Raw genomic sequence first — 65553 nt, 5'->3', positions numbered from 1 at the left:
ATTTCCTCTGCATTACAGTGAACTTTACTGTCTCACCACCTGCCTATGCGTTGCTTGGTCCATGGACATAGGCCCTTTGGCACCCAGAACTGTGCTTCAGTCCTGCCAATGGATAACTCATTACTGGGGTGTAAGTTAGAATTTCCCAAGTGTCAGCTTCCTCCCAGCATACTTCTCCATCTTTGCAGGATTACCTTCCAAATTCTCTTCCTTTGATCTCCTCATCCTACTTCAAGCCACTCACCTCTCTTTTAAAATCCTTATATTCTACCCTCTCAACTGCCAAGCCCAGGCCAGTTTCATTCTTCACTCTCTGAAATAACCAATGATTTATCCTTTGTGATTTCAATTTATAGCTTATCTTGCCTTTATCTCTCTTAAGCCTTTCATAAAGTTTGCTTCCATAAAAGATCTCCTTACTATATTCATATCCACCTTCATAAACCTTGTCAATTGTGTGTAGCTTCTCCACTCCCATCAATGCGAATTACAGTGGGTCCACTTACATACACTTCAGTTCCTCACAACCATATTCCTTCACCTCACTTCAATCCATTTCCTTCCATACCTGCCATGAGGAAAATCTCTTCTGTCATTTGCAACTGCACTTTTCCAATTCCCAACATTTGTAAATTCACTTTCACTTTGTAACGTCAACCACTTCCTTGCCTCTATTTCTAAACGTCCTTGTCCACTCGTTCTTTACTAACCCAGTGATAGCCTTGGTTTTGCCTCCTTACGTTCAAAGACTACAGTCACAGAGCCATACATTTGCACAACCGTTATGCCGCAAAAAAAACTATTCATAAACACTACTTCATTGTTTCTCTTTTGCACCACTTAGGTATCTATTTTTCGAACTTCTAGCAATTTTTATGCCTTGCACTGTACTGCTGTCGCAAAACAACAAATTTCGCAACATATGTCAGTGATAATAAACCTGATTCTGATTTTGATCCTATTAGGTATATGTCTACCTTAAGCTATTATGCACAACCAACTGAACCTGCTTAACCAGGTATGACTGCCACATCAAGCACTATTGGTTTTGTTCTCTACAAAAACTATATATTACAATACTAAAACTGATATAACCCCTGTTTCCTTACTCCATCATTCACTGTCACCTCAAAACATCTACATTTCCTCTCTCCCTCATCTCAAAGGATAAGGCTGATGAGTTCTTAGAATGCCTTGTCATTCAGATTGGAACTATTCATACTTCCCACAAAATTCTATCTCTCCTACCCGCATATCCATCTCTCTCCATGCTTTCCTTCTCTGATGTATTCATGAAACACATCTGCCTCAATTCTATTAAGTTTCTGATCATACAGTTTTCAAAAAAAAAGCCTCCATGCTATACATTTTCCTGTTCTTGTGCAATTCTCCTCTTTTGCATCATTGCCTTCTCAAATAGAAAACCTGTTTTAATATTCTATCCTTGTAAATTACTATCTGAAAATAAATTTTTCAAATTGGCACTCAGTTTGTTTGTAAGTATTGCGAGCAAGTCAAAGGCTGATTGTAGTGTCCTAATGTAACTTCAACTATACAGTACATTCCATCTGACACCTGGTAGGACTTAACTTCATAAGTTAACTTTACTTCTGAATACAACATTCAAGCCAAAATGAAAGTGAGAGTCATTCAAGAAATCAAGTCAGCAGAAACAGGCTGGTTTGAAATCAGGAAATTAAGGAAATAAGACATATTTCTGGTTTGAACTACAATATAACTTCATAACTTCATAACCTTTGCCATTCAACTGAATTCCATATCAAGAGGGACCTCAGAAAATATTCTCAGAACAGAATTACAGTAAAACTATCATAATTTGGTACCCACAGGATGAATATTGAATTAAATATCTTTGAAGCTTGTTTCTTTTTCCTCATTAATTGCCTCTGTCCAATTTCACCCTGCTTGCAAAGTGACCATGGAATTGTGGAGGTAAGAATTAACAAGTAATGCTTGGTATTTCACTTAAGTTACCCATTCTTTAGTGTGTCAGCAGACTACTTAATCAGGCCAACATTCAGACTCAAAGGCACAATTTTCAGCAGAAGTGATCAACAAACTGCAGAATTGTGTCCAGCATATACCGCTCCATGTGTGCTCTGCCCATTTATGATATTCTATTGTCATAACAGAAGTCTGTATTTTAAATTTAGAGTCTGTTTAAGGATAACTGTGAAAAGCAACACTACTGCGAAGTTTAATTAGTGAGTAATCATATACTTCGTAGCTGTCAAAATGGGAACCCAGAGCAGAAATACAGTGACATGGCAGAGGAGCATTCCTCTAAATCAATCTTCAATAAAAATCATTGAAGCAAAGGCAAAATTATTTCCTAAAATCCTTATCCTCTGTGTCTGGTACAAGATAATTTATTAAAATGTAAGACTGCATATTTGAATAACTAGAAAGGAATCGTGTGGCATAATTTGCACTGTTAATACACATATAATTACAGAAAGACAATATTGTAGTTTGCACCAGAAATATGTCTTATTTCCGTAATTTCCTGATTTCAAACCAGCCTGTTTCTGCTGATTTGATTTCTTGAATGACTCTCGCTTTCATTTTGGCTTGAATGTTGTATTCAGAGGTGAAAGGGATTGATAACATTCACGCTCACATTGTTTGCTTTTACCAAGACTGAAAGGCAAAATTGTGTGACGCCATCTGTATGAGGCCTGGGATCTGGGAATTTGCATTTCCTTTATCAATCAAATTCAAAAGGTTTATAGAGGCACATAGAGCGTGAACTGAGAAATTTAAATCAAAATAATTAATCCAATGGCATGTAACATCCTTAAATTGAAACAGGGAGAAAAAAATACGGGGTTATCAGAAAGAGATAAAGAACAACAGTAGTAAAGAAATCGTACATTACCATTATAAATTATTTTTAGTCTGAGAAAAGTTGCTTAATACAACAAATTGCCAAAGTCCTGACACCAGAATGAGCACAGTTTCTTTTTTGGGTTACTTTAAGTCACTGACAACTTTCCAAAATCAAACTATCAAGGTGGGTATAAATCTAAAATAAAACCAGGAAAAGATGTAAATGTTTATCAAATCAGCAATACCTTTTGATAGAGACCAACAAAATTGTCTGTCTAACCGCGGGAGATGCCATGGTTATTTATGTGCTTCGGTGTTGTCCTCACAATGATTATGGAGGGGCGGTATCTATGATATCTTTTCATTGTGCTTGTGTCGTCACAGACAATTATTATTTGATTTTCACTGTAATTGTACTGAATATTTATAGCCTTCTGATCATTAATAATATGACTAACATTTGAGGCACAGTTTTATTTAATCTCTCTTCCATTCATCAGTGATATTTACCAGGGGCACTGCAGTCCAGGGCCCTTAGCATCATCCACGGCCCTCCCATCCATCCAGCAATACCTTTGATCCCCTACCATCAGGCAGGAGGTACTGTAGCATTAAGACAAGAACTGTTAGGAAGGGAAACAGCTTCTTCCCTCAGGCCATAAGAACTCCCTGTCACCACCCAGGTCACATCACGTATGAAACGTCTGCAGCGTTACGCTGTTTACTTTTAAACTTCAGTCATCAGTGCACCTTATTATCTATTAATGTTACTTTATGAATTGTGTGTTTGAGTTATATATACTATGTTGTCCACCTTGGTCTGGAGACATGTTGTTTCATTTGGTGGTATACATGTGTATGGCTGAATGACAATAAACTGAACTTGAACTTGATTATAAGTGTTAAAATTTGCAGCATGTATTCAATTGTTTGATCGCTCAAAAGCTGAGGAGTTCTTCATTAATTATGGAAAACCCTGAACATCCTCTACATAGCACCATCCAGAGACAGAGAAGCAGTTTCAGCGACAGGTTACTGTCGATGCAATGCTCCTCAGACAGGATGAAGAGGTCAATACTCCCCAATGCCATTAGGCTTTACAATTCAACTGCCAGGACTTAAGAACTTTTTTTTAAAGCTATTATTAATGCTTTTTGAGTTAGTGATTTAGATGCATATCATATTATTACTGAGTTAAGTATTGTATGTAATGAGTTTTTGCTACAACAAGTGTATGGGACATTGGAAAAAATGTTGAATTTCCCCATGGGGATGAATAAAGTATCTATCTATCTATCTATCTATCTATCTATAACTTCACCATAACTCTAATGTGGTATGAAAATTTTGTTAGTTATTTCTGTGGAATACCTTGAACTGTCTATGAGCTTCATAAATTTAATTAAAGGACATACTCTTCAATGTTCTCAAAGTAGAACTGTGCAGGTGACCATCCTAACTATATAACGATCCAAAGTCCTAATTTTATGTTATATTTTCCAAATGTTTAGACAACTGAAATCCAGTAACATTTTACTGACATTGCTCCCCGCTATTTTACCCGTAATGGTATCTCAGCTATTCTAAATGGACAAATCGGCAGCAGAGGGGCATATTTCAAGAAGTGTTATATCTTGCTAATTAGCTGTGCCGCAATTTGAGTTTTGTAATTTTGAAATAATTCATAGAACATAGAATAGCACAGGAACAGGCCCTTCAGCCCACAACTACTGCCGAACGAATTAAATAAGTAATTAAATGGCTAACTAAAGTAATCGCTTTTGCCTACATGACGTCCATATCCTTCCACTTTCCTCACGTTCATGTGCCTATCTAAACATCTCTTAAAAGTCTCTGATGTTTCTGCCTCCACCACCACCCCGGGCAGCTCATTCCAGGCACCCACCAATCTGTATAAGAAACTTGCCCCTTACATCTCCTTTCAAATTACTTCCTCTCAGCTTAAAAGCACACATATAGAATTTGGATTGAATAAATCATATTAAATACCATTTAGTTTCAGTTTTTAGCTATAGGTTATTCATGCATGCACTGGAAATGCAGACTTATCTTTCTGCTCAGACAATGGCAGAGTTGAAATGGGAATCCATGGGATCAGCCACGAACAATGAGATGTTGACGTCAGTATTCTCTGCTCATTGGACCACAAATCAGATTCGCACACTTCTCAATTTCTATTGAAAGTTTGACTATAAATACCAGAGGTGAGGTTCGAAACAGAATCATCATCGGAAATCTCCCTTCGCAGCCCAGCTTTGGTAAGTTGCATGTCCTTCAATTTTATTTGATCTTATTTTAACTTCAGATTTGTCCAACTTATCTCAGCTCGTTGGAGATTTTATTTCATGCTTTATAAACAACTCTACAGCAACAATTTGGTTGGGTTAAAGCAAAATGCAGAGGGCAGATAAACTTTCAATGCACTAAAATTTGATATATTTTGTAAAAATTTCAATTTTGAAATGAAATTATATTATGCAATTTTCTTTTAGGATTGACATCTCTAAACGGCAAACATGGCGCAGACAAACCCAGCAGGACTTTTCAAGGTTAACACTTATTTTCCTAGATATTTAATCAGGATTGAAACTTTGTTTTATTGTTTCTTTATTGCCCTTTAATTTTGAATATCATGGAAATTTTGTTTTCAATTGCAGATTACTGTTTATGATCAAGAAAACTTCCAGGGAAAAAGGATGGAATTTACCACATCCTGCAAGAACATCATGGAGTGTGGATTCGACAATATTCGGTCTGTCAAAGTCAACTGTGGAGCGTGAGTCAATAGCTTTTGCTTATTTTTCAAAATGGTTCCACCCTTAACAACTCCACTGAAACGTATTCTTAACCAAGCTTTATCATTAAAATGCAGTCATAGATTTTTTTTAAATGTCATCATCATTTGCAGGCCAAATTACTCAGTTCACAGAAAGGTATCTTTTAGTTCTCCTTACACACTATAAGATAACGCTAATGTTGAGTTCTTTCTGACTCAGCTAGATTACGTTCGCATTGAAAATATGGAAGGCAATAGATCCACATCATTTCAGCTCATGATCTGAAATATGTTAATATGTCTGTTAGAATCCATTACAGTACTCTGTTTTATTTAAAGACACTTCCCATGTGCAGTGATAATGTAAAGGTAGGAGACAAAAGCCCGTGCATTTGGAAGTTTGGAGGTGAATTTGTAATGGTTGGGTAGCAGTGCAGCTCCAAGTCATATAGTTCAGTTTTGCATCTGGGCAATAGAAATTCACCCCCCCAAAAAAAAAAATTTTCCCCTGTGAAATCTACATCTAGCCTGCATTACACACACATCTGTGCATGGCAGGATCAGTATCTGCACAAAAATCAAAAAAGCAGCATACAGCAATATTAGCAACTGGAGCCTAAAAAAATGTGGCAGTACATTTCTGTGCATTGTATCATTATTGGTGCATATCGAACTCAACACATTTAGGAGCCAGCATTTTATATATGATTATTCATTTGACATTTTGATGTGCTTGCAAGAAGCAGATACATATACTTAAGATGCGAAAATACAGACTAGGCTTCAAAATAGAGAACTTCTCTTTCCAAAAAATTGCAATCAAAAAGCAAAAATTATCTGTTTCTCACTGAATTTGAGAGATATCATAACTCACCTCTATCTCACTCCTCATTTCTATTGAGTAAGTACAATTAGATTCTCTGATAATAAATTCTCTGCTAATGGAACATCAGCAATGTTGTAGTTGTACAGCAAAATTCAATGTCACACCAATCGACAGAACTTAGTGGTTTACGTTGTGGGGCTCAGTAGATTTTGATTCCAGACCATTGCAGCTTGACACGCATTACAGATGACAGGAAGACCTACTAAAAAACTCGGGCCACCCCAGCTCTTTACAGTTACTGAAAACAATTAACCTGTAATTTCAGATCTTGTTCATCATTTAAATTAGTTTGATAGAGTTTAAAGGATGTAACCTTACTTTAAGTACCATTGAAAGGATTAATTCAAAAAGTACATTTGTATCATTAAGATTCATTTGGTGGGAACAATTTCTTAAAACCATTCTCGGCCAGGGCCAATATTTAGTGCATACTTTGCAATATTCACTGTTCTGGATGAATCAGGAAATCATGGCTAATGGTTAATAGGTTAACAGCTACCTGAATTTCTCAATTTGCAAATAGTGTGAGAATTAAGTACATTTAGTTTTTGAGAATTTGACATGAAAATAACTTTCTTCTTGTAGGTGGGTTGGTTATGAACATTCTAGCTTCTTTGGGCAACAATTTGTCCTGGAGAAAGGGGAATATCCACGCTGGGATGCCTGGAGTGGCAGCAACGCCTACCACATTGAGAGGCTTACATCCTTCCGCCCCATTTGCTCTGCTGTGAGTTGGTTCACTGGTCAATCTCTGTCAGACTTAATGCTAAAAAAGGATATTCTCCATGTAATTGGCAGCACAACATATACTCGAAAATAAGTTTACATATTAAGCTGTAACTTTACATGATTCATTTTTTGTAATCATTTCTGTTTTTCCACTGGCTTTTAGAATCTGTCTTAGCAAAAGAGGCATGGAGAGAGATCAGGAAATAGTGGTAAAATACTATCCACAAACTGCTGGAGGAAGTCAGCAGATCATGCAGCATCTATGGAGAGGAATAAAGGGTTGACATTTCGGCTCTTTATTCATCTCCATAGAAGCTGCCTGACCTACAGAGTTCCTCCAGCATTTTGTCTGTGTTACACTGGATTTCCAGTATCTGCAGAATCTCTTCTGTTAACTGTTAATATCCAAATCTGCAATAGAGTTAAAATATTAACTGTCTTCAAATATAGCCCACATCTGCCAGTTATGCTGAAATTCACTGTGCTCTGTCAGACAGTACTTGTGTTGTTTCATAAAAAATATTAATTTTAAAAGACAAAGAGGAAACAAGATTAACATTTAGTGCAAAGTGGTGTGTTTTGAGAAAGGCCTGAATAAGTTTATTTTATACACAAGAAAGTTAGAGGAGTATTAACATTTGCAAATAACAAATGGTAGAGCTAGATTAAGAATAAGGGGTAGGCCATTTAGAACAGAGATGCGAAAAAACATTTTCACCCAGAGAGTGGTGGATATGTGGAATGCTCTGCCCCAGAAAGCAGTAGAGGCCAAGTCTCTGGATGCATTCAAGAGAGAGTTAGATAGAGCTCTTATAGATAGCGGGGTCAAGGGATATGGGGAGAGGGCAGGAACGGGGTACTGATTGTGTATGATCAGCCATGATCACAGTGAATGGTGGTGCTGGCTAGAAGGGCCGAATGGCCTACTCCTGCACCTACTGTCTATTGTCTATTGTCTATTCTGGTTACTACTTGAAAGTAGATCAGACAGGGTGTCAAAGGTTATGGGGAGAAGGCAGGAGAATGGAGTTGAGAGGAATAATAAATTAGCCATGATGGAATGGCAGAGTAGACTCAATAAGCCAAATAGCCTAATTCTGTTCCTATATCCTCTAGTCTTACGGTTTTGTTCACTTACAAATGTATTGTAGTATCTACTAAACTGCTCAATGTATACTTTTTTTTATTAATATTAGCACCACAAAGAGTCCAAAATTATCATCTTCGAGAAGGAAAACTTCATTGGCAAACAGTGGGAGATGTGCGATGATTACCCCTCTTTGCAAGCCATGGGCTGGGGCAATAATGAAGTTGGATCCATGAAAGTTCAAGCTGGCGCGTAAGTTATGCTTTCAATGTAAATTAAATAGAAAGGTTGGGTTACTTCACTTTAATGCAGAAGACGTGGCTGGATCCAGTGAAGTCTTGTGTATTTAGAAGCACATCAATCAGATTAAATTTGTAGTTTCTTCTTCTAAATTAACAGATTATTTTAGGCCTAAATCATAAATAATAATCCTACTTGAATAGTTCAAGCTGCTTCAGAAATTAACCAAAGGCAAGTTATCCTGATAATCTTCTATTGCCTCTGAAGTCTTGAACTTCAGTCCTACTCATATTTACACTTTTTTACCTCTCTGTTAATACAAATATCTAATCAGCCAAACACGTTAAGAGGTTCAGTTATTGTTTGGACCTAAGTTCAGAATAGGGGAGATATGCAATCTCACTGACTTTGACTGTGGAATGATGGTTGGTGCCAAATGCAGTTGAGTATCTCAGAAACTGCTGATCTCCTGGGATTTCCACACACAACTGTCTCTAGAGAGTGAAGTGAAAAGGAAAAAGCATCCAGTGAGTGGCTGTTCTGTGGGTGAACACTTAATCAGAGAGGTCAGAGCACAAGGCAACAGTAACTCAAATAACCACGCAATACAACAGCGGTGTGCAGAAAAGCATGACTGAACACACAATACATTGAACCTTGAACTAGATGGGCTACAGCAGCAGAAGGCAAAGTATAGGAGGTACTTAAAGAACTGGCCCCTGAGTGTATATCTATCTTATATTTTGAGGGCATAGTGTACTTTATTAGCAATAACAGCTAAATGAGAATAACATCTATTGGTATTAGCTACTTTCCTAAAATACAAAAATGAGCACTTTTAGATTATTCATTTAACAAATAAAATATAAAAGCCTCAAGATTAATTAAGTGTGTTTGTTCATGTCCCTAGATGGGTGTGCTACCAGTATCCAGGATACCGTGGCTTCCAGTACATTATGGAATGTGATCGCCATGCCGGAGAGTACAAACACTGGAGGGAATGGGGATCCCACGCGCAAACCTGTCAGGTCCAGTCACTCCGCCGCATTCAAGAGTAAATCTTTTTCGTAAACCTCGGTAAAATATCACAGAGGGGCAGTACCTCTATAGTACACTCGGTAGTGTATTCTACTGTAGATCAAGCACATGTGTACAGAGATTGATTTAACATCTCATTACAATATAACTTGGGTTATTAAAATATTCAAATAAAAGTCAGAAAGATGTTTGCTTCAAACTGCATGTGAGCACTTATTTGTTCTTCAAGTTTCAAAACTGCTTGGTGGTTGAGATTCATCATAGATGTGACTTCTGAGGAATGAACTACAGAAAGTCAATTCACTGAGAGACGTAAAGCATATTAACCACTGTGTTCCCAGTATAACAACACTTTAGTCTTCCAACACACCGATAATCTGCAAACAATTTATGTTTTTAAAATACATGAGAGACATCATGTTTTTCATGAGAAACATCAAAAAAGGCAACACTTCCATCTGGACTTTAATACAGTTTAACTATAAATACAGTCTGCACTTGGTGTTGACAGAATGAAATGTGCTCCAACATACATGACTGATTGAGCGCTCTTTCTTTTCTACGTAGTGAATGAGACTAAGTGGCCTGGCCAGTTTGGAAGTTTATTTCTGTTCAGACAGCAGAAATCTTCTGCGAGTGTCATCTAGAAATCGCGAGATGATGATGAATGGCCCCATGGATTGGATGACTATTTCACCCAGTAACTCGCCCGTATGAAAGATGGTTTTGCCTCTGAAATGCTTCAGGCAATCTAGAGAGAAAGTTGATGATTCTACAAAAGAAAAGGAGTAATTAAATTTCCCTGGAGATGCAAAAAAAAATTCCAGCATTTAAAAGTGACCTCATGACTACTAGACACTTGAACTATTAGGCTATCTGCTGAACCAACCCCACCACACTGACTCAGCACTCCAACCACACTTCATTTCTCTAAACACAAAGGGTCAGATGATCTAACCCCCTGTGACCAAGAGGCATCCAGTGAGATGGAGTAGGTTCTGAGGGGCAACTTAGTCTCAAGTAGAGCTGAGGCCTAGCCTCCCCGAAAATGCCCTCCCAGCCTGTGAGAGCACAACGGAGACTGCAGACGTGGGGAATCTGCTGGAGGAGCTCAGCAGGTTGAGCAACACATGTGGAGGGGGTTCCCCAAAAGGCAGCACATCATGAGGAGGCTTCATAGTAAAGTAGTAAAATAAAGACACATGAGGCTGCAGATGCCAAAGCTGCAGCAACATACCATCTGCCGGATAGTCCTCTTGCAGGGTTTCAACTCAAAACATCAGCAATTCCTTTCCTCCCACAGACGCTCCTGGACCCTCTGAACTCCTGCAGCAGATCGTTTGTCAGAGTCACTTACAAACTGTACAGGTAATTTTAGTCCTGACTAAGGGTCTCGGCCCGAAATGTCGACAGTGCTTCTCCTTATAGATGCTGCCTGGCCTGCTGTGTTCCACCAGCATTTTGTGTGTGTTATTCAGATAATTTTAAAATAGTCATGATCAAATAAAAAACACATTTAATTGAAAATATCACCTTAAAATACCAAAAATAATTCAAAACATTAAAACAGATTTAAGTAAAACAATCAAAACTTTTTTCTGCATATTTGCCAGTTTTTTTATTCAGCAGCCTCTGGAGTAAAGGTGGGAAGCAGATGTGGAGCACACCTGACCACATTCCCTGTCCTGGCAGGGTCCCGTCACTGAGTTTACACAGGACAGCAGGAGATCAGCTGCCTCCAGCACATCACAGCTGTCTGCTTGCCCCCAACACGAGCTGAACACTCCTACAGAACTGCCAGCTGTCATTCAGCTTGATTTGGCCTATATACCATAATTTCACCCACTTGAGATCAAATTACAGACACGCGGGTCTTTTAGTTAATTTACTAAAAATCCAAAAAACCCTGAAATGAATTATATTTACTACTCAGATATATTTATTATACAATTAAAACCAAAGAAGCCACAATAAATTAAAACTGAATTTGTCTGTTTTTTTTTTATTTATCAGTACGGGTCCTTCCCAGATTATGAACACCCAAATTATGGACAGTCTGTACATATGAACCAAGTTACGTACGAACAAGGAATAGAAACATAGAAAACTTACAACACAATACAGGCCCTTTGGCCCACAAAGCTGTGCCGAACACGTACTTACCTTAGAAATTACCTGGGGTTACCCATAGCCCTCTATTTTTCTAAGCTCCATGTACCTATCAAGGAGTCTTTTAAAAGATCCTTTCATATCCACCTCCACAACTGTTGCTGGCAGCCCATTCCACAAGCTCACCACTCGCTGCGTAAAAAAACTTACCCCCGACATCTCCTCCGTACCTATTTCCAAGCACCTTAAAACTGAGCCCTCTCGTGCTAGCCATTTCAGCCCTGGGAAAAAGCCTCTGAATATCCACACGATTAATGCCTCTCATCATCTTATATACCTCTACCAGGTCTATTGTCTGGATGCTGCAGGACTGAAAGCATCTTCTTCTGTCTGAGAGCTTGGTTCAAGGCCGCATTTCCTACTTCCAAACTGCAGGCCTTTTCCCCACTGGCTGGGTGGACTAGAACAAGAGGTCATATGTTTAGAGTGAAAGGTGAAATAAGGGGAACTTGGAGGAGAACTTCTTCACTTGGAGGGTAGTGCATGTGTGGAACGAGTTGCAGGTGAAAGTGGTAGATGCAGGTTCAATTGCAACATTTAAGAGAAGTTTGGATTAGAGGGGTATGGTTCTTTCAGGTAGATGGAACTGGGCAGAAGACCAGCTCAGCAAGGACTAGACAAAATAGGACAAAGGGCCTATCATGACTCTATGTCCAGATTACAAACCACTCACAGGAATGGAATCACAGAATACTGCAAATGCTGGAATCTGGAACAGCAATCTGCTGAAGGAACTCAGTGGGTCAGATAACATCTGTTTCGGGTTGAGCATATGCATCAGAACATTTAGAAGTTGCACAGAATATTTCATCATCGCTTCAGATCACCAAAATCAGCAGTTAAACACACTTCTGGAGCCAATGATTCCTTATTAAAGTTAAACACTTTAAAAAAAACTACTGTTCTGCAAAAATAGGACTGAACATTTTAACCAGCCATTTTTATTTAGTTTTTGTAGGGAATACGTTATTGGGAAAATTTACTCTAGTGCCACAGAGTGGATGTGCTATCTTTTGACACAAATGAGGTTTAACCTCCAGAAGTGATACTCAGAGACATTGGTATGTTGTCCACTTTTTCAGGATGATCAGAGTTATAAGCAATGTGTTGGGGTTTATCTGACAAATGACACGTCCCATTTAGCTAACTACAAATTTCTTTGTTTCCTTTAAACCTTCAAATTATTGTCTAAGGCAACAATGTGTTTATTTTATTTTCATTCTGATTCTCTGGAATATGATGACTTTGACATAAATTGTAGATTGCACTTCTGCAGATAATAATAATTTGCATTAAATCCACTCATTCTTGCCATAGAGGGAGTACAGAGAAGGTTCACCAGATTGATTCCTTGGATGGCAGGACTTTCATATGAAGAAAGACTGGATCGACTAGGCTTATATTCACTGGAATTTAGACGATTGAGGGGGTATCTTATTGAAACGTATAAAATTCTAAAGGGATTGGACAGGCTAGATGCAGGAAGATTGTTTCCGATGTTGGGGAAGTCCAGAACAAGGGGTCACAGTTTAAGGATAAAAGGGAAGCCTTTTAGGACCGAGATGAGGAAAAACTTCTTCACTCAGAGAGTGGTGAAGCTGTGGAATTCTCTGCCACAGGAAACAGTTGAGGTTGGTTCATTGGCTATATTTAAGAGGAAGTTAGATATGGCCCTTGTGGCTAAAGGGATCGGAGGTATGGAGAGAAAGCAGGTACAGGGTTCCGAGTTGGATGATCAGCCATGATCATACTGAATGGCGGGGCAGGCTCGAAGGGCCGAATGGCCTACTCCTGCACCTATTTTCTATGTTTCTATGTTTCATAATAGAACCATTCAGCATGGGATCCGGCTCTTTAATCCATTGAGCTGATGCCATTAATACTAATCCCATTTTATTCTTCCAATATTCCCATCTCCTCTTCACAGAGTCTAACACATAAGATCAAAAGGCCGAGCACAGCTCCGAAGCATGTTCAAGCTTGCTGATAGCACCACTGCAGAAAGCCAAGTCAAAGGCGATGACGAATCAGCATTCAGGAGGGAGATTGAAGACCAGGCTGAGTGGTGCCACAACACCAACCTCCACAACGTCAGCAAGACCAAGGAGCTGGAGAAGGAAACCGGGATCCCATGAGGCAGTCTTCGTGGGGGGGGGGGGGGGGGGAGGGAATCAAAGGTTGAGAGGGTCAGCAAATTTAAATTTCTCGGTGTTAACATTTCAGAGGATCTGTCCTGGACCCACCAGATAAGTGCAATTATGAAGAAAGCATGGCTGCACGTCTACTTAGAAGTTTGTGAAGATTAAACATGACATATAAAACTTTGACAAACTTCTATAGATGGGTGGTGGAGAGTATATTGACTGACTGCATCAGAGCCTGGTATAGACAGACCAATGCCCTTGAATGGAAAATCCTACAAAAAGTAGTGGACACAGCCCAGATAATCAAGGGTAAAGCCCTCCCCAACATTGAGCACATCCACACAGAGCACTGTTGCATGAAAGCAGCATCTAACATCAGGGATTCCCGCCACCCAGGTTTTCTATTTTTCTCATTGCTGCCATCAGGAAGAAGGTACAGGAGTCTCAGGATTCACTACCAGGTTCAGGAACTGTTATAACCCCTTAACCATCAGGCCCTTGAACCAGAGGGGATAACGTCACTCAACTTCACTTGCCCCATCACTGAATTGCTCCCACAACCTATGGACTCACCTTCAAGGACTCTTCATCTCATGTTCTTGATATTTATTGCTTATTTCTTTAGTATTATTAGCTTTTTGTATTTGCACACTGGTTGCCTGCCCTGTTGGTGCAGTCTTTGATTCGATTATAATGTTTATTGGATTTATTGCGTATGCCTGCAAGTAGATGACTTTCAGGGCTCTATAGGACACATGTATTTTGATAATAACTTTACTTTGAAGATAGGAGCAGAATTAGGCCATTTGCTCCTTTGAGACTCCACAGATGGCATTTGAACTCCTGAATTCCTCCAGTAATTTGTTTTTTGCTCCAAATTACAACATCTGCAGACTGTCCTGTCTCAGCTTCAAAAGATCTTTGACAATTACAACTAAACTGATGTTGAAATATAACCTACCATCCAAGTCACTTCTTTGATCTTGGCATCATGATCTACTATAGACATCTTTCTGCATTTCCTTTGGCAAGTTCCACATGGGAAACATATGACACCTACTTTGATTTTAATATACAGCACCATTTTATCCATGTTTAATTCCGCTGGTCATTGATCAGTCTATAAGCAAACTCTGCTGGGCTTTTCATTAAATTGCTGAGGTCCACCTTCGAATCAGTATTTCTTCCGTTCTGCCTGTGTCGCTCAATAATGTCTTAACACTGTAATCTACAAATGTTTACTGTGAACTGAAATAGTCACAAGGAAAATCCTCTGGACAGCCTACTCATTGCCAAAATAAACCCACATCCCATTTTGATTTGCAAAAGTCATAGTTGGTACTTTATTACTTTAAAATCACAAGAAAGTCTGGAGATACTGGAAATCCAAAGCAAAACACACAAAATGCTGGAGGAACCCATCAGGTCAGGCAGCATCTATGGAAATGAATAGTGTTATGTAACCCCGTAACCAGGTAACTTACCAGCAAAGATAGATGGATCAGCTGAGTCGGATGCTACTATTTTCAAACGTTTTATTCGAAAAGGGCACAAACGTATGGTTAATACAAAACATTCAGATCATATACATCGTCAAACTCAATCTAAAACACCAGTGTAACCATAATCAATCAGAAATAAGCTCTATAGTTGTCTAGGGGATAATACTGAGTCCAATTGAAATATAAAGAGTCACTCAGAAGTTTGCAGGCTTTTCCCTTTTGGGAACCGCTGGGGTTTTCACGTTGTAGAGAGAAAGAGGTGATTTGGAAAAGATAAACACTTGCCCGTCGTCTTGGCAGAGCAAATCCTTGGAATCAGGGGAGCAGGCTTCCCCGTTGTTAGCTAAAAGCAGTCTTTCGTTGGTTCTAGCCACAGATTCAAAAGTTGGAATCTAACGCACGTGGCTTCCTTCAGAATGGCGTCCCGCTCCCACGGGAATCGATATCGTGCTTCCTTCGTCTCCTGGGTGCGTCTGAGGGTTCCCCCCCTCAGACCCTCCTTTATACTTCTTCACGGGATCGCAGGTGTCAATCAGGTTGCAGGTGATGCGATCTTTCTCTCAACCAGCCCACTTTGCCCGAGGGCTTTTCACGTGGTCCCATGAGACAATAGTTAAGGTCACCTTTATTCTGCTTCTTGGGAGAACGTGGTCTCTCTCTCTCTCTCCCATTTCCCTGGGTCTATTCAGCACGTCCCTTCCTCTTTTGGGTCAGCTGACCCCCCTCTTGACTCGGGTTCTTGAGATTCTCACAAAGGAGGGGGCCGATGGCATAACACCTCCCCCCATAATGGGTTTTTAACCAGCGGTTAAAAACAGGTTGGTACCGGGTTTTGTTTTTGAATCTACATACTACACAAGCTTTTCTCTTCACAGAGTACTATTGTCATACATTCAAGTCAGGATCTAAACAGGTAACAAGTACAGTGCCCCTTTTCTTTAATACCTTAACCTCACGTGCCATACTAACGCCTGGTAGCATCAAACTTCAGCTCAATAACCACCTTATTTATTTGCTTTCTTCAGCAACATAACTAAGGAGGTGTGATCTTAGCTTACATACATCTACAAAGGTTCATGCAAAATACTAATTTTTATGTTACTTTCAAACTTAACAGTCAAGCTTCCATGGGTGTTGTCTTTATTATTCACATACTTTGTCAAAATCCCTTAAAACCGGCTTCTGCTATTTAAAAATCGCGTCCCCATTAACCCTCGCCTCTTTTCCGGTTAATTCCCTCGTGGTAATCTTGGGCACCCTGGCGAAATAGGCTTTCGCCCGCTCCTTTCATAGAAGTTATTTTATCAGCATGTTCCAAACTTAGACCACCTTGTTCCACCCAATTCCTTAATTTTAGGCAATTTGTCATTTTTCTCTTCAGGACCCGTCATGCTATTAGCTTCCAAGTTAAGATCTGCAAGCGATCCCGCTTTGTTCAGACAGCATTTCAAACTCTGCCTTTTCACACCACACTCTGGAATAACAATAGCGTGTGGGGCCCCTTTACCTTCCAACTCACCCTGTAATTGATTCACAGGCTTTGTGGTACCAAGCCATTGTCTCTGTAGCCTGGTTGCTGCTTCTGGTATCAGTCCAGCCTTTAAATTTTCTTCATTCAATTTGGGAACTACACATTCCCCTTTTCCTTGAGCTCCGTGACTAGGTTCAGCACCACGTGCATCCCCATCTTGGACACACTCAAACGGGACATTGGCCTCTTCCAGGCTTTCAACACCCGTACCTTTTTCAAATTCTAACGTCCCCCGATCCTTCCAGTTACTCTCTAGGCAGCCCCCCGTTGGGGAAGGCGCAACCCTGCTAGCTGAAACAACCTCCTCGGCCATTTCAGCTGACTTCTCCACAGCAAGGATACCCTTCTCCTCTAAGACTGCCCTCATTTCACTCTCGGGACCATCGAGAACACCTTTAGAACTCTCAACTTCTCCAAACAATTCTGCCAAACCAGACAGATCAACCACGTCCAACTCTGGACGTTTTAACAGCTTCATCCGTTTCTCATCTTTATTTCCTACCTCTAGGACCTTTCTCTTCACTAAGGGGGGGGGCTATCTCCTCGCCCATACCCCCTTTTACTTTACTACCTTCTGTTTTACCACCCTCTGAACCCTCGTGGTACAGGCTCGGTAAAAACGTCTTGGCCAATTCACTACTGGCGCGATTTAAACTGCTCTGGTTCTCAGCTGCTTTTCTCGACAGGCCGCGAGTGACCGCGCATGCGCGATAGCTCGGGGACTCCATGGGCGGGGCCTCAACTATCAGGGCGGTTCCCATCTTCCCACCCGCGAGGTCATTACCCAAAAGAAGGTCCACGCCCTCCCCCGGTAACTCCGGCAGGACTCCTAGCTCCACAGGTCCCGACACCAACTCGCAATCGAGAAGGACCCTATGCAAAGGCACGACCTCGGTCCGGTTCCCGATACCTCTCAGGGCTACCTCGCCCGTGCGAGGGCCGAATTTTAACACATTACGGCTAATTAACGATAGTTCCGCCCCCGTGTCTCTCCAAATTCGTACGGGGATGGGGGGGTCCCCTTCCCTCAAAGACACGGTTCCTTCGGAACTAAATGTCTCCCGCCCCTCCGGTACTCCATCTACCTGGGGCCCTCTTGTCCATTTCCTGATTACCACTGCACGCCCGATAGGGATCGCTGCTCTCTCCCTCTCTGGCTCCTTTCTCGGAGCAAAGCAGTTTGATGCAATATGACCCACCTTCCCACAATTAAAGTAGGTTAAACCAGAGGGTCTCCAAGTTTCCTGTCTGTTATCCTCACTTTTGCTGCTAGCTCCCGGCGGGATCTCCGCCTCAGCCGGCGGGCTTTCCCTACCATTCCGACGGTCTCTCGGGTAACTTTTTGGCGAGGAAAACTTTGTCTTGTGGGTTAGGGCATATTCATCTGCGACCCTAGCCATCTCTGAGATGGACTGATTCGTCCTCTCATTCAAATACATTCGAATCTCTTCCGGAACGCAACCTTTAAATTCCTCAATCAAAATTAACTCCCTGAGACGCCCATAGTTCTCGGCCACCTTGTCAGCGGTGCACCAACGGTCCAAGAGCACACCCTTCTCATGGGCTAGCTCAGTATATGTTTGATTCCACCCTTTCCTTAAATTTCGGAACCTCTGTCTATACGCCTCAGGTACTAACTCGTAACCTTGGAGAATGGCCTCCTTTACTTGATCATAATTCCCGTCCCTTTCTGGGGGCAGCGCGGCATATACCCGCTGTGCCTTCCCTCGTAACACACTTTGTAACAACGCCACCCACTGCTCTCTGGGCCACTTTTGATTCCTTGCCACCTTCTCAAAAATCAAGAAATAACTATCAACATCCGTCTCCTCGAACGGGGGGAACCAACCTCAACGCCCGACTAACATCAAACCCTTCCTCTCTCTCTTCCCCTTGAGCTCTTCGCTCCTGCTTTCGCCTGTTCAGCTCCAATTCATGGCTCCTTTGTTTCTCTTTCTCTTCTGCTTCTGCTTCTACTTCTAGCTGCTTTAGTTTGAACACATGCTCTCTTTCCGCAGCCTTTTCAGCTCTCTCTGCATCCTTTTCCCTCGCAGCTCTCTCTGCATCCTTTTCCCTCGCAGCTCTCTCTGCATCCTTTCCTTTGCAGCTCTCTCCACAGCCTTTTCCCTCGCAGCTCTCTCCGCAGCCTTCTCAGCTGCTTCTACGTCTAGCTGCTTTACTTTAAGCTCATGGGCCAGCCTTGCTTTCTCCAACTCTGCCTGATCTGTCCCACTCGCTAATCTCCTTTCGGGAATATTTTCCAAATCCTCAGCTACAAACACCTTCTTCCCAACGTAATGCTGTTGTATGACCCTTCGCACTTCCTGCTTTTTCATTGCTGGCTTCACCGCTGTGAGGTCTAATGCCTGCGCCAAATTTACCAAGTCTGATTTTGTAGCCTTCCCTAGCGCCTCTACCGTCGGGTTTCTCATAAATTCACCCACATCCATCTTTGCTGGTTTTCCGTCTGGCTACCTGCGTAACCAGATTTAAGTTTGGACTTACAGCCCGATTCACTGACTCTCCCGTTTGGTTTCAAATCCCGGGACGAGAACCCCACTTGTTACGTAACCCCGTAACCAGGTAACATACCAGCAAAGATAGATAGATCAGCTGAGTCGGATGCTACTATTTTCAAACGTTTTATTCGAAAAGGGCACAAACGTATGGTTAATACAAAACATTCAGATCATATACATCGTCAAACTCAATCTAAAACACCGGTGTAACCATAATCAATCAGAAATAAGCTCTATAGTTGTCTAGGGGATAATACTGAGTCCAATTGAAATATAAAGAGTCACTCAGAAGTTTGCAGGCTTTTCCCTTTTGGGAACCGCTGGGGTTTTCACGTTGTAGAGAGAAAGAGGTGATTTGGAAAAGATAAACACTTGCCCGTCGTCTTGGCAGAGCAAATCCTTGGAATCAGGGGAGCAGGCTTCCCCGTTGTTAGCTAAAAGCAGTCTTTCGTTGGTTCTAGCCACAGATTCAAAAGTTGGAATCTAACGCACGTGGCTTCCTTCAGAATGGCGTCCCGCTCCCACGGGAATCGATATCGTGCTTCCTTCGTCTCCTGGGTGCGTCTGAGGGTTCCCCCCCTCAGACCCTCCTTTATACTTCTTCACGGGATCGCAGGTGTCAATCAGGCTGCAGGTGATGCGATCTCTCTTTCAACCAGCCCACTTTGCCCGAGGGCTTTTCACGTGGTCTCCATGAGACAATAGTCAAGGTCACCTTTATTCTGCTTCTTGGGAGAACGTGGTCTCTCTCTCTCTCTCCCATTTCCCTGGGTCTATTCAGCACGTCCCTTCCTCTTTTGGGTCAGCTGACCCCCCTCTTGACTCGGGTTCTTGAGATTCTCACAAAGGAGGGGGCCGATGGCATAACAATAGATAGTTGATACTTCAGGCCAAGACCCTTCTTCAGGACTGAGAAGGAATGGGGAAGATGCCAGATAACCACTTTGGAAGTTTAGCTATGTCATGTAATCTGTCATAAAATGTCAAATATACAGTAAATTGATATTGTATTCTCAAAATAAGTTATCAAAGATAATTTATTTTGAGAAGGTAAATTAGGTTTGCAAAACGTCTAACATATGCTGAGAAAATGATATATTAAAGATATTCATAATATTTTTATAGGCTTAAATGGAAGAAAACATTTCCAATTGAGAAGCTGGTTACAGGAGGAAAGAGAGGAAAATCTCCATTATGCTGATTATTGTAACAAGGAGATTGATGACATAGAACAGCTGAGGAAGAGATAAGGCACTACATGAACTGATGAATGAACTTACAAAAATTATGGCTAAGTTGCCAACCAGACAAAAATATGGAAAAGTAATTCAGGTCATTCCTAGGTTACAAACACTCAAAATAGGGATTTCCATACACAACAACGATCTCCCATAATTGTATTAAATTCAAAAGTCTGTACACATATTTGTTCAGTCCTACAAACACCAGAACTAATTCTCTCTCTCTCCCTCTCTCCCTCTCTCTCACTCTCCCTAACTCTAGTACTTACTCTTTCTCATAATTCGAATATAGTTATAATGTCATTCATTTCAATACCATGCGGATATGGTTAGTATATGAAGTTACTTCTGTTTATTTACAGATTTATGGACAAAATCAACCTAAGGCCATCGGTGAAAGAAAGCCTTTTGATATTTGAAGATGGCCTGTATTAAATTTGTATTTATAACAGCAATGTAATTTACATGGTACTGATTTGCAAATAAATGAGAGTTGAATTATTGAGGGATGAAGTAGTTAGGTGCGGGAAGAAGCCGTTTGTGGTGAACTAGATATACCTGTCTGACTGCTCCTGTGGCTCCTCCCACAGACCCTGCTGACTGCTCCTGTGGCTCCTCCCACAGACCCCTGTATAAAGGCGACTGTGGGCTGCTGCTCTCCCTCATTTTCCCCAGGATGTAGTGTTGTTTATTCTTCCAGTCAATAAAATTGATGCACCATCAATAACTCACGCTGAGACTTAGGAAGCGAGATATCGGCTTTAACAGCAATGTAATTTACATGGTACTGATTTGCAAATAAATGAGAGTTGAATTATTGAGGGATGAAGTAGTTAGGTGCGGGAAGAAGCCGTTTTTATCTGCAGTAGAATAGAGAATGCAAATGCGTGGCTGGAGAGACGTAGCAGGAGGAAGGGTTTTACATTCCTGACGCATTGGGACCATTTCAAGGGCAAGTGAGACCTGTGCAAAATTGGACCTGTTGCTCCTCACAGGACTGACAACAACACCCTTGCAGGATGTTTGTTAGTGTTACCAGCTCAGACTGACTTGCCCTGGGAACTTCAAAAGAAATTCAGGAAGAAGAGAAACCAAACAGGAAAGTGAGTGTAGGTGAAACAAATAGACGGCTAAATCAAAGTCAGGCAGCAAAAGGATTTAAAGTACAGACTGTTATCAATAGCTCATAGCTTTTGCAATGGATGCACCATCAATAACTCTCGGAGACGTGAGTCAAGGTAGGCTTTTATTGGCTGGAAGAAAGCACCGTCAGCAGCAAGAGACCACCACACAACATCCTGGAGACTGAGGGAGGAGCAGTGCCTCCAATCGCCTTTATACAGGGGTCTGTGGGAGGAGCCACAGGAGCAGTCAGCAGGGGGGGGCGTGTCCAGACAGGTATATGTAGTTCACCACAACAACAACGTCAAAGATTTAATAGCACAGAACAGAATTAAATGGGTGTGATCTTATTGCCATTAAGGAAATCTGACTACACTGTGACCAAAGCTAAGCTAAATATTCAACATTTAGATAGGTCAGGCCAAAAATAAAAGAAGATAGTGTGGTGTGGTGCTAATAAAAAGAGAGTTCAGAGCAGCGGTGATCGATGTGGTTGAGAGGGTGTGACCCACTCTCATCTCCTCCCTTCCCTCCTGAAGTGCCCAATGCTTCCCTCTGGTTCCCTCCCTGCTTCCCTTTATTCCTTGGTCTACTGTCACATCATCTCCACCCACAACATCCATCAATTCAATTATTTATTAATTCATTCTTTTAAATATTTTTAATTGTAATTTATAGTCATTTTTATGTATTGCACTGTACTGTTGCCACTGACCAAATTTCATGACATATATCAGTGATAATAGACCTGACTCTGACTGGTATTAGATTCCTTTTTTCAGCCCTTTATCTCCCAGCTTCTTATGTCATCCCATCCCTCCCCCACTCACCTTAACCCTCACTTGGTCTCTCCTATCACCTGCCAGCATGTACTCCTCACCCTCCCCAACCTGCTTATTCTGGCTTGTCCCCTCCCTTCCCAGTCCTGATGAAGAGCCTCGCCCAAAATATCAACTGTTCTTTCTTCTGCATAGATGCTGCCTTAGCTGCTGAGCTCCTCCAAAGTTTTGTGCGTGTTGCTCAAGATCTCCAGCATCTGCACGATCTCTTGTGCCGTAATAAATCATCCTGGCCTGACAGACATGATGTCGAACTTGAGGTCAAGCTAAGAAATAACAAAGGGTAGAAAGTAGAGGGCAGGAGTTATTTATAGACCAACAAATTAGCAGTGAGGTATAGAGCAGGAAATTAGAGGTGGGTGCAGTAGCTCTCTCACAATGATCAAGGAGGAGATAAATTTACAGTTAGATTAGATTAGATCCACATTCTGTAAAAGGCAGAAGATAAATTTGTGGAATGTATATGAGATGCTATTCATGATTAATATGTTAAGCTATCAACCAAGGAAAAGTCTATTTTGTTCTGTGCAATGGAAAAAAAAGGGTTAATCAATAATCATGCTGCCAAGGGATCGTTGGGGAAGAGTGACCATAATTTAACATTGAATTTGAAACTGTTGTCATCCTATGTGAAACCAAGATTTTAAACCCAATGCAAGCTGTGAAGAGAGTTCGCTATGGCTATCGGGGAGTATTCATTGAAAGGTATGTCAGAGCGCAGGCAAAAGTTGGTATTTAAAGAAATAATGAATAAATATAAAATATATATTCCTTTAAGCACAAACCGCAAATGGAAAATTGGCTCCCCCATGAATAACAATAGAAATTAAAAATAGTGGCAAATGCAATGAAACGGCTTAATAGGTGAGTAGTAGCAGGAGTTCTGATGACATGGAGCATTTTAGAACTCAGCAAAAATGAAAGAAAATCAAGATGGAGTAAGAGTGGAGACCATTAAAAAACATGAAAACAGATTGTAAGAGATTTCATAATGAGGAAAACATTGACAATTACAAAATCTGCCATTGTGGCAGACACACAAAACCTGAGAATCAAGGGTCTTATGAGAAAGGTCTTACGAGGGTGTTGGATGTTTACACAAATAACACATTTTGCTGTATGTTTCAATGTACATGTGATAGCTCGGTCAATGCAACACTGTCTCAGTCCCAGCGTCAGACTCTATTTCCAAATCCATCTAACTACTCCCAGTATCCAACTCTCACCCCTACGGCATCCCAAAATAACTCAACACCTGCACCTTCCCCGCAGCCGGTCCCCAAATTGCACCCATCTCCCACTCTTTCTCCAGAGCTGTGTCAGTCCCAGGCTCATCCCACTGCAAGGAGAGCATGGGCCATTGGAACTGGCTCATTGTCTGGCACAGGGCTGCGGGGAGAGGGTGGAAAAGGGAAGTGATTGACAAAGGAATGGGGAAAGAGACCAATACTTTTGAATTAGTTTAGGACTGACACAGTGCTGTGGGAAGACCTCTAGTTTTTACATTTCTATCCTCAGGGAAAAAACTATATACCCTAATTATGCCTCATCTAATGTTATAAGTCTGAAACAGGTCTTCCCTCAGTGTCTGACAGTTCAAGTGTATCCCACCTCTCCATATATTTAATACTGTTTACTCCAGTATAAAATATACTGCAGTATATACTCCAGGCAGCATCCTGGTGCATCTCTTCTGTACTCTCCAAAACCTGCACAGAGGGGGAGACCAGAAGAGCACACAATACATTTTCACTATTCTCTGGTTTTGCTATTCATTGGCTGCTTAACGGAACAGGGCCATTTTCAAATTCAAACTCAGGAGAGGATGATCGGGTATTCCCACACCGCAGAGTCAAACAGCAAAGAAACACAGACACCTTGTGTCCCTGTGAACCATTTAAGAAGCTAACAACACTAATCCCATTTACCAACATTTGGTCTGTAACCACTGATGAACTCCTCTAGGTACCACATAAACGTGACAGTACCTATCCTCACCGCCTACTCAGGTAACAAGTTACGGACTGTAATCACCCTCCAGGTGAAAACTGTTTTCCCCAGATTCCCTCCACTGCTTAAAACATCTGCCCACTGCTTTTAGATGTTTTTCACGACGGGGAAAAGATTTGCACTTTGCACCCTATCCAAGCCCCTCATAATTTTGAAAAGAGGGTGGAGCTAGTGGAAAGCTTCAAATTCCTAGGTGTGAAAACAACCAATACTTGCTGCCAGCCCAGCCTCATCAATGCTGCAGACAAGTACACCAGCACCCCTACTTTCTCCGAAGACTAAGGACATTCAGTGTACCCCCGATGATTCTCACCAATTTTCACAGATGCAGCATAGAAAACATCTGGTGTGGATGCCTCACCGCTTGGTATGACAATTATTCTGTGCCAAACCCCAAGGCACTGCAGAAATTTATGAATGCAGTCCAGCCTTCACACAAAGCAGCCTCCCTTCCGCTGTCTCTGTCTAAATTTGCCAATGATTCAGGAAAGCAACCAACATAATTAAGGACCCCGCCCAGTCCAATCATCCCATCCAGCAGATGTTTATAAAAGCTTAAGTGCACAATTTATTAGACTCTAAGGATTACTTCTAATTCACTGCTACCAGTCTCTTGAATACACCTCTCATCTGCTATAGATGAAATTTTGATCTCCCAATCTACCTCGTCATGGCCCCTGAACTTTATTTACCGACCTGCAGTACGCTGCACTTTCTTGGCATTTTGCCGTCTGTACTTACACATGGCAAGCAAAACAACAGCTTTTTAATTGTTCTCAGTACACATGACGATGACAGACAGCAGTAGCAAGCATCTATCAGTCATTCCCTTTGCCAGAAGGGAAATTTACTTTACCTGTTTAATATTGAAATTATTTAGTGTAGTGACACATTAATAAGCAATTACTTACAGTAAGGCATCTCTATTCAGCGTGAAGAGTCAGAAAGCTTTAGGTCTTTTGTCAGCAGTTGCTGCAGAAGCTTTCAGATGTCTGCCTTCCAGGATTTACAATGCACTGAGGTGCATTGGAAGAAAGTTTTGATGGCCGGAGGATCAGTCTTGGACATTGCCCCCTCCTCGATCGATGGGAAAGCTCAGTTACTCATCACAGAGGGTGTCAGGGGGAGAGAGAGCTAATCCTGCATAAGGAGGTAGCTGTCCTTTGATATGTTTTCTCAGCTGGGAAGGGAGCAGAGGCAGAAACCTCCTCACCCTCTGCATCTGAGTGGGAACTCGAGACCTGTATCACGCCATTGTTCTTCTGGGACTGCCTCAGGATCTCCATTAGGTGATGCAGCACTCAATGGAAGTGTCTGTGACTTGGCCAAGGGCGGACCAAAGAATGAGGGGAGAATGTCATTGAAACCTTTGGAACACTGAAAGGCCTAGATAGAATGGACGTGGAGATTATGTTACCTGTAGCAGGGGAGTCTAGGACCAGGGGCACAGCCTCAGGACAGAGGGACATCTCGTTAGGGTGAAGATGAAGAGGAATTTCTTCAGCCAGAGGGTGGTGAATCTTTGGAATTCATTGCCACAGATGGCTCTGGAGGCCAAGTCAGTGTATATATTTAAAGCAAAGGTTGATAGGTTCTTGATTAGTAATGGTGTTAAAAGTTGCAGGGAGAATGCAGGAAAATGGGGTTGAGAAGGATAATAAATCAGCCATGATGGAATGAAAGAGCTGTCTCGATGGGCCTAATGGCCTAATTGTGCTCCTATTTCATATGAATCTGAAATCTAAAATCCTCTTTCTTATGACCAAGAATGATGGTATCATGTACTTTCTGGAGAGAACCAGAGCTGATTTTCCTCAGCGGACAGATGTCACTTTTCAGCAGAGACCAGGGATGAGCAGTGTGTCAGTGATTTCTCAAAAGGTGTAGAGGCTGTTTCATTCTCCCTCCTGCCCCATTCAACCCACTCCTAGGTAAGTCCCACCAGCCTACCAACTGTCCCTCACTGAGAGAGTAGGTTTACTCTCCGAAGTTCCACAGGTCCACACCCACCAATTCTCCTGTGTTGAGAGTCTCTCGCCCAACCTCCTGTTTGCCAATCCTTCTGCGCATTTATCTCTTGTTCTCCATCCCAGTCTATCTCTCTGCTATGTCTCTATCAATATTGCCAAATGTAACAGTGTTATTCCAGGGCCAAGGAGCAAAACACCATGTCAGCAGTCACACAAAATGCAAGGCACATAAAATACAGTCACACAAATATAGTCCAAGACCCTGAGTGCATGAATATTGCAGAAATCTGAAGCTGGTCACAATACAGCTTGTCTTTCTGCCAAATGAACATCGGAGGGCAGCACTGACTCCAGCTTGAACACCACGCAGCACTGCAGGGTAATGTAATTGGTGACGGCTGACATATCATCATAGAAACTGTTCTACATAACTCACAAAGACTGTCAGTGAATTGTGCTCACTTTAAGAGATGGTGTCTGACGCAATAACGTTCATACAAGGCGACTGCTTTTGGTTTGTTTGTAATGGTAGCAAAAGTCTGCAGCTTTTAAGTACGTAAAGAGACTCATGCATGTTTTACTCACATAATCGCATACTTGTGGCCACGACACTCTCAGATGATTCCGTAATTACTCAACAACATGTCGGCCAACAGAGTCGCTTTGAAACTGCCAGAGTTTTGGGAGCAGCACGCTACCATGTGGTTTAATACAGGTGGAAGCCCAGTTCGTGCTGCGAGAATCACTGCAGAGAATGCCACATTTCACTATGCCATAGCATTGTCAAGTAATTCCACTGAGCCAGAGTGGTGAGTCTACTGGAAGACCTGCCTTCACGTGATAAGTATGTCACTCTGATTACAGTCATTCAGACTGTCTGGGTCTGACCGTGCCATACAGTTGCTCTCCTTGCCCGACCTGGGTGATGCTAGGCCTTGGACAACATGCCATCTCTATCCTTGAATTATTTTCAGAGAACTCTTTATACAACAAATGCCTGATTAAGTTTCCACAGTCTTTGCTAATACACCCATGAAGGACTATATGAAGCTTGTTGAAATGGCTGACAGTCTACACTCAGCCAGGCAAAGGTGCAGTGTTTCTCCTCTTTGCCCTGCCTCAGTAAGGCCTGTCAGCAAAGCCCCTAGCAGACTCACATCCACTGCTCTGAACCAGATGATGCTGGCTCTGTATTTTTGCTGCGCATGCTTCAACACGAACGCCAAGAAGTGCTGGCGGCCCTGCAGCTACGACAGTGCCAGCACGTCAGGAGGTTGGAAGTCTGTGAACACCGTGGGTTCCAGCTGCCAGGGTCACCTATTGTTCACTATGGACACCCTTTCAGGGCAATGCTTACTGCATGCCACAGGCGCTCAAGTGAGTGTGCTGCCCGCATCACCAATTGATTATAAGACACTCATGGGACACGACGTGTGACGCTCTGCTTCAGTGGATGACACTATACGTGAGACTTTGTCTTGGCTAACGTTACTAGACCTCTGCTCAGCATAGATTTCTTGTGCAACAAAGGACTGTCCATCAATCTTAAGGACTGTCAGCATGTGGACGCAAGTGACTATGGGTCCATACGCTGTATGCCCAGTAAGTTCCCAGGATGACTCTGTCTAACGTATGCACTCCACATGTGAATTCATATGCCTGCTGTGTGAATTCCCAACCGTCTCCCACCACACATTTTCCACTATAGTCAAAAGCATGGAGCCGAACACCACATTTCCACAACTGGTTCACTGATCCATGCTCGTACGTGTGGACTGGACTCAAAGCTGACCAGCACAAAGGCAGAGTTTGCTGACGTGGAAATGTTTGATATTGCATGCAGGTCAAATAACTCTTGGGCTTCACTTCTCCAGGCTGTCGGCCCAGGTGTCCAAGGTTGCAGAACAGCAGTCATGGGCCTGTGGTTGTCTGACGTCAAGTTCAGGCACAAGGCAGTTTCTCTCCTGTGAGATGTCTCAACCAGTCATCCTCGCCCCACAGTGTCTGCAAACTGGAGGTGTTCTGTTTTTAACTCCATTCACAGCCTCTCACATCCAGGCGATAAGGCTTCACAGAAAGTGGCCGTTTTGAAGTTTGTATGGCACAGCCTTAAGAAGGCTATGCGAGACTGGAGTGCAACCTGTGTTGTGTGTCAGCATGTGAAAATTAACCATCAAGTTCGGGCACCATCGACACCTTTCGAGGTCCCAGCCTGATGGTTTGACCAAATCGGCTCGGATTCTCTCCAGAAAGTACATGATACCATCATTCTTGGTCATAAGAAAGAGGATTTTAGATTTCAGATTCATATGACATAGGAGCACAATTAGGCCATTAGACCCATCGAGACTGCTCTGTCATTCCATCATGGCTGATTTATTATCCTTCTCAACCCCATTTTCCTGCATTCTCCCTGCAACTTTTAACACCATTACTAATCAAGAACCTATCAACCTTTGCTTTAAATATATCCACTGACTTGGCCTCCAGAGCCATCTGTGGCAATGAATTCCAAAGATTCACCACCCTCTGGCTGAAGAAATTCCTCTTCATCTTCACCCTAAAGAGATGCCCCTCTGTCCTGAGGCTGTGCCCCTGGTCCTAGACTCCCCTGCTACAGGTAACATAATCTCCACGTCCATTCTATCTAGGCCTTTCAGTGTTCCAAAGGTTTCAATGACATTCTCCCCTCATTCTTTGACCCGCCCTTGGCCAAGTTACAGACACTTCCATTGAGTGCTGCATCACCTAATGGAGATCCTGAGGCAGTCCCAGAAGAGCAATGGCGTGATACAGGTCTCGAGTTCCCACTCAGATGCAGAGGGTGAGGAGGTTTCTGCCTCTGCTCCCTTCCCAGCTGAGAAAACATATCAAAGGACAGCTACCTCCTTATGCAGGATTAGCTCTCTCTCCCCCTGACACCCTCTGTGATGAGTAACTGAGCTTTCCCATCGATCGAGGAGGGGGCAATGTCCAAGACTGATCCTCCGGCCATCAAAACTTTCTTCCAATGCACCTCAGTGCATTGTAAATCCTGGAAGGCAGACATCTGAAAGCTTCTGCAGCAACTGCTGACAAAAGACCTAAAGCTTTCTGACTCTTCAAGCTGAATAGAGATGCCTTACTGTAAGTAATTGCTTATTAATGTGTCACTACACTAAATAATTTCAATATTAAACAGGTAAAGTAAATTTCCCTTTTGGCAAAGGGAATGACTGATAGATGCTTGCTACTGTTGTTTGTCATTGTCATGTGTACTGAGAACAATTAAAATGTGTGGCCACTGGGAGATCTCTTTCCTTCCCCCACTCTTTCTGCTTTCCACAGGGATCGCTCCCTACGTGACTCCCTTGTCCATTCATCCCCCCATCCCTTCCCACCGATCTCCCCCCTGACACTTATCCTTGTAAGTGGAACAAGTGCTACACCTGCCCTTACACTTCCTCCCTCACCACCATTCAGGGCCCCAGACAGTCCTTCCAGGTGAGGCGACACTTCACCTGTGAGTCGGCTGGTGTGGTATACTGCATCCGGTGCTCCCGGTGCGGCCTTTTATATATTGGTGAGACTCGATGCAGACTGGGAGACCGTTTCGCTGAACACCTACGCTCTGTCCGCCAGAGAAAGCAGGATCTCCCAGTGGCCACACATTTTAATTCCACGTCCCATTCCCATTCTGATATGTCTATCTATGGCCTCCTCTACTGTCAAGATGAAGTCACACTCAGGTTGGAGGAACAACACCTTGTATACCGGCTGGGTAGCCTCCAACCTGATGGCATGAACATTGACCTCTAACTTCTGTTAATGCCCCTCCTCCCCTCTTACCACAACCCTGATATATTTAGTTTTTTCCCCCTCCCCTTTTTTTTCTCTCTCTCTCTGCCCATCACTCTTTGCCTGTTCTCCATCTCCCTCTGGTGCTCCCCAACCTCTTTCTTTCTCCCTTGGCCTCCCGTCCCATGATCCTTTCCCTTCTCCAGCTCTGTATTCCTTTTGCCAATCACCTTTCCAGTTCTCAGCTTCACCCCACCCCCTCCGGTCTTCTCCTATCATTTCGCATTTCCCCCTCCCCCCACTACTTTCAAATCTCTTACTATCTTTCCTTTCTGTTAGTCCTGACGAAGGGTCTCGGCCCGAACCGTCGACAGCGCTTCTCCCTATAGATGCTGCCTGGCATGCTGTGTTCCACCAGCATTTTGTGCGTGTTGCTATTCTTTTATCTTGGCAGTCTGAGAATTGCCTGCCGAAACTGTTTCTCTACAAGACCACTCTTCTTAAGTTGGCTGAACAATGTATACCATCATATGTTTTTGCTAATAATTCTGCTTTTTCAGAGTCAATTACTGTGACCTTTTCCCCACCATACAAATCCGACAATGTGTTAATTTTTCTAACTCCCATTTTCCTTATCATACCTAAACTTCCCCTACCTTTCTCTTCCAAATCTATCACACTATCCAGGACATTTTCTTTACTCTTCACACTACTTTTCAAACCATAGCTTGAGTTCATTTATATTGTATGAAAGACGAATAAGAGTAACAATGCCTAACTTTCCTAATAACTATATTCTGCTCCTTCACAGCTCTTTTACATTCATAGATCCACCAGGGAACAGCTAGCTACCTTTTATCTTCTCCCAACGATCTAGGGATTGATTCCTTAGCTATTGAGTTGAATACAAAACACAAGGTATTATCACTCAAGTCAATATCCTCCAAAACCAAATGATCAGGCAATCTACTTTCACATAAACCATCAAATACATTCCAATTAGCCTTTTTAAATATCCATCTGGGGATATGAGAACTTATCCACTGATACACATCTATTCCCATTTGACAGATAGTAGTAAAATGATCACTCCCCACTGTTGTATCACAACACACTTCCTAGTTACACACACTTGCTATATCCTCAGAGACCACCGGACAGAAATAATAATAATAATAATAATAATAATAATAATAATAATGATGATGATAATGATAATAATAATAATAATAAATATGCAATAAATATTGAGAACATGAGATGAAGAGTCCTTGGAGGTGAGTCCATAGGTTCTAGGAACATTTCAATGATGAACAAGTGAATTTGAGTGAAGTTATCCCCACTGATTCAAGGGCCCGAACCAGTCTCTGCTATCTGCTTGTATATCAACTGCCTCATCCTCAACCCTATCACTTTGCCAAATTAATTTAAACCCTCCGCAACAGTTATAGTAAACCGTTGTGGAAACAGTTCAGTTACGGGGCAAGTGAAGTTTAGTGAGGTTATCCCCTCTGGTTCAAGAGCCTGATGGTTTGGGAGTAATAACTGTTCCTGAACCTAGTGGTGTGAGTCTTGAGGCTCCTGTACCTTCTTCCTGATTGCAGCGGTGAAAGAGAGCATGTCCTTTGTGGTGTGGATCCCTGACAATGGACGCTGCTTTCCTGTGACAACACTTCATGTAGACATGCAAAATTTTCAATAAATTTCTCAAACTCTTGACTATAAGCAACAGGCTTCTAGCATTCCATTGTAAGATTAGAAAAATCATTAACAACCCCCTTGGAGGTCTGAACATTATTTATTTCTCCTTAATAGTGATTGTTAATAATTTCTAGAGTTAAGACTTTTATTTCTAGAAGTTTTTCTGCAGCTTTTAATATAATTTTTTTTCTTTCTTACCTCTAGTTTGAGCTGTACCGTTTATCCCATCTGCCATGAAAGTGACAAACTTCAGCTTAATCAACTATCAAAGAATCCTTTGTTATAGTGACTCTGAGTGTCTGGGGAGTCCATCATTTTACTCCCCACCTCACTCTGACCCTTCCATCTGTGTTCTCCTGCACTGTTACAATGAGGCCCAATATAAGATCAAGAAACAATGCCTCATTTTTTTCTGACTGCATTGCAGCCCACAGGACTCAAAAGTGAATTCTCTAACTTCAGCTAACTTGCTCTTTCTTTCTGTTTGTATCAGGACTAGCCATTCCTCTCCGAGCTTTTGTTTCTCGTCTGCACAAACCTTTCTGCTGAGAACATCACGTTAGTCTAGATTGTACAATATTGCCCAGATTTAATATTAGCAGCACATTATACAGGCAAAGGAATCGAACTGTCCATTCAGTGACGGTCCATCATTTCACCCTCTTGCAGACATTCCCTTTGTTCTACCCACTGCCCCCTACACCTTCTCTGTTACTTAAGCTAATTAGCTTTCCCTCTTTCTTCTTCTGTTGCTTTTTACTGGAGGTTGGCAGCCCAACTAAAAAGGTGCATTACCGCCACCTAGAGTGTGAGAAGGATTCAGGAGAGTGATCATTACACCTACCAACACCACCCTGAGAAGAAATAACCCTAATAATAAGGATGATGATGATGATGATAATAAAATAACTAAATAAATAGAAAAACACCCAATGCTATTGACTTAAATTGCACTAAACAACCCAACAAGTTTCAAGAATTTAAATACTTGCTTATGCTTCTCTTGTGCTTCTTGCCCGTACTCCCACCAAACTATCCAAAGTAACAATATTGTATCGTAGAATCTTCCCCACTCATGTGCCCTACATTCCAATAACACAGGTAAGACTGTCTCTGAAAGTTGACACTGTCTACGCTCACCTGAAGTATTTTACCAAGCCTAAACAATGTGGCATTTAAACCAGTATGGCTGAGTCTAAGCCAAGTAATTATAACTCTCCCCCACCCCCCCCCACCTCCACCACCGGCACCCTCCTCTCCTCCAAAGTGAAGTAACCTTTTTCTGAACTCAATATAAGTGGCTTCCCTTAGTTGCATGTTGTGGTGAACTACATATACCTGTCTGGACACGCCCCTGCTGACTGCTCCTGTGGCTCCTCCCACAGACCCCTGTATAAAGGCGATTGAGGTCTGAGCCCGGCCTCTCAGTCTCCAGGATGTAGTATGGTGGTCAACCACTGCTTGTTCCTTCTTCCAGTCAATAAAAGCCGATATCTCGCCTTTACATCTCAGAGAGAGTTATTGATGGTGCATCACATGTCCTACAGTCTCTGCCAGATTGAGAGAAAATGGTCCTGAATTAAAACGCTTGCCTTCCCCTTACTTAGTGGAATATCAATAGCACTGCTTTAACTGGACAACAAAGATTTTGCTTCCTGAATACCTTTAGGTGCATCTTATGAATTTTGGGCTACTGATCACGAAAATCACCATGAAATTTCCCTATCACGCGTCATTTTTTGACCATCTGCTTGCCACTCTCTTCCAATTCTGCATCATTACAGCAACCCTGAGCCTGTCAAACTCCTCACTCAAGCCCCAGATTCTGGTGCCTGAATATTTTGATGGTTTTCCAACCCAATGCCAGCCACTTCCAGTGTGCCTTGCACTCCAAACTGCAGCCATCTCTGCATTCTGTGGACTAAATACATCTGTCATCTCTCATGACTGGGCAAGGTTTGACCTGAGCCACCACTAAATGGGACAAGATAACCTCCATCTGAGATAAATATGTGGAGTTCACTACTGAGATGTGCCAGGTTTTCAACAATCTGGCAAATGGAAGGTAGGCTCACGCTCGGTGCTGGATTACAATGTGGAGTCACTGTGGACAATTGTGGCAGAATTTAGAAACGTTATTCACCACTAGACATCTTGTCATAAGCACAGAGAAACGCTATTGGTTCATTGCGATCATGGCCTCTTGGAGCACTTGAAAGATGAGCTGTTTGTCTGGGAGATGCCCACTGACCTCGAAAGCCTCATCAGTTTGGCCCTCTGTGTTGACAATCGTCTTATGGAACGACCCTCTAGGTTACCAGCCAGAATCCCGATTCTGTTCCAGAACTATTTCAAGCCATAGAACCCTTGCCATCAATCCTTCCAGAGCCCATGCAGTTAGGGAGAGCTTCCTTAACTCCCCCAAGAATATGAGCTTTGGTGGAGAAACAACTTGTGCACATACTGCAGAGCAGCTGATTGCCCACACATTAAATGCTCACTGTGTCCAGGGAAAATGACATCACCAGGAAGAGGGAAGGGGCCTTCCATCCAACAAGGTGTCCCCAACCTGTTGTTCAGGAACCATAGCCCAACTCACTCTCCCTGTTCTCCTCTACACCCTCTACACACATAGGAGGCTCTGGTAGATTCTGGTGTAGCAGGCAACTTTCTGCACTGGACTCTGTGCATGCAGATTGTATTTCCTACTGAGTAATCTCTCACCTCTTCTGCATCACAACCATTGATGGACATCGCTTGGGGTCTGGGATACTCGTGTGCGCAAACAGCCTGCGCCCATGAGCATTGCAGAACATCACGAGTTCATCCAATTCCTTCTGATCGACTCATCTCTCATCTTGCGTTATGCTGGCTCTCCATTACAACTCTCACTTCACCTGGTTAGCCAGTTCACTGCTGAATTGGGATGCACCTGAAAGACCACCTGCATGCAATCTCAGCTGACTTCACCCTGTAAGTTCATGGGGATGGAGGAAACCCTTGACCTCACTTAGCTCCCACAGGAAAACCATAATGGAGCCATTGCCTTTTGTAAGAGGGAGGCCAGCACTCAGCCACTTCATAGATCACACAATTGTACAACCAACCTCCTACTGGCCAGTACCCCACCCCAAAGTCATCTGTTCTCCCTCTCCCCTCTTGAGACCCAAACCATGAATGACTATATCACTGAATGACAAAATCGCAATTTCATTGGACCATCCCAGTCCCCAGCCAGTGGAGGATTCTTCTTTGTCAAAAAGAAAGATGGGGTCTCTGTCCCTTCAACGACTACTGTGGACTCAACAAAATTACTATTAAGAACTGCTATCCTCTCCCCTTGATGGATAGCACATTCAAAACACTCTTCAGGACCCAGATCTTCACCAAACTGGATCTATGGAGTGCGTACAAACCGACTTGCGTACACTAGGGGTATGAGTGGAAAACGATATTCATAACACTCACTGGCTATTACGAATACTTGGTGATGCCTTTGGACTTTTCAACAGACCAGCCATTTTCCAAGCCTTCATTCATGATATCCTCTGACATGCTGTACAGGTGTGTGTTCATCTACCTTGGCGACATCCTCATCTTCTCCAAGGACTCCCAAGACCATGTCTGTCACATCCTTTGACTGAAAGCATCTCCTCCAAAACCAAATGTAGTACGTTAAATAAGTGCCAGTTTCACATCCCATTCCTTTCTGGGTTATGCACTTTCACCCAAGGCATAACCACGGACCCAGAAAAAGTGCATACCGACTTCGACAAGATCTCGCCCATTTTATCGGTCACTTCAAGATCACCCATCACATCAATCCAGTCACTTACCATCCCCATCTGTTACTGACCCACAAGATAACACCTGCCTTCCACATGTCCTGCCTCAAACCCATTGTTCATGAAGCACCAAACCCATCCTTAGCATTTTCAGAACTAAGGATAGTGGAAGGTGGTCCAATATACATGGTTCGCTAGTTGATGAATTCACATTGTCATGGATGGGATATGTGGTACCTGATTGACTGGGAAGGGTTCGGCCAGAAGAGAGATCTTGGGTGCTCTCCAGTTTAATACTGGAACCACCACTCATCAAAAAGTTCCACCAGAACCATCTGGACCATCCTGGGCCATTGGGTACCAGCATAGGAGGAGCAGGAGATCCTGTCATATCCACAGGCAGGCGCCTCCCAGTCTCCACTCAGCTTAACAGGAGTCATCTGCTATTCATTTCCAACTCATCACCTGCAGCCTATTTAAACCCAGCTCTCAAACACAGTCCTTGTTCACTCAATGACCCAGTCAACCACAACCAGTTGCCTCCCCCCTGCTGCTTGTAAGTATAGAACATATTCTCTTATTTTGTGGCCCCCTTGTTGCTTGTTATTTTTGCAGTCTATTAGTAAAATTACTCATTGCTGAATTGTCTCCACTGCTCTGCCTTTGGGTTAAACCTCCTCTACATTTTCTGACAACTCTAGCATTTTTGGGTTTTTTTTAGATTCTTTTATCTGCAGACTTGTTACCTGTTCCTTGTCTCAGTTTTATTGATCAGCATTTACATTGTAAAATATGTGCTTCAAGTCCACACAGACATCGTCCACTGCTTTCTTTTCATCAATCTTCTCTGCAGCCTCATGAGAAACCTCTTAAATTAGTCAAACATAATTTGTGTTTATGTTCAGGCTGCTACCATCTAATTGCCCAGATGTGTTCTATCAAAAAATCGATTTGGGTAACGAATGCCATGCCAGCCTCTGAAGTAACAGCCAAACAATGGAAGGTGCTGTGGCCAGTGCAATTTGGACAGTCTAACTCATCGCTCACCTGCTTACCAATACAATTGCTTTTTGTTAGGACCCCTCAGTTCCAAGCATCACGGTTCTGAAGCAAATTTATATAATAAAGTGGAAAGGTGAGAATAACGTCCTTGACATCGAGGCAGAACTTGGCTGAGTCTGTTATAGAGCCCTGGTAAAACATGTTAACAGCAATGAATGGCTGGAGTCACATTTCATACAGAGGAAAATAGTTGTTGAGATTAATTCTCCCACTCCCTCGAATATTGATACACTTCTAGCAGTACCTTGGGTCTGAAATACCCTTAGCTGTTTCAACAATGTTTAGATAAATAATGAGGATATTTGCAAATGCTTGCAATTCTTCAATAAACCCTCTGCCTTCAATGAGCTGATAAGTCATTAGACCTGTGAATCACCAAGGGCAATAAACAAACTGCTGGAAGAACTTGGAGACACACAAGACTGCAGATGCTGAAATCTAAAGCAACCAAAAGACTACTGGGGCACCGAAGTGGGTCAAGCAGCACGTACGGGAGAAAAAGAACTGCAGACAATTTGAGACAGCATGCAGCTTTTTGACCGGAAACACCGACATTTCTTCTCCTTGCACAGATGCTGGTCCACCCTCTGAGTTCCTCCAGCAGCTTGTTTGTTGTTGGAGGAACTCAATGGGCCAGGTAGAATCTGCAGAGGGATATGGACAGTTACTATTTCAGTCAAGCCCCTTTACCTGGCATGGTCACCATAGACAAGCAATTATAGCATGCTAATTACATAAAAACAAGGCTACAAGAATAGATGAGAAGTCAGGCATTCCGTGACAGCTGACTTATTACTAAAACCATTGCTCTATCCACAAGACTCGAGTCAGGAACTTGGAATATTCTCTGACTAAAAGAGTGTAGCTCCAATGACATATGAGAATTTAAGGTCAACCAAGCCTGAACATCCCATCCACAATATTAATCCACACTCTCTCCACCATCAGTGCATTGAGACTGCATTCTGTACCATTTACAAACTGGACTGCAGTTACTCATTGAAGCTCCTGAACCCTTGAGGTGTACTATCAAGAAGAATTGGAGCAGCAGGCATAAGGGAACATCATAATCTGCAGGTTGCACTCCATACCCCACACCATTGAAGGGGGAAATATAACGCCTTAAAACAAACTATTTGATTGGATGATTAGATATTTGTATTAGCATGCTGGTGTAAAGGCATACTTAATAAGGTGGCCACTGCAGGTATAGTCAAACAATACTTGAATAATGCCATTTCAAAAGTGACAAGCCTGCTTTAATTTCCTTTTTCTTATTGCTCTAATGAATTTAAATTTTAACAGTTTATGAAATGGGTGTGTCCCTTTAAAACAGATGTCCGCATAAATAAATGCTTCAGGATTTCGAATATTATCTTTTGCTTCTCTCCTGGCTAGACGTCTAATCCTCCTTAGATGGAGGGATGTTGCCCCGCCCACGCATGCTCAATGGCTTAATGATATTATGTCCTGTTTAGACCTTAAAAAAATCCATTATTCAGTTCTTAATTCGGATATAAAGTTCAATAAGGTCTGGGGACCTTTTATTGAGTACTTTCATAACCTTCCTCTTAACTAAGGTTTTTTTTTCGGTCCCTTGCTTTCAGCTCCTTTTTTTTGGTAGTAGGCATTAATATCTTCTGTTTTCAAGAGTATTTACAGTTTTGGGGGTTTGAATGTCCTGATTTATAGTCTCTATATTGTATTGTGGTTGGTCTGGAGTTCTTTTTTGTTGCGGGGCTTGGGGAGGATACTAATTTTACATGTCTTCGATTTGGGTGCTTTCTCAATTATCTTTTTTTGTATTATATTATTATTGTATGTTTATTTTTGCACTGTATTAATGTTCCTCATTTTGATTTGGGTTTTTTTTTATCTGTAATGATGTAGAAAATGCATTAAAAAACTAATAAAAAAATAAAAAAAAATAAATGCTTCAGGATTGAGAATCTTTATTTGATTGGGGTGTTGTTTATGCATCTGTATGGGATTTGTCACTGTTGGCTAAGCATGACCTAATATAAAGGGTCACTGAACAATCAACAAACTACAAATGTTGGAAATTTGAACCAAAAAGAAAAGAAGCAAATACCTGGGAAGTGAGGCTGTATTTGTGGAAAGTGAAACTGAGTTAATGCTTTAGGTCAAGAGTTCTTCCTCAGAACATTCAGAGAAAAGTGTCTTTGACGAGACATATTAATTGAAAGGTCCTGAACCCAAAATGTTGCTTCAATTTCATAGGCATGACCTGACCTGCACATTGTGTTCAGTATCTCCTGTTTTTATTTTGTTACGAACCCTGTAACTGGGTATCTTACCAGCAAAGATAGGAGTATCCGTTGAAGTCTGATGATACTATTTTTAACAGTATTTATTAGTAAAAATACACAAAAATAATATCAATGCAAATATACCGATAATATACGTCATCAATACTAAACCTAAAAGTGCGGGTATAATAATAATCAATAAGAAATAAGCTCTATCGTTGTCTAGAGGATAATGAATTGTCCGATGGAAATATAAAGTTCAGTTTAGTTCATGCAGGCTGCGATAGTTGCTGATCATTGTGTTGCAATTGTTGGAGAGAGAGTGGGAGAGAGAGAGAGTAACTTGCCGACTTTCCTTCTGCGATCTTGATCCGTTGATGCGTTGTTATTGTGGCTATGCACGTATGACCCCTCCGTCCTTTAGCTAGATCGTTCCGTGGAGGACTCGTCACCCAGGCAAGGGTGGACACACACACAAGCCCCCACCAGTCTCCTAGCGTCTTTCCTGGTGCATCTGAGGGGTGTTCCCCAGACCCTACTTTTATCCCCACTCACGGGGTCTCAGGTGTCAATCAGGTTGGGATGATGCAATCCTTCAACCAGACCACTCTGGTTGCCCCCTGAGGGGTTTCAATGAATAGAACAGTACTCAATACACAATTCCTTCTTCAAGAGACAATAGCAGTAATCTCTCCCTTTGTCAGTAGGAGACATTCCAATCTTTGTGTATCCCTGCGTTGTCTCTCTCTCATTACTGACATGAGCTGTTTATCTCTCTCATTTCCTGGGTATCAGACCGGAAATAATAGCGATTTTGCGATTCTCAAAAAGGGGGGGGGGCGACTTTGCACCCTTCTGCCCATCAGAGTTACTCCTCATTCGTAACAATTTATTATTAAATAACCATGCTCTCTTTCTTCATTTGTGAGAAGAATTATAGGGTCATAGAGTACTACAGCACATAAACAGGTCTGTCAGTACATCCAGTCCATGTCAACCTGACCTTCTGACTAATCCAATCTACCTCCACCTAAATCAAATCCCTCCATCCCCATCTCATTCATATACCTACTGAAACTTCTCTTAAATGCTAGAATTGAACTCGCTTCTACCACTTTCACTGGCAGCTTGTTTCACACTTCCTCCATTCTCTGAACGAAGAAATTCCACCACAGTTTCCTCTTAAATACCACATTTCAGACTTAACCTCTAGTTCTAGTCTTACCCAACCCATGGGGAAAAAGCCTGCATGTATTTACCCTATCTGTACCTCTCATAATTTTGTATACATCCGTCAAATCTCCCTTCAATCTTTTACACTCCAAGCACTTAAGTTCTAACCTATTCAACTTCTACTGATAACTTAAGCTCTCAAGTTCCAGCAACATCATTATAAATTTTCTCTGTATTCTTTCAAACTTATTGACATTGTTCCTTTAGATGTATGACCAGAATTGTATGCAATACCCTAAATTTGGCCTCACCACCCTCTTGAAGAACTTCAACAATCCACCTCCTGTACTCAGTGTCAAGATTTATGAACCCAATGTGCTAAAATCTTTCTTTACTACCTTATCTGCCTGTGCTGCCACTTTCAGGGAATTATGTATCTGTATTCCCAGCTCCTTTTGTTCTATAGCACACCTCAGATCCCAAAGCAACACACACAAGATGCTGGGGGAACTCAGTAGGTCAGGCAGCATCTATGGAAATGAAAATTCAACATTTCAGGGCAAAACGCTTCTTCAGGACTGCCACCTCAGAGCCTACTATTCAATACATAAGACTTACCCCCAGTTGCTCTCCCAAAGTGCAATGCCTCACTCTTCACACAGTTCTGTAATACTGTTCAGGAACTGTTTTACATTTATTTTTGCCTTAAATGAATACAACAGTATATTTTAGTTACATCTATTTATTATTATAAATGGATCCATCTCTATCTGCTGTAAGCATTTCAACAACTTGGTCCAACATTACCTTATGGATGTAGAAACGTATAAAATAATCTAAGAATCCACTGTAATTTTATCTTTTTTTAACAGCATCAATAGTGCATTGAATCATTTGACAACCATAAAGATCTTAATAACTAAAAGACTTGCACTGAGTTTCAACCCATGACATCGCATCTCTTAATTCCAAACACCAAAGGAATGCAGATTCATCAATTAACATTTGTGGTTGATTCAAGTAAACATTTCAGTATTTTTGTCCTTCATAACATCAGTGTAAATAGAAGCAAGAAAGATAATCACTTGAATGAAAAGTTATTCGTATTTGATAAATCTAATTTGAGCTCCTTTGTGAACTCTTCCTTTCAAAATTGTTTAACAATTTGGTTGAGTACCTTGCAAATATTTCTTAACACTGGTTGTTAGTTTTTGCTTTATAATGAATAAGTCAACAGACAGCAATGCCTATGATCTTTGAACTTGTTGTGACTATTTAGCATATGTCATGGACCAAACCAGAACATACCAGGTTACTTCAGACAGATAGTACAATCTTGCTACCATCTCTAAATCAAAAAGGTTTCCTAAGCTCCCTTTATCAGAACAAATTCATTTAGCACATTCTCAATGAACAGAACAACATAGAATAATAGATCTTGGGATGAACTTTGTTCTCTGTTGGTTGCACCAAATGTGCAAAGTACCGATACCAATGGTTAACACAAGAGCTTTTGCAGATGCTGAAAACCTTCAGCAATGCACATAAAATGCTAGAAGAACTATGGAGGGGAATAAACAGTTAACATGTCAGGCTGAGACCCTAATGAAGGATCTCGGCCCGAAATGACAAAATGTACACTGTACATTTTACATTTTACAATGTACAATGGTTACTTATTAAATTCTACTTCTGAAATTTGGCTCCACGCAAGTTATAATATTTATTTAGCATAGGTAATGAAGAATTTTGACCTTCTGAATTTGGCTGTGTTCATGGCTTTCCCAGACTCATGTGCTCACCTTCCTAGCGTAAATAATCAGTATAACAGGCAGTTTAGCTTGTATGAAAAAAACTGGGAGATGTTTGTTCACTTTAATTGCTAACATTTGAACCAATCTGTTGTTTAGTCAAATAATAATTCTAAATCAAGTAATGGCCTCACTAGTAAAGCGGACATGTCACACAGGGCTCCTGGATGACAATGAAAGATGGAATATTTTCTTTAAAGACCGGTGGGTTGTCAAAATGTCTTCTGAGAAATGCCTCCTTAATTAGTATAGATCGGCATAGAGAGGAAATTATATCTTTTAACAATTTTTGCTGAAAATCTAAGTTTAGTGGGCCTATATTTAGTCAGTAAAAATACAGAAAATTACAAATAAAAGGGTTTCAGCTGAATTTAGGAATTTAGAAGATTCAATAAAATTCTCTAACTAGGACAATTAACAAAATTTAATGAATTTTATATTTGATTGATTTTTAAGAATATGTGCAATATTCCAGAGTTATAATGTGTAGAATTCTCCTTTCTGTTTTTGTTGTGGAGGTCTCTTTGGTAAGTGACTATGAAGGTTACAATTTGTCTTTTAGGATTAGTAGGCTGATAAGCTGCTTCTCAACATAGTCTTCATTCCAACCCTTTAAATATTTATTCATGCACTTAAGTACCAACTTGATTAAAGTCAGTTTAATTTCTCATTCCTTTGATTTATGGTTTAATTATCTATAACTTTTAGTTTGCATTTCTACACTTTTTAATTAATATTTACAGAGACTCTATGTTCTGCTTTTTAAACTATTTCCTCTAGATCTTGCTTATTTCTTAAACAACTAACTAGTAATTACAAAGAAACATAACAGTTAACCGTTGCCAACTAAAGGAATTCACATGTTGCATATTATTTTGAGGAGGAAAGTTGAGACATATAATAAAAATTTTTATTGATATTTTCTTTTACAACCAGAAAATACTTTTATGGATGTACCTTCACATAAAACTTAGTTGAATAATTAACTTTTATTGTACAGTTGAGCACATTAGAATGAAACTGTGATTACATTAAAACCTACTTGTTGCTTGTATTTTTGTGATGAAAATATTTATTCAGCAAAGTAACAAGATCATATTGTCAAAATAAATATAAGTACATTGTTATAGTAACATTTAAACACTGATTGATTTGATGATAGGTAAACCTCTTGTCCTTGTTCAGTTGTTAATCTTTATTGATCTCAACCATAAAATAAAAATGGTGAGATATCAATACTGCAATCCAAATGTAATCTACTGATGTTATAAAAAATCATTGAATCATTTATGTTAAAGGATTATGTATAAAATTTGATGATTGAAGTTTCTGATTCAGTCATGGCTCTTTCCGGTGTCATCCTATATATATATCTGGTATGGTTTTATTGAGGTAGCCTATTGTTTGCAAAGCAGTTGAAGCAAGCCACTAGAAAGCTATCAGGGTAAAAAGTAAAATAATTTTCATAAATGTGCAGTGTTCTCTAGAACTTGGTTTATCTTTGGAATTTTATTAGGAATTATCAAGATCCTTTGGTGTTTCATAAATTCTTTAACTATTCATGAAAAATGGCTCGGTGGACCATTGAGAACTTTACCTTTGTGCTAAGTTGTATTGTGGCCTTCCATTTTGGCACTGGGTGTTCAGGTATGGATATTCATATTAGTTTGATTTCATTGAATAGCATAGATAATGGAACAAGCTGTTTTAAAATCCTCCGGATTTTGTAAATAACCTTAATTATTTGAGTCTTTTTTTTGGTGCTGTCACATTTTAGTTTAATAATATAGGCAAGGTTTCATAAAAACAAGTATTAACTTCAGCCTGTGCTAAAATGTATGTTAATAATATTAATAATAATTGAATTTGTTACACATTTCATTTCAGTTTTTATTTTAAAGATGTATTAAGAGTGCTAGTGGTGTATCTAGTTCATTAAACGTCAACAAGCTCTGGCTTTCGACAATATATCAGTCACACGTTAATACATTCCATAATTTGAAGGAGTCTAATGCAATTTTTGAAAATAATGGATTTGTGCCAACCTTCTCCAAAAGCTTGGTGAAAGTATCCATTACCTTACTAGACTCTATGGCAGATGATAAAGCAACAATTGTACTTAAATGTTATAAAATATTTATATAATAATACTAAGCTACATGAACAAGACTTCAAATTACTTCACAGGAAGACATCTTTGCATAACTGATTAGCAGTATTAAACTATGTGTATCCGGAAAGATGTAATGCTGAGAATTTATACAAGGATGTACTGCTGAAGTTTATAAGGCATTGGTCAAGCAGATTTTGGAACATTATGAGCAATTTAAGACACCAAATCTAATGAAGGATATGCTCACCCTAGAGATTGTCCAAAGGAGGTTCACAAAAATGATCCTAGGAATGAAAGACTTAACATAGTTAGTCAATATTTAGTGTTGGGAAATATATGAATATGGGACAATAGTGCAGACTATTATTTAAATGGGGAGAAGGTTCAAGCATCAGAAGTGCAGAGGGACGTAGGAGTCCTCATGCAAGACTCCCAGAAGGTTAATTGACAGGTTGAGTCTGTGGTAAAGAAAGCAAATGCAATGTACACAGTAATTTCAAGGAGAATAGAATATAAAAGCAAGGAGATAATGTTGAGCCTTTATAAGACACTAGTCAGGCCGTACTTGGAGTATTGTCAACAGTTTTGGGCCCGATCGTCGTCATGGCTATCCCTCAAGGCTGAGGGTAATGGTCTTCGTTCCGTTGATCAGAAGTGGCCCACAGAGCGAAGACGCCTGTGTGTGTATTTGCTTAATGTGTACTGGATGTTGCAATCCAAGAAGCATACGATACTTCACAAATCAACCAACTGATTCTAATGGCTTGGAAACCAGGACGATTGGAACTGATGGATTTGTTGCAGCCTTCAACTGCATTCACAGCCATTGAGTTCAAAGTAAATTCCACCGTTGAGGTCTTGGTTGGATTGTTCTTTGTCAGAGACCTCACCCTTGACCTTACCACCATGGGTGACCCTACCAGGAGCATAGCTCCAGACGGCATCACTCTCGGGATCTCAGGACCACACAAGCTTCTCCACCACGACAAGGTGACAATCCATGGAGAAGTTTGCGCCCAATATCTCAGAAAGGATGTGTTGTCATTGGAGAGAATCCAGAGGAGGTTCACAAGGACGATTTCGGAAATAAAGGGGGTTAACATATGAGGAGCGTTTGGCAGCTTTGGGCCTGTACTCAGTGGAATTTAGAAGAATGCAGGGGTGATCTCATTGAAAGGACTAGATAAGGAGGATGTGATGTTTACTATGATGGGAACATCCAGAACTAAAGGGCACACCCTCAAAATTGAGGGGTGATCTTTTAGAACAGAGGTAAGGAGGTGGAATGCTCTGTCACAGACTATGGTAGAGGCCAAGTCTGTGTGTATACTTAAGGTGGAAATTGATTGTTTCACTGATTGGTCAGGGCACAAAAGATATGGTGATAAGGCAGGTGTATGGGGTTGAGTGGGATCTGCGGGATCAGCCATGATGGAATGGCGGGGCAGACTTGATGAGCTGAATGGCCTAATTCTTCTCCTATGTCTTATGGTCTTCTGGTCCACATAGCAAGACTGTATTGAGGTGAGGATCTGTAACATAATAAGTAGCCACCCAATATTGATAATAATTATTGATGCCTGTTCATTTCTGGTAAAGTTTCATTGTTAACATTAAAGTTTGTGCTTCTGCAGGGCTCAGCCTAGAATTAGATGAGTGTGATGTTGACCATTTGGTGAATATTTTTGATATTATGGATATTGAAATGTAGCTTAAGGTGCTACATTGAATCCTCAGTAATGGATTCTCACAGACTGGGTGCATACAAATTTGAAAATCTGAGTGTTTACACGGTCAATAAAACAACTACACACTTTATTTAAAATTATTTTTAAAAATTACCTAGCATTAGTAAAAGGTATTTTAGCTTAACATACTTTTGATGCCCAGTAACAAAGCAAATCCCTGCCCAAAGAATTCAGAAAATTGAAACATTCAAATGTTTTGTCAGTGTTGACAGCCAAATTGGTGATGATGTTGTGGATGGCCCTGTCATAGCAGAGGGCCTTGATGAGATTGCTGCGGCCAGCTTCTCTCAGCAGTTTCATATTGACAAAGCTGCACAAGGCAAGTTATTATTTTATCTGTAGGCCAGTGGTGAGCATAGTCAACTCATCGCTGAATATAAATTCTAATCCTTTTACCTCATCTGCTGAGAACATTTGAGACACTAATCTTTTATGTTAATATTTGAGACTAATTGTCTCTGGACTAATCCTTTACTTTCACAGCCTTTACTTTCATTTTTGAGCACCTTTTTGAACCTGTGATTTAGTGGAGAATATTTCTCTCATTTGCATAATAGTGTTTGATATCTCTGGGTCTATACTTGATGGAATTCAGAAAAATGATGGGGAATCTCATTGAAATCTACCAGATACTGAAAGACCTGAATAAAGCAGACATAAAGAGAATGCTTCCATTAGCAGGAGAGTCTTGGATCCAAGGGCATAGCCTTAGAATAAAGAAATTTTCCTTTAAAACTTAGATGAAGAGGAATTTCTTCAGCCACTGGGCAGTAAATCTGTGAAATTCGTTATGACAGAAGGTGAATCATTGGGTAAATTTAAAGGTGATTACCTTCCTTTTATGCTTTTCAGAATAATTGTTATACTTTTCTATCTTTGTTAAATGGAATAGTAGAGAAACAATTCAGAAACTTTCTTTTAATTTCAGAAGCCAACAATATTTCAGATGATGCCTTTATACTACCAGGTGTATGAAATGCTGAATTTTGTTTAGTAGAATCAGAAAATTGCTGTTACAATATCCAGTATATAGAAAAATGATTGATAGATTACATCATAAACAATGTAAGTGTATGATAAAGTGCAATTTGTTTGAGAGAATAATGGAATTTCTTCTCCTGAAATCCACAGATTATGATGAAATTGCCCCAGTGCAGTCATTTAAAGCTTCTTTTCCTCTTCACATCAGGCTAGCCCATCGGATTGATTAACTGAATTGCCAAAATAATAATGTTGTAGTTACAGAATCACAGATTTTTATGACATTTCCCGAAAGTAGAAACTTCAGAATAATTCAATTAACCTTTGGAAATAGTCAAAGAGTCCTTTTATAATGTAACTTGTTGTACTGTTTACTTCCTTATTAAACTCTCTTCCTATTATATATTTATAAACGAGAGCTATTATTCCTTAACCAGGTACAGACGTCTGCATTAATGATTGCACAACAAACAACAGGCTCATCAAGAATATCTCAGATGCTGTTTCTCTGACATGCACAGTGGTTAACAACAGCCAAGATGAAGAGTTAGTCTGGCTTCGGGGAGACAGAGTGATTAAGTTGAAGCCTCTGAATCGGATCAATGTCAGCACTGTGTGCATCGATTCAGTCACAGCCGATGACAATGACGTTACATTTAGCTGCCACTTAAGCAGAAATTCTACAGTCAAAAGAAGCGTGCTCCTTGATGTCAGATGTGAGTATACCTACCAATCTTCAGAAGCCTGAATTTCAAGAGATTTGGTGGGGAGACATATGGTAAATAAGTTTGATTCCAATTTGTATACAGTCACCAAATTAAATAAGTTTTATAACACAATAAAGATTTGATTAAAAATTCAAGCACAAAAAAGCAATGATCACAAATTGATAGTGAGAAGCTATTTAAAAGCAGTTACCAATACAAATATAATGTCACAATGAACTAGAATGAACCATTAATGAATCATTAATGTCATAATGATCAGTTAAAATTCAGTGGCACAATCCAGATACCATATAAAGGCCATTGGATAATGAGACTTCCTGTCTATAATTAAGGCCATAAGAAACAGTATTGATAACAGGCTACAAGAATAAGACCAGTCGTACAGTAAGTAGTTTAGCTGGCAGGGGAGGAAAAAAATCTCTTACTGTTGAACATAGTGGGAGAGAAAAGGGATAAACTATAATTCAGTGTTGTCAGGTCTCTGAACAAAGTTGTTTTGCTGGTTACATGGATGTTATTTGTGCTAAACCATGCAAAAAGAATACTTGAAACTAATAGTGAACCTAATGGAAACCAACCATTAACCTTAGGGAAACATTGAGTTGACGGAATCACCACTCCCTGGCTGGAATTTGCTTCAACCATCAAATAGATTTTGGATCAGAGTTTTTACTTTGGGGAAACTTGGATAATCTTGGGCTCAGTAGGAGGGCTTCCTCCAAAAACATGGCCCAACATTTGGACTATTTTCCATGGTCTGTGTAGAGGCATTGAATAGGATGAATAGCCAGTTCCCCAATAATGGACATGCCACCAAAGTCAGCTACTGGGTTAGCCTTTAGCCTTCCATGATAATTGGCAAAAAAGTTTTTATTTGAAGACAGATTTTATTTTCAATTTATCCATCTGGTTCTGCAGCTGGTTAACATTCAGGCTAAAGTACTACTTTCTTAATTGTCTTATCTCGATGCAAAGGAGAGAATAGAGGCAGAATCAGGTTCATTATCACTGATAAATTTCATGGAATTTGTGGTTTTGTGGCAGCAGTACGGTGCAACACAAAAAAGATTTCACTGAATTAAGATAAGAAATAAAATGAATAAATAAATAGTGCCAAAGAGGAATTGTGAGGTAGTGTTCATGGGTTCATGCACTATTCAGAAATCTGATAACAGAGGGGAAGAGGAGTTTCCTAAAGCATTGAGTGTGCATCTCCAGACTCCTGTACCTCCTCTCTGATGAAGAAGCATGTCCCAGATGACGAGTGTATAACAGATGGTGATACAAGTAGTAAGAATGCACTCCACTGTACATCTGTAGAAATTTTCTAGAGTCTTTGGTAACATACCAAATCTCCTCAAACTCCTCATGAAGTATAGTCGCTGAGCTGCCTTCTTCATGATTGCTTTACCATGTTGGGTTCCGGATCAATCCTCTGAGATGTTGTCACCCAGAAACTAGCAGCTCGTAGAGTTGCTACCTCACAGCTCCCAGTGGCCCAGATTCCATCTTGATCATCTGTGCTGTCTGTGTGGAGTTTGCACGTTCTCCCTGCCACCGAGTGGGTTTCTTCCAGATGTACCAGTTCGCTCCCACATCCCAAAGAAGTGTGGTTGGCAAGATAATTGTCCACTGTGATTCGTCCCAGTGCGTCAGTAAGTAGCAGAATTTGGGAAAAGTTGGTGGGAAGGTGAAGAAGATTAAATAGGATTAGGGTAAGCCACTGCTTGATGGTCAGTGCAGAGTCAGTGGGCCAAAGGAAGTCTTGCCTTGCTGTATGACTCAATGACTAGCACTGATGTGGCATTGGAGCGAGAGGGGAGGCAATTGGCTATTTGCTCCCCTGACGCTGATACAGATGCCAGGACAGTTGTGGGCATTCTAGGTCCAGTGTTAGAAGTGTGAAAATAGATGCTGGCACACATGATGGCACTTCTACGGTGCTGAAGTACCATAGAAGTCCACCTAGCAGAGCTCGACATTTTTTTTGCCACAGTAAGACCCTGCTGGACATTGGTAATGTAGAATATTGCAAGTCCAGTTTACTGGTTCATTGATGAAACCGACAGTAGCCTGCATTGCCTCGGCTGTTCCACGGACCAGGCCCTCATGCCGTGGGATCATCTGTGGCAGCCATCCGGGGGAGGAGGCGCCTGAGGCAGTGTGGGAGAGAGCAGAGGCACCGTGTGCATGCTGGACTCTGTACTGGGTTGAGGGCTGGCCCCTCCCATCAGTGCTGCCTTCCAGTGTTCATTCAGTGGAAGACACATTGGATTGCATTTGCCTGGGGCTGCACTAGTGCATGAGGAGGACTGCATGCTTGTCCTTGCATTAATGTGGCTCCAGGATATCTCATGCACCATCAATCTACAGGCTATGACACTCAAGGACTTGAGCTATATTTTTTTTGTGAGTGTATGTTTTTCTGCTGGTAATTATATGTTGACTTGTGACTGTTGGTACTGTGCTTTGCACCTTGGCCCTGGAGGAATGCTGTTTGATTTGGTTGTATTCATGTGTACAGTTGAATGACAACTGGACTTGAAATACTTCCCCAACACCATGGAAATTTAGCACCTCAAAAAGCTGATAAAGCATTTTCTGAAATATTTCTCACCTCACTCTAGGCAACTCTGTGTTCAAACTTTCACTGAAGACATCACTCAATAATGTCATTCAGTTGGCAATAGAAATATGTAGTACTGTTGTCACTGACAGGAGAGAGAAGCAAATGAAATGAGCAAGTATAAAATAACAAATCATTCAGCTTCTGTGGGGAGGACAAACATTTCAAGATCTTCCTTCAGAACTAAAGCACAAAGGCAGGTTTTTCCATTCCAGATGACTAACTAGATATTCACAATTATCAAAAATACTGGTATCTGCATTTTTAAAAAATAATTTACTCCCCCTTTCAAAAGTCACTGTTGTTTTGCTGCTTACCTTGTTTTGGACCATGTGTTTCCTGTTCATATTGACTTGTTTTCCCAAAGTGGTCTCCAAATATCCACTAATTTTATTGCTGGGATGTCCAATTGGCCTCTTTGAAGCATTACTGACATTTAGTTCTGTAAAAAGTATGCAGTGATAGAACCACCGGGTCAACATTTTAAATCTCTGGATTTAAGCATTAATACCGTATAGAAAAATAACTTTTGTAGTTTTGCTGAGTTTGTTTTTGTGTTTCAATTGTTACAGTTGTCCCTATTTTGAGTCAGGATGGAGAGGTGGATGTGGAAGCATATACTGGTGACGTTGTAACGCTGACTTGTAATGTGAAGTCTAATCCACCAGCTTTGATGTCCTGGTATAAAGATAACAATACCCTCAAGATGGAGGCAGGCAAACACCATGTGAACTGGGACAGTAGTGCCTTTACACTGCTTATTAAGAAGGTACAAAAAGAGCAAAATGGGACATATGTCTGCATGGCAAATTCCACACTTGGAAGCAGAAGTTTGTACTTCAATCTGAAAGTGAAAGGTAAGAGCGCCTGTCCTTTGTGAACCAGAAGAATAGCAAAGTGAAAATGAGAACAAAAAAATACACTGGACAACAAAGATTTTGTTAAATACTTTTGGGTGTATCTTATAGATTTTGGCGTGCTGATCATGAGTATCACCATGAAATTAATCTATCACGCAACTTTTTTAAAATCACCTATACTTGTTATTTCAATTCATAATTCAAGTCAGAATAACTGATGCCGAGATTAAGAAAGGTACTTTTGTTGGTCCACAAATTAAACAGGTCATCAATGACAGGTAATTCAAAGAACTTCTAGTAGGACCAGGAAAAATCTCATGGAACCCATTCAAGGATGTTTTTGAAAATTTTCTTGTCAACTACAGAGCACCAAACTAAGTGCAGCTGGTTGACAACATTCTGCAAGCATACAAAGCCATGAAGTGCAACATGTCACTAAAGATTCATTTTCTGCATTCCCATTTAGACTTCTTCCCTACAAATCTTGGCACTGTTTTCACTGTATTCACTGGAATTCAGAAGAATGAAGGGGGACCTAATTGAAACCTATCAAATGTTGAAAGGCCTTGACAGAGTGGACGTGGAGACGATGTTTCCTATGGTGGGAGGGTCTAGGACTGGAAGGCACAGTCTCAGAATAGAGGGGCATCTTTTTAAAATAGAGGTGAGGAGAAAGTGCTGAATCTGTGGAATTCATTGCCACAGGCATCTATAAAAGCCAAGTCTTTACATATACTTAAGGCAGAGGTTGATAGATTCTTGATTGGTCAGGATATGCTCTTATCAAATTACGGTATTGCTTTGCACTGTTGTAACCGTATGTTATAATTATGTGGTTTTTGTCAGTTAGTCTTGGTCTGTCTTGTGTTTATGTGATATCATACTGGAGGAACATTGTATCTTTTCGTAATGCATGCATTACTAAATGACAATAAACGAGGACTGAGTGTCCTCATAATCTAATCTAATATGAAGGGATATAGGGAGAAGGCTAGAGATTGGGTCTGAGGGAAAATGGATCGGCTATGATGAGATAACAGAGCAGGCTCAATGGGCCAAATGGCCTAATTCTGTCCTATATGTTATGGTTTCATGATCTTATGTCAGTGATGAGCATTCTGAAAGGTTTCACCAGGACATTGCAGTAATGGATAAACAGTATCAGGGTAACTGGAATCCATCAATACTGGCAGATTATTGTTGCACAATTAAGTGAGAAGCCTCAGACGTTAAGTACAAACAAAAATCATCAACAAAATATTTCTAGCTTAGTCAAATTATTGCAAAGTGTCAGCACTGTTAATGCAATGAAATGCATTACAGTCAATAAAAGTTAATTTCTTGTTTCTCCAAATTCCTATGTGATACAAGTAGTCTGAAATTATATTTGTGCTCAGCTTCAAGTGGTCTATCATAAACAAAATGAATTTCTGAGAAAGCAACAGTTGAACAGTTGTCAGTGTTACTCTCTTTCCTTTGATCTTCAATTTCAAAATAAAATCTTCAATTTTATTCACCATATTCATTTGCTGTATGTGTACTAGGAATTTGGTGTGATGTGTTGGGTAGGGTGCAATATGCAACAAAAAAACAACATTCAACAATAATAAAGAATTTAAAAAATGGAAATAATTGAGTATTATATATACATTAAGAAAAATTAATCAAGGCTAAAGAACACAAAGAATAAAAACTGCACCAACAGATAAATATCGGCATGTATTTACAATGTAAAAGTTTTGAATGAATGCTGTTGTTTCATAACCAATACAACAACCTACTTTGGTCACAAACTGAGTAAATTATTTAGAAATCTATGTTTAAGTACTTTTAATTGTTAGACTAACATTCATAGTATTGATTTGCAGATAAACCATATCAAGTGCCATATGAACCAATCATCGCCGGGATAGTGGTGATTCTGTTGACCAGTCTTTTTGGAATACTTTCACGGCGACATAAAATTATTGAGGTAAGTGTTGGAAAATAGAAATATTTAGAATAAGATGAAAAGCAGAGACTGGAGGGTAAAAATATCATACTTAGCATATACAGCATTCGGGCAACATCTAAATAAAAGATAAATTCTATGGAGAGGGAAACAGGTGACATTTCATGCTGATGATCATTCATCAGAACTATGGAATTTAAAAATACACACTGGCGTGCATAAGATATGGTCCTGTGACAGAATACATTGTGAAGAATCACTGCAGAGAGTTCCAAATGTTGATGATGGCATCAAGGTAAAAAATATGTAAAAATCTCATTGGTGGCCATCACAATAGGAAGGAAAGATTAAAACCAACCTCACTGCTTCCAGTGACCAGTTCAAATCAGGACTTTGTAGAAAAGTGAGTCTTGTCCATGTCTCTGCCTTGTTCAATAGGGTGAAAATTATTTGTCACACATTCAAACCATGGGAGAATGTGACAAGTGAGGAAAAGGTCCATAACTATGAAACAAGACTATCATTCAAGCCACAAGCATTTGATTCACAATAGGTCAGCAGGTTAGACAACATCTATGGAAAGTTACTGTTTTGAGCTGAGTAATTCTGATTCACTATGTGTTTTATTTAATATTCATACTATCAAACAATGTGGCTGGGAAGTCCATTTTAACACTCTTTTCCATAGTGTTCACTCAGAGAGACATTCCACATTTCCATTCACTGAACTCTGATCTTGTGAGGTTGGCTGTGCGGTCATCATTCCTAGACCACAGAAAACTGCAGGGCCAATCCCCACTCCTTTTGATTCAACACTTCCACAAGGAATTCCCAAATTATCTGCGAGTAAGGAAATCAAGCATCCAATTACACATAGAGGTATTGAGGTCAACGCCTTGAAGCTTATTGATTAGTTTTGAGGAAACGGTGGTATTGAATGCTGAGCTGTAATCAATAAAGAGCATCCTGAAGTATGCATCTTTGCTATCCAGATATTCCAGGGTTGAGTGAAGAGCCAAAGCTGCTGTGGATCTGTTGCTCCATTTGGGAAGTTGGAGTGGATCCAAGTTGCTTCTCAAGTAGGAGTTGATATGTTTCATCACCATCCTCTCTAAACACTGCATGACTGAGGATGTAAGTGCTACTGGATGATACGTATTGAGGCTGGTTACCACTTTCTTCTTAGACATCGGTATAATTGAAGCCTGCTTGAAGTAGATGGGTACCTCAGACTGCCAAGGGACTGGTTAAAGATCTCAGTGAACACCCCAACCAGTTGATCAGCACAGGTCTTTTATACTTGAAATGCACTCACTAATGCTTTTTGTGAGTTCACCTCTCTGAATGCTGCTCACACATTGGCGAACTGAAATCACAGGAACATCAGGGATTGTGGGAATTTGTAATGGTTCCTCCATGTTTTGATGGTCAAAGCAAGCATGGAAGGCATTGAGTTCAACTGGATGATACCCATTGAAGCGGGTTCCAGAGCTCCAAATTAAAAGTGACTTGAAGCAGCAGCTCCAATGGAAATCATCAAATATTCCCATTTCAGCGTGCTGCAACTGAGAACCACAACTGCATCTAAGGTCTGTATAGTTAGTAGCAATGTTTCAATGTGATTAAACAATCTGTCGTTATTCAAGACTGACGAAAACAGATTGGACTCTGGCTGGCGGACTGTCCCTTTAAGACAGCAGTGGAAATGATGTTGTCACACTGGGCTAATGGTGCTTTTAAAAAAAAAATGAGGCTTTCGACTCCCAACCAACTATCTTGCTGGCAAAAGTATAGTCTCTGGTAAATGAAACTGAAGATCTCACACCAAGGGTGCTGTACCAGATGGACATTAAAGCTGTTGCGTTTTTGTTTCACGGAATCTTGGTTAACCCTTTCCATTTTAGATGCAGCGATTCAGATTGACAGGTTCACAACACACCATCAAAATAGGACAGCTGAGTCTTTTAAAGCCAAAGGCAGTGGGATTTGCTTCATGATCAGTTCCTCGTGGTGTAAAACGTGGCGGTGCTGTCCCAATCCTGCTCACCAGATCTGGAACACCTTGTGATCAAGTGCCAGCCATTATACCTGTCATGGAAGATTTCAGCAATCATTTTGGTAGCGATGTATATTTCACCACAGGCCAATGTCAGAAAAGCTCGAGATGATCTGAGGTATGTGATCAACGGGCATGAAACAGCTCATCCAGATGCCTTCCCATCATTTTGAGAGATTTTAACCAGGCCAGCTTGGAAAAGTCACTAAATGTTGATTATCAACAAATCGTTTGTAGTACCAGAGGAAACAACTCACTGGACCAATGTTACACCACCTTCAACAGTGCTTACTGTGCTATTCCATGCCCACATTTTGCAAAGTCTGATCGCCTGGCTGTACTTCTACTCCCTAAATACAGGCAGAGACTGAAGACTGCAGCACCAGTAGTGAGGACCGAGAAGGTATGGACAAGGGATGTGCAGGAGCACCTGCAGGTCTGCTTTGAATCGGTGGACTGGACTATACTCAGGAGCTCATCATCGAGTCTGGATGAGCACACAGTAGTTGTCATGGACTTGAATAGAACCTGTGTGGATGAGTGTGTGCCAGTGAAAACTGACTGTACATACCAAGATCAAAAGCCATGGATCAACCATAGCTTTGTAGTCTGTTGAGAGCTAGATCTGTTGCATTTAAGTTCTGGCAACCCAGGTCTGTACGAGAAAACCAGATATGACTTGCGCAGGGTGATTTCAAGAGGTAAGAAACAATTCCAAGTAAGGATGGAGGTGACATTGGATGCACATCAACTCTGGCAGGGTTTGCAGGCCATTACTTCCAGCAAAGTGAAACCCAACACCATGAATGGCAGTGATAATTCACTACCAGATGAGCTCAATACATTATATGCACAATTTGAAAGGGAGAATAAAACTACAGCTATGAGGATCCCTGCTGCACCTAGAGACCCTGTGATCTCTGTCTTGGAGGCTGAGATCTTCCTGTCTTTCATGAGGATGAAACCTTGGAAGGCGACAGGCCCTGATGGAGTATATGGTAAGGTTCTGAAAACTTGTACCAACCAACTGGCAGGGGCATTTAAAGACATTTTCAATCTCTTACTGCTACGGTCAGAAGTTCCCATGTACTTCAAAAGGACAACAGTTATACCAGTGCCCAAGAAGAGCAGTGTGAGTTGACTTAACGATTGTCATACAGTAGCACTCACTTCTATGGCAATGAAATGCTTTCAAAGGTTGATCAAGGTGAGAGTCAACTCCTGCTTCAGCAAGGACCTGGATCCACTGCAATTTGTCTATAACCACAATAGGTCTACAGGAGATGCAATCTCAATGACTCTCCATGCAGCTTTGGATCACCTGGATGATATAAATACCCTATGTCAGGATGCTGTTCATTGATAATAGCTCAGCATTTAACACCATCATTTCTATACACCTGATCGAAAAGCTACAAAACCTGGGCTTCTGTATCACCCTATGCAACTGGATCCTTGACTTCCTAACCGGAGGACCACAATCTGTTCAGATTGGTAATAACATCTCCACCTCACTGATGATCAACACTGCATACCTCAAGGATGTGTGCTTACAGAAGTGAAATATACCAGCTAGCTGAATGGTGGCACAGCAACAACCTTGCACTCAACATCAGTAAGACCAAAGGGCTGATTTTGGACTTTCCTCACAGAGGGATCAGAAGTGGAGAGAGTGAGCAATTTCAAGTTCCTGGGTGTCAATACCTCTGAGGACCTAACCTGCTCCCAACATATCGATGCAGCTGTAAAGAAGGCAAGATAGTGGCTATATTTCATTTGGAGTTTGAAGAGATTTGGTTTATCATCTAAAACACTCAAAATCTTCCACATGGATCCGTGGAGAACACTCTAACTGGCTGCATCACCGTCTAGTATGGCAGGGGGTGGGGGGTGGTTAGCTACTGCACTGGATCAAAGAAAACTGCAGAGTGCTAAAATTAGTTAGCTCCATCATGGGTTCTAGCCTCCGTAGTATCCAAGACATTTTCAAGGAGTGGTGCCTCAGAAAGGCCACTCTCATCATTAGGGACCCCCACCACGCAGGACATACCCTCTTCTCACTGCTACCTTCAAGAAGGAGGTACAGAAGCCTCAAGGCACATACTCAGCGATTCAGGAATAGCTTCTTCCCCTCTACCATCCAATTTCTAAATGGACATTGAACCCATGAACGCCAAGTCACTTATTTTTTTTAAATTTCTGTTTTTGCACTACTTATTTTAATTTAGTTATTTAAAATACATATATATGTATACTTACTATAATTCAGGTTTTTTTCTATATTTATCATGCATTACGCTGTGCTGCTGCCGCAAAGTTAACACATTTTCACGGTATATGCTGGTGATATTAAATCTGACTCTGATTCTGATTCTCATTTTGGAAGCAAAGTCCTGTTGTCATCTATGTTACTTGATGTGATTTTACAAGAAATGATAGTATTCAAGCCCTGCCACAACTGTCAAGCATCCTTTGTTGATTCAAGTCTTGTCCAGATTTGCCACTTTGCCCAAGAGATGGCTTTCTGGAGATCATACCTGGATCTCTTGGAAATTTCTTGGTCACCAGACTTGACTGCCTCTAATCTGGCCTTCAGCAGATTGCAGATTCCATGGTACATCCAGGGCTTCTGATTGGAGAAGACTCTGAATGATTTTGTGGAGATTCACTCATCTACAACTGTTTTCATAAAGTCCATGGTGTATGCATTCAGATCCACAAATGAGTCTTTGAACACAGCCCAGTCCACTGACTCGTAGCAGTACCATAGCTGCTTCTCTGCCTTTCGTGGCCACCTCTTTGTTGACCTAATCTCTGGAGCTTTGCTCCTTAGCTTCTGCCTATATGCAGGTAGGAAAAGGACAGCCAAGTGATTTACTGAAATGCAGTCTGGGCATGGAACAGTAGGCATTCCTTATCTTAGTATAACAGTAGTCTAGAGTGTTGGGACCTCTGGTGCTACAAGTTATATGCTGATAGTAACTGGAGAGGGTTTTCTTCAAACAAGTCTGGTTGAAGTCCTATCCATGATTTGAAATGCGTTAGGATGGGCTGTTTCTTGTTTGGAGACAGCATCATGCAGTATCTCAAGCGCTTTATTATATTTGAGTGCTGGTGGTATGTAGCTACAGTTAGGATTATGGAGGAGAACTCACTTGGTAAGAAGAACGGACGACATTTGACTTTTAGGTGTTCAAGATTGGAGGAACACAAGTTCGACAAAATAGCCACACTGGAGCACCACCAGCATCAGCTCATGTTCTCGATATTTCTTGCTTGTTTGTTTACTTGTTTATTTATTTATGTATTTTTCTTTTTTATTATTGCACAGTTCATTGTCTTTTGCACACTGGTTGAATGGTTAAGTTGGTGAGGTGTTTCATTAATTCTATTATAGTTATTATTCTATTTTGGCTTCACTGAGTATGCTCACAAGAAAATTAATCTCATATTTGTACTTCAGTAATAAATTTACTTTGAACTTTGGACCTATTGCAAACCTTCTTACTAATCCATCTTTAGAATCACCAACCAGTTTCTAGGAAAATAGCTCTTAACCAATGTAAGACCATAAGATATGGGAGCAGAATTAGGCCATTTAACTTGTTGAGTATGCTCTACCATTTCATTATGGCTGATCCATTTCCCTCTCAGCTCCAGTCTCCTGTCTTCTCTCCATATCCCTTCATGCCCTAACTAATCAAGAAACTATTTTCGTCTGCCGTAAATATTTCCAATGACTCGGCCTCCACAGCCACCTGTGCAAAGAATTCCAGAGATTCATCACTCTTTGGTTAAAGAAATTCCTCCTCATCTCCGTTCTAAATGGACGTCCCTCTATTCCAAAGGGTGTGTCCTCTGGTCCTGGATTCCCCCACCATAGGAAACATCTTCTCCACATCCACTCTGTTGAGGCCTTTCAACATTCAATAGGTTTCAATGAAGTCACCCCTGATTCTTCTGAATTCTAGAGAATGTAGGCACAGAGCCACCAATCAGTGTTCCTATGGTAACCATTTCATTCACAGAATCATTCTCGTGAACCTCTGCTGAATCCTCTTCAATGTCAGCATATCCTTTCTTAGATAAGGAGCCCAATATTGTTCATAATACTCCATGTGAGCCCTTACAAATGCCTTATAAATTCTCAACATTACATCCTTGCTTTTATATTCTAGTCCTCTCAAGATGAATGCTAACAGTGCATTTGCTTCCCTCACCACTGATTCAACATGCAAGTTCATCTTTAGGTAATCCTACACAAGGACTCCCAAGTCCCTTTGCACCTCAGATTTCTGAATTTTCTCTCTATTTAGAAAATAGCCTATGCTTTTATTTCTTCTACCAAAGTGAATAACCATACACTTCCCAACACTGTATTCCATCTGCAGCTGCTTTGCCCAGTCTCCTAATCTGTCTAAGTCCTTCTACAACCTATCTGCTTCCTCAAATGCTACCTGGCCTCCACCTATCTTCATATCATCTGCAAACTTGGCCACAAAGCTATCAATTCCATCATCCAAATCATTGATATATAACATAAAGAGAAGTGGTACCAACACTTGTGGAACACCTCTAGTCACTGGCAGCCTACCAAAAAAGGCTCCCTTTATTCCCTCTCCTTGCCTCCTGCCAATCAGTGAATGCTAGTACCCTTCCTGTAATACGGTGGGCCCTTAACTTGTTAAGCAGCCTCACGTGTGGCACCTTATCAAAGGCCTTCCAAAAATCCAAGTATACAACATCCATTAATTCTCCTTTGTCTATCCTGGTTGTTATTTCTTCAAAAACACCAATAGATTTGTCAGACAAGATTTTCCCTTAAGGAAACGATGCTGACTTTGATCTATTTTATCATGTGCCTCCAAGTACCCCCAAACCACAAACTTAACAATTGACTCCAACATCTTCCCAACCACTGAGTCAAACTAACTGGCCTATATTTTCCTTTCTTCTGCTACTCTTTCTTCTTGATGAGTGGAGTAACATTTGCAAATTTCCATTCCTCTGGAACCATGCCAGAATCTATCAATTCTTGTAAATTCATTACTAATCTCTCCAGCTACCTCTTTCAGAACCCTGTGGTGTAGACCATCTTGTCCAGGATTACTTATCTGCCTTCAGACCTTTCAGTTCCCTAAGCACCTTCTCACTAGTAATGGTAATTATACTCACTTCTGCCCCCTGACACTTTTGAACTTCCTGCATACTGCTAGTGTCTTCCACAGTGAAGACTGATGCAAAATACTTATTCAGTTCATCTGCCATTTCCTTGTCCCCCATCACTGCTTCTCCAGCATCTTTTTCCAACGGTCTGATATCTACCCTCACCTCACTTTTACTCTTTATACATCTGAAGAAATGTTTGTTATCTTTAATACTATTGGCTAGCTTACCTTTGTATTCCATCTTTTCCTTTATTATGACTTTTTTAGTTGTCTTCTGTTAGTTTTTAAAAGCTTCCCAATCCTCTAACTTCCCACTAATTTTTGTTCTATTAGATGCCCAGTTCTTGGCTTTTATGTTGGCTTTGACTTTCCTTGTCAGCCATGGTTGTGCTGTCCTGCTTTGGGATGTATCTATCCTGTGCCTTCCGAACTGCTCCCAGAATCTACAACCATCATCCCTGCAAGTGTCCCCTTCCAATCAATGTTGGCCAGCTCCTCTCCCATGCCTCATTAATTCCCTTTACTCCTCTGTAATACTGGTACATCTGACTTTAGCTTCTCCTTCTCAAACTGCAGGGTGCATTCTATCATATTATGATCACTGTTACCTTAGGGTTCCTTTATCTTAAGATCTATAATCAATTCCTGTTCATTGCAGAACATCCAAATCAAAATAGCTGATCCCCTAGTGGGCTCAGTCATGAGCTGCTCTAAAAAGTCACCTGGTAAGCTTCTACAAATTCCCCCTCTTGGGATTCAGCACCTATCTGATTTTACCAATCAACCAGCATATTGAAATCCCACATGACTATTGTTAACATTGTCCTTTAGACATGCATTTTCTGTCTCCTTTTGTAATTTGTAGCCCATAACTTTGGTACCATTCAGAGATTTGTATACAACTCCAGCAGGATCTTTTTACTCTTGCATTTCCTTAGCTCTATCCACAATGATTCTCCACCTTCTGATCCTATGTCACCTCTTTCTAAAGATTTGATTTCATTTTTTACCAACAGAGCATCACCTACCTCCCCCGCTTATCTGCCTCTCCTTTCAATACAAAGTGTATCCTTGGATATTAAGCTCCAAGTTATAATCTTAAAGCCACAATTCATTATGCCCACAACGTCATACATGCCAATACGTAACTATGCTACAAGTTCATTTATATTATTCTGTATACTGCATGCATTGAAATAATACACCTTCAGTACTGTGTTCATCACCCTTTTTGATTTTGTCCCCTTTTTACATTGCAACTCATCCCATTTATAGCAATTTCCCCCTAGCATCAGCCTGTCCTTGCTACCAGTCTTACTACACACTGCCTCAGTTTGTAAACCAACTGCCCCATCCTCAGCCCTATCACTCTGGCCCCCATCCCTCTGCCAGATGAGTTTAAACCCTCCCCAACAGCTCCCCCTCCCCCTCAGGTTCAGGTGTAACCCATCCCTTTCGTACAAGTCGTACCTTTCCCAGAAGAGATCCCATTGATCCAGAAATCTGAACTCCCGCCTCCTGCACCAGTTCCTCAGCCACATTTATCTGCCGAGAGCTCTGATTCTTACCCTCACTGTGAGTGGCACAGGCAGTAATCCAGAGATTATTACCTTGGAGGTTCTGCTTTCAGCATTCCACCTAACTCCCCAAAATCTCTCTTCAGGACCTCCTCGCCTTTCTAACCTATGTTTTTGGTGCCAATATGTAGGAAGACTTCTGGTTGCTCACTCTTCCCCTTGAGAATGACATGGATCCGATTTGAGTCATCCCTGACCCTGACACCTGGGAGGCAACATACCATCAAGGTCTCTATATCATGTCCACAAAATCTCCTCTCTATAACTATGGAATCTCCTATCACCACAGCAGTCCTCTTCACCTCTCTTCTCTTCTGAGCCACAGTTCCGAACTCGGTGCCAGAGTGCCAGTCACTGCGGCTACACCTGGTAGGTCATCCCCCTCAACAGCATCTAAAACGGTATACTTATTATGAAAGGTAATGGCCACAGAGGTGCTCTGTATTGGCTGCTCATTTCCCTTCCTTCTCCTGACAGTCACACGGTTACCTGTCTCCTGCAACCAACGGATGACTAACTCCCTGTACTTCTTATCTATCACTTCCTCAGTCTCCCGTATGACCAGTAGGTCATTGAACTGTAGCTCCAATTGCTTAACACGTTCTCTGAAGAGCTGCAGCTCGGTGCACTTGGTGCGAGTATAGTTATCCTGGAGCTGGAGGCTTTATTTCAGTTGAATAGGCGGAAGATTGATTTGCCAGCCAACCTACAGATGAAAAATGTAGCCATTTTTATGTGCATTTATCAAATATTGTTGATCTTCTCTTCAATAACATGACTTCTGGATTGGCACTAAAATAGGAAGAATGGATTTTGTTTTTATTTAAAATTGCAAAACTTCTGCAGGAATGGGTTTCCCTTTTCAAGTATATGTAAAACATTTTCTCCAGCCATGAAGTAAAAGGTTCCTTATGATATGAAAAGAGAAATTATTGAAATAAATTAACACTTCAGACTGTTTATCAAGAGTGTATAATGCTCATAACACTAGGAGTTGCAGAGCAGTTGAAAATATTTTTGAAGTTTTATCTTTTTGTTTATTACTTGATACATATGCAGGTCATTAACTGATATAATTCATGTCGCTGTTTTTTTTTTCAATTGATTATCTTTCAAAAGTTACATTAAAGGCTGTGGTTCTTACATATGCCCAGTTAAAAGTGTTGCACTGAAAGGATTTAAGGAATATTTCAATAGGAAAAGTGAGTTTATTATTTCTGACTGAAAATTGATTCTGCAAAACCATACAGAAGTTCTTAAAGTTAGGGACTAAATTTATTCACAAAAGAATCAGATAAAAATGGGCTTGGGGAGATTGTGGCTATAATTGTGAGTAGCAGCATGTTCAAGAAACATCTACCTCAATATCTGAGGATTTAAGGAAGGATCAAAAGAAACTACAGAAAGCTGTTAAATTAGTCAGCTCCTTCTAGAGACTGTAGTATCTAGAATATGGAACAGAAAAGAGAATGCTATTGGAACTCAGAATATCAAGCAGCATCTATGGAGCAAAAGTATGTCAATATTTTAGGTCAAGTAGGGTCCTGATGCAGGATTGTGACCAGAAACATTGATTCACTCCTCTTTCCACAGATGCTGCTTGATTCATTGAGTTTTTCCAGTGTCCTTATTTTTGGATCATAGAACATAAGAAACTACAGCACAGTACAGGCCCTTCTGCCCATGATGTTGTCCTGACCTTTTAACCCACCCTAAAAAAATCAATCTAACCCTTTCCTCCTCCAAAGCCCTCCTTTTCTCTATCATCCACGTGCCTATCTCAAATCAAGTCAAATCACGTTTAGTTATTATTCATACATGGATATAGTTGAATGACGCAGCATTCCTCTGGCACCTAGGTGCATAACATACATTCAAAATATCAAGAGAGAAAAAAACACACACATCATTACGCAAGGAAACACATGTATAGTCCAAGTCCCTGAGTGACATCCAAATTGACGGTAGAACTCCCATCAATCCAGCCTGTACACCCACTGTTTGAACGATGGAGGGCAGCACTGTCAGGAGAAGCCAGCTCCCAACTGAGCACAGACTCCATGCTACACGGCCTCCAGTGTCATCTCACCTGGACTGCAGCAGCAGGCAAGCCTGCTTGAGGCCTTGTCCTCGCTACAACTGAGGCCACGCTGCTACCTCATCACCTGTCTTGCTACCAAACAAGGGAAACAGGCCTGTGGCTTCTCACATTGTCAATGTCCTATCAAATATGAACTATCTAAGAATCTCTAATGTACCTGCCTCTACCACTAATCCTGAAAGGGCGTTCTACACGTTCACCACTCTCTGGATAAAAGTCTCTGACAATCCCCCATACCCTTTTCCAATCATCTCAAAATTATGCCTCCCTGATATTGGTTATTTCCACCCTTGGAAATAGTCTCTGGTTGTCCATTCAATCTATGCTTCTTATCATCTTGTACATGTCTATCAAGTCACCTCTCATCCTCCTTCACTCTAAAGAGAAAAGCCCTAGCTCACTCAACCTATCTCCATAGGACATGTTCTCTTGTGCTTTTAAGTCCTGTTGTATTCAGATTCCATCAGAGAGACTTGGAAAGCAAAATATAAATACACTCATAAATAAAACTCACTTGAAATCTTTCATTTTACCAGTGCTGCAGAAAGAACAAGGATCCCAAGACATGCAATGAAACTCAATAGGAAGCCAGTACTGTAAGTATCATTATCATCTGTTATGCTTCACTTTAATTAAAGACAAGCTTCAAATAGATTTTAATGGTTTTGCATGATTATTATGGAGTAGCAGGAAGGAATCATACAACTTCCTGAAATGTAATCCAAGATAAAAAGATTTTATTTATATTTAATGTCAAAGGTACAAAGATGAAAGTAAAGAGAAGCTTGGAAGAATGTAAGAAGATGGAATATACTGACGACAGATTTGTCCAACACTCTGCCACCCATGTTGACTCTCATTTCCTCCCACCAATCACAATGATGGACAACTATTCTGTTATCTAATTAAATTAAATACTGTATCTTTAAAGCTGCATGGAATTCCTTACATAAGTTTATATTTTGGCAAAACTTTTATTAATTGTGATTTGTTTTAGATTTTTTATTCTTCAGTAAACATAATAATTTCACAGTTTACTTGTTCATCAGTTCAAATTTTGTATTCTTTTTGTGCCTGAGAGAAAAATATATTTTAAGAATAATTTCAGGTATTTAAAAATGGGCCAAGTATGTTGCTTTGAGGAAATATATATTTTTAAATATATATATATTTAAAGATCTTTAAAACCTACTTTGTTGGCAAAATTTATGGCCATCTACATATAATGTCTTATGAAGCCTCTTTGGCTATTTGGACATCTAAGATACTGTTACCTGTTAGAGGATTAGTAGCAGAGATACACCCCACCCCCCACCTACAACTTCCCCCTCCCCCTGTATACAAACTGCCTGTAACTTAGCTCTTGTCTTTCTAGGCCCAGAGAAAATATT

The 65553-nt window shown here is 40.9% G+C and overlaps 2 protein-coding genes across 2 annotated transcripts; both read left to right on the top strand.

Annotated features, from left to right (window-relative positions):
• The first annotated feature begins 5053 nt into the window (after positions 1-5053).
• LOC140731711 (beta-crystallin A1-2) lies at positions 5054-9826 on the top strand. The gene is made up of 6 exons (XM_073053412.1): positions 5054-5129; positions 5364-5420; positions 5529-5647; positions 7119-7260; positions 8459-8601; positions 9500-9826. The coding sequence occupies exons 2-6, from the start codon at positions 5388-5390 to the stop codon at positions 9645-9647; spliced, it is 585 nt and encodes a 194-aa protein (XP_072909513.1). The 5' UTR covers positions 5054-5129; positions 5364-5387; the 3' UTR covers positions 9648-9826.
• A 17490-nt stretch (positions 9827-27316) lies between these two features.
• On the top strand, positions 27317-64746 carry LOC140731517 (transmembrane and immunoglobulin domain-containing protein 1-like). Its single transcript, XM_073052988.1, has 6 exons — positions 27317-27483; positions 46318-46433; positions 47533-47811; positions 51022-51306; positions 53178-53281; positions 64699-64746. The coding sequence occupies exons 1-6, from the start codon at positions 27317-27319 to the stop codon at positions 64744-64746; spliced, it is 999 nt and encodes a 332-aa protein (XP_072909089.1).
• Positions 64747-65553: the final 807 nt, after the last annotated feature.

The sequence above is a fragment of the Hemitrygon akajei genome, chromosome 8 (assembly GCF_048418815.1).
Source record: "Hemitrygon akajei chromosome 8, sHemAka1.3, whole genome shotgun sequence".
Taxonomy (NCBI): domain Eukaryota; kingdom Metazoa; phylum Chordata; class Chondrichthyes; order Myliobatiformes; family Dasyatidae; genus Hemitrygon; species Hemitrygon akajei.
This window is presented reverse-complemented; position numbering and strand designations above follow the sequence as displayed.

Bases quoted from the DNA above. Each gene is read 5' to 3' on its own strand.
- LOC140731711 (XM_073053412.1), top strand. From the start codon at position 5,388: ATGGCGCAGACAAACCCAGCAGGACTTTTCAAG. The intron at 5,648-7,118 runs GTGAGTCAATAG...TTCTTCTTGTAG, and splicing joins GTCAAAGTCAACTGTGGAGC to GTGGGTTGGTTATGAACATT. The intron at 7,261-8,458 runs GTGAGTTGGTTC...TATTAATATTAG, and splicing joins TCCGCCCCATTTGCTCTGCT to CACCACAAAGAGTCCAAAAT.
- LOC140731517 (XM_073052988.1), top strand. From the start codon at position 27,317: ATGTCGGCCAACAGAGTCGCTTTGAAACTGCCAGAGTTTTGGGAGCAG. The intron at 47,812-51,021 runs GTGAGTATACCT...CAATTGTTACAG, and splicing joins CGTGCTCCTTGATGTCAGAT to TTGTCCCTATTTTGAGTCAG. The intron at 51,307-53,177 runs GTAAGAGCGCCT...ATTGATTTGCAG, and splicing joins CTTCAATCTGAAAGTGAAAG to ATAAACCATATCAAGTGCCA.